This window comes from Aythya ferina, assembly GCF_964211825.1.
Source record: "Aythya ferina genome assembly, chromosome: 8".
Classification (NCBI taxonomy): Eukaryota; Metazoa; Chordata; class Aves; order Anseriformes; family Anatidae; genus Aythya; species Aythya ferina.
In genome coordinates this window covers 14,449,050-14,521,138 of record NC_140304.1, presented here as the reverse complement: position 1 = coordinate 14,521,138, position 72,089 = coordinate 14,449,050, and the positions used below count along the sequence as shown (strand labels likewise).

The 72,089-nt window shown below is 38.0% G+C and overlaps 2 long non-coding RNA genes across 2 annotated transcripts; one reads left to right on the top strand and one right to left on the bottom strand.

The window, feature by feature from the left end:
* Positions 1 to 31,782: 31,782 nt before the first annotated feature.
* On the bottom strand, positions 31,783 to 71,762 carry LOC311440611. The gene is made up of 3 exons (XR_014695485.1): positions 71,729 to 71,762; positions 43,606 to 43,663; positions 31,783 to 32,039 (listed from the first exon to the last, which is right to left on the bottom strand). It is a non-coding gene; the product is annotated as an uncharacterized lncRNA (long non-coding RNA).
* On the top strand, positions 41,808 to 44,938 carry LOC311440610. The gene is made up of 3 exons (XR_014695484.1): positions 41,808 to 41,964; positions 43,782 to 43,892; positions 44,039 to 44,938. It is a non-coding gene; the product is annotated as an uncharacterized lncRNA (long non-coding RNA).
* Positions 71,763 to 72,089: the final 327 nt, after the last annotated feature.

The following is a 72,089-nucleotide window of genomic DNA, read 5'->3' as shown; positions in this document are numbered from 1 at the left end:
TTTGTCTGAAATGATAATATCATACCTATAGTCTGCTGCAGGCTCAAAAGCAGCCTATGCCTCCTGGACTGTTTTATGCCTTTCCTTTTGTTACTACATCCTTGTAAGTCTTCAACAGGGAAATGAAATTACCCTATACAGAAGAAACACCATCCAGAAGAAACTTCAGGTGCTAGGGCCTGAATTTTCACTGAAACCAAAGGCAGGTATCTTGCTGACATGAAGAAAGGAGCTTTAATCTATCCTGGTTTGTTTACTAATGAAGAAGCGTGAAAGAGATGCATGTACTTGTCTCTGAAGACAAGGTGAAGGAACAGCTAGTGCAAGGAACACAAAATTCAGTTATGCCAAACTAACAGGTGGTTGTATCCCAGCCTGGAGACCGCAACACAGAATCACCTAGGTTGGAAGAGACCTCCAAGATCACGTAGTCCAACCTCTGATGTAACACTAACAAGTCCTCCACTAAGCCGTATCCCTAAGCTCTACACCTAAACATCTTTTAAAGACCTCCGGGGATGGTGACTTGACCACTCCACTGGGCAGCCCATTCCAGTGCCTAACAACCCTTTTGGTGAAGAAGTTCTTCCTAACACCCAACCTAAACCTCCCAGGAAATCAGTTTAGTGGTGAACTTTAGTACCAGGTTAAAAGTTGAACTAGATGATCTTAGAGGTCTTTTCCAACCTGAGTGATTCTATGATTCTAAGCATGTCTCATAGAGCATAAATCTCTTACTGAAGTTGGCAAAATTTGTGCTGTATTGCTAAAGCTAGCATAACTGTGAAAATGGAGTTGTGAAATCTCTACTACAGATGAGCATTTTGGAAAGTATACCCATAAACTGACATAATCTCCGGAGAAATTGTATTCCCAGTCTTGCTGGCATTTAGCATCTCATTTTGAGATACTATGATGGCAATATTGACACCGTTTAGAAAGAACAAATTCAATGTAAAGATCATTATCTTTAAAAGTATTTTGCAACATGCAAAGAATACAGAGATTGTCTTCTATACAGAACTGAGTACCCTCTTTGGACATTGAATTTTCAATAACAGGAGAGTACTAACTAATAGAATAGTATGTCTTTGGTATGTGTGAGGTACATAACTTTCAGACTAAAAAAATCCTTCATGCATCATACATAGACATTTGAATTTTGAAGTTGAGCACTTAGACACATTTACATAACTTTCCCTGAAACAGAAAATTCCAACAACTGTATATCAACCCTTCCAAAGAAGTTCAGAAGATTTCATCTTCATTCCAAAACTCCACACAAATTATGGTCTCAGTGCATAAATTTCACAAAGCAAAAGAGCATCATTTAAATTGTTATAGCTTTCAGTATTTATTTCTGAAATTTACACCTGTATGCAGGTGTAAAACCAAATATTTACTCTGTAATAATTCAACAGTACTTAGTGTTTTCATTTCTTAACTGCCTATTATGTTCACTGTACTACAAAATGATAACACAAATGCAACTTTCTTATTAACAATTAATCCAAGTGACACATATGGAGCCAAGAGTTTTGAGACAGCAAGGGTACAGGGCAAATCAATGAAATGTTTCTATTGGTATATATGACAAGGATTTATAAAAAATCAAAAATCTTTAGATCAAAGACCTTACTTTAAAACAGAAAACAGGAGATGAAGTAATACTATTTACTTGAATAGTCTTAACTCACAAACTTTACATACAAAATTAATGTTTATAATTCCATGTTTTGAACTTAGAATTATAGAATCACCAGGGTTGGAAAAGACCTCCAAGATCATCAGGTCCAACCATCACCCTACTACCAATGTCACCATCTAAACCATGTCCCTAAGCACCATGTTCAACCTTTCATTAAAAACCCCCAGGGATGGTGACTCTACCACTTCCCTAGGAAATCTGTTCCAATGCCTGACTACTGTTTCTGAGAAGCATCTCCTAATTTCCAACCTAAACCACCCCTGGTGCAACTTGAGGCCATTCCCTCTGGTCCTATCACTAGTTATCTGTGAGAAGAGGCTGACTCCCAGCTCCCCACACCTTCCTTTCAGGTAGCTGTAGAAAGCAATAAAATCACCCCTGAGCCTCCTCTTCTCCAGACTAAACAACCCCAGTTCCCTCAGCTGCTTTTCACTGTACTTGTGTCCCAGGCCCTTCACCAGCTTTGTAGCCCTTCTCTAGACATCCTCCAGGGCCTCAATGTCTTTCTTGTACTGTGTTCAAAGCTGAACATAGTACTCAAGGTGCAGTCTCACCAGAGCTGAGTACAGGGGGATGATCACCTCCCTGGTCCTGCTGGCTACACTATTCCTGATCCAAGTCAGGATGCTGTTGGCCTTCTTGGCCACCTGGGCACACTGCCAGCTCATGTTCATGCAAGAATCAATCAACACCCCCAGGTTCTTTTCCTCTGCACAGCTTTCAAGCCACTCTGCCCCAAGCCTGTAGTGATGCAACCTTGACTGCCACTATGATATTTACATGATTAAACTGTGACCTGTTTTCTATTCTTTTAAATATTTTAGAGGTATAGAACAGTGTATTAAAAAGAATATATAATCACATCTCTAAAGCAATATCTAGGAAGAATATTATTCCATTCATTACTTACTTTAATAAAGCAAAATTTATTAAGCCATACATTATAATTCTTTATACATTATATTATACTATAATAAATATAATTATAATAAATCATATTAAATTCTGAATTTTAAATCTCTTTTAATTAATTCAAGGTACATTCACTGTGCTTTACTAAAGCTATAGAATTAAAAAAAAAAAAAAAAAAAAAAAAAAAAAAGTTTAACTTCAACTCTAAGGGGGTACCAGAAGGTAGAAATTTTAAGGATTTTTTTCTCTCTCTTTTTTTATTGTTTTCACAGAATCACAGCATTGTAGGTATTGGGAGGGACCTCTGGAGATTGTTGAGTTCACCCCCCCGGTAAAAGCAGGTCTCCTACAGCACACTGAGCAGGAAAGTGTCCAGGCAGGTTTTGAATATCTCCAGAAAAGGAGGCTCCATAACTTCTGGATAGCCTGTTCCAGTGTTGTGTGACCCTTACTCTAAAGAAGTTCTTAAGCATGTTTGTGTAGAACTTCCTGTGTTCCAGTTTTTGGCCATTGACACTTGTTCTATAGCTGCATACTACTGAAAAGAGTCTGGCTCTGACCATTAGTTATTTACAAACATTGATCAGATCACCTCTCAGTCTTCTCTTCTCCATGCTGAACAGACCTAAGTCTCTCAGCCTTTCCTCATACAAGAGATGCCTAGAAGATCCCTATCGTTTTGGAAATGGGGAGCCCAGAACCGGACACAGTATTCCAGATGTGGCTTCACCAAGGCAGAGTAGAGGGGGAGGATCACCTCCCTCAACCTGTTGGCCACACTCTTTTAAATGCACCCTAGTATGCCATTGGTCTTCTTGCCCATAAGGCCACACTTCTGGCCAGCCTGCTGTCCACCAGGACCCCTAGGTCTTTCTCTGCAGATTTTCTCTCCAGCAGGTCAGCCCCTAACCTGTACTGATGCTTGCAGTTAATCCTTCCAGGTGCAGGACTCTATACTTGCTCTTGCTGAACCTCGTCAGATTCCTCTCTGCCCAGCTCTCCAGCCTGTCCAGGTCCTGCTGAATGGCAGCACAGCTTTATACCACCTCCCCTTCACATACAGTATACACTTAGCCATTGGGCTTAAATTCCTTACATATCCCGTTACTAACATTTTTAGTTGCTAGGGAGCACTGCAACATTAGCTGAATACAGGGTGACCCTTACATTCTTCTTAGAGCTTCTCCTCTGACATCCCAGGAATTCCCACCAAACACAGATCAAATGTGCTACTTTAACTCTTGTTAAGTATGTGGTTTCCCCATGTTATCAGAATAGCTATTAGTGCTGAAAAAAAAAAAATGTTGCAGAATGATAAAATCTGGATTTCTGGGATTAGAAAGTACCCATCTCTACTGGTTGTTCTGTGGGTTCTCTAGTTGTTAAAGGCATTCAACCACTGTTAGAAAATGAGAGAGAACATACTTTGACAACGTTTCAAATTTCACTTGGCTCTTGTATCACTGGACTAAGTCCTTGTTTTCTGAATTAAATTGGATATCTTCATTTGAATGCAAATCTCATGACTGTAGCAGCATTAGCTCGGCTAGCATGCAGGAGAAACACGTGGTGAATGTGTTCACTCCATTTTGTGAAAAAACTATTATTCTAAATAGAAGCAATAATTACATAGATGCTACATTACAGAAACTAAAAACTATATCTTCTAAATACTTAATAAAATATTACAATCCATTGATTTTGTGTTTTTATGCATAAAGTATTCTAGTATATTTTAAATTATAATGTTCTTATTCATGTAAATTAAAATGATTGCCAATAAATAGCTATTCAGCCACTTTTTTGACTGAACAAAAATTACAAAATTAGAAGTGCAATGGTCAAATGCAGATGCAACTCTGCAACTGACATTTAGCCTAGTCCTCTTTCCCGCTAGAACATTTAGAGGACACAGTGATACCACAGAACTCAAGCTAATAGTTTAATTCTTCATTTTGATTGTTATGCCTAGTCCCCCAAATCCAAAATTAAAATCTACTGAAGTTATTAACAAAAGGAGGCAATAAATGCTTCCATGGCTTCTACAGACTTTGACCAAATGTGCTCAGCATGAAAATGAATTAAAAAAAAAAAAAAAAAAAAAAAAAAAAGTCTAAAGTCTAGAATAATAGAATAATTAAATAATATAAAATAATAGAATAATATATAAAATTGCACATCATTACAAGCCTAGACAAAAGTCAGAACTCAAAAGAAGAGATCACATGGAAAACAATGCCAAAACTCAATGGAAACTAAGAACAGAGGTTGAAGAGACTATTATTTTGTTTATCCCTCTATGTTGTTGTTTTGTTCTGTTTTGTTTTTGCCAAAGGTCACTGAAAGCTGGAGAAATTTATCACAACTGTGTGAAGTCTGAGATCTGTTCCTAAGGTTCAGCTTTCTTCTCAGAGACCACACAAAATTCTAAATTTTGGGGTCTTTATTAAAGCATAATATAAAGCTTACAAAGAAATAAAGGCCAAATAGATTATTATTTCTATCAGTGGCGATTTTATTTGCTTTGTTTCTTGGTTTCTTAAATTGGCTCAATGTGAAAGTTGATACAAGCTATGCAATTTCTTCAAGTCTAGAGCCACACAGTTTGTATTGGATTTTTCCTCCTTGTCGAAATTTTGTGTGTGATTATTCTTCAATTTGCCTGGTTATTTCTACTAAGTGTAATGCGAGGCGGGGTGTTTGACTATAGAAAAAAAATATACCAAAATTACAGGTTACTCAATCTTTTATATTCTATTTTCTTCCTCAGGGCAAGCTACAAAACTGCTTTCCCTATATCTGTTAATAAAGTATGTTCACTAACTGTATGGATAGTTATTAATAGTAGTGAGAGGTACAACAGGCAGAGTATCTGTGGGAAAAGTATTTTTTTGTAGTGCTTTAGCTTTTTTTAATCTCTAGTTGTCAATTACCAATTTGAGAATATGCAGTCTGTCATGTCATCGTGATGGAGTATTTGATTTAGAAGCGACTTCAAGGATTAACAGACTGAGTACCTTAGCAATCTCTGAGTGACATAGAAATGACTTAGAAGACTTACACTTATTATTTATGCATGAAGATTTAGGTATATTTAAACTAAATATAAACTAATTTTAGGCATATTTAAACTAAATTTATGAATCACAGATTATTTGCATAAACTTAAACATCTTTGATTTCAGTAGAACCATCTCATTTTTTACTTACTGGGGTTTGATCTGTAAATTTAATGCACAGAAGTGATTAAAGATGGTTGGGTGTCATTAGGTTCAGGGGGGAAAATCAGTAAGACACTCAATTCTTTTTGCTAAATAATGACTGCTTTCAGCTTACACTGAAGGAAATATTTTTTGTTTGTAATTCTTCTCATCACACAACAGCTGTACTTTAATTTTGACAGGATGTTCACAAAAAATCAAGTAATCAGTTAAGATACGTACACATTGGAATGTAAATATTCTTCTGTTTTGTTCATCTTGTTATGTACACATTAGAGTAAATAACACTTTGACTGGCAGGTTTTGACAATGTATTACATTAATATATTCAGTGAGGCAAAAATGGTGTCCACCCACCACCCACCACTGGAGGCATTCTAGGCCAGGCTGTCTGGGGCCTTGGCCAACCTGGTCTAGTGTGTGGAGTTCCTGCCTATTGCAGGGGGTTGGACCTAGGTGATCTTTAGGTCCCTTTCAAGCCTAGCCATTCTATGACTCTACGTTACTATGATTCACCTGAAGAAATATTTTTGTGGTTTTGAGATAAGTACTGCCATCCACTTTTTTTTCAAGAAGAAATTTGTATGTTCTAAGAATCAAATTTGCATTGAAACTGACTTGGATGTATGTAGAAGAGTAGTTTTCTAAACAACAAATAAATCAAATTTCCATGGGTCCTAAAGGAACCTAATAGCTTATGAAACAACACAAGACTGGAAGCAAATCAGTACATGTTTAATAACTGTAATTTTGTTATTGTGCTGTTTTTAATAAAGCCAAAATTGTTAGTATTTTAAGCTGTATTTTGATTAATCTTTCCCCAAGTCATTATCTTTCTGTCTTAAAATTGGGATTTTATAGCAGAAAATAAATCTGCATTCTTCCTGAGATGTCTTGTCAAAGAATGTGTGATAGTGCGTTATGGAATTTATATAAATGAACAAATAATAAGTTTGTAAAAAGTAAAAACAATGTTTCATTACAATTTCTTTCCAATAGTGACTTATATTGTGTCTATATTTTTAATTACTCTGTCTTCTACCAACGTATGCACAAAGCAATTTATATGACTTCATGATTAAGATTCTTCTTCACAGTTCACAGTAATAACATTCAGTCAGATATTATGAATTCCAGCAAGTTTTATAGAGCTTTCACCAGACCAGTTTTGGAAAGAAGCACTTCACTTTGGAATTTCAGAAGCAGTTGTTCCAAATCACTGGTAAATATACCAGAACAGCACTGACAAGCTTTTGTTGTGTGGTGATGTTTGAATAATAATAAAAATGATATACAAATTCTTGGGGGGGGGGGGGGGGGGGGGAGAGAGAATACTTTGTTTTGATGAAGTTCACTGGTTTCATGTTATTATTGGCTAATATTAGCTTACCTTTGAAAATGTGGAGAGAAAAAATCACAAATGGTGTTGCCCAGAGTTTAATGTTAGGGCCAGCTTTTAAAAAGACTTTTATCAATGATCTTGATGAGGGGATCAAGTGAACCCTCAGTAAGTTTGCAGACAATACCTAGTTGGGTGGGAGTGTTCATCTGTATGTTGGTAGGAAGTCTCTGCAGAGGGATCTGGATAGGTTAGATTAATGGACCATGTCCAGTTATATGGCATTCAAAATGGCTAAATGCTGGGTGCTCCACTGGAGTCATAAAAACACCATGCAGCAGTATAGCTAGCTCAGGGAACAATGGGTGGAAAGTTGCCCAGCAGAAAAGGTAGTAGAAAAAACATGAGCCAGCAGCGTGCCCACGTGGCCAAGAAGGTGAATGGCATCCCGGTCTGCATCAGAAATGATGTGGCCAATAGGACTGGGGAAGTGATCGCCTGACTGTGCACGGCAATGTTGAGACCGTACATTGAGTACTGTGTCCGATTTTGGGTCCCACATTATAAGAAAGGTAGTGAGTTGCTGAAATGCATTCAAAATAGCATTGAAGCAGCTGAAGGGACGGGGACTAGAAAACAAGACATATGAGGAGTGGCTGAGGGAATTGGGGTTGTTTAGTCTGGAGGAAAGGAGGCCAAGGGGAGACCTGATCATTCTCTACAACTACCTGAAAGAGGTTGCAGCGAGCTGAGGTGTTAGTCTCTTTTCTCAGGTGACAAGAGGCAGGACACAAAGAAATGGTCTCAAGTACTGGGAGGTTTAGATTGTATATTAGGAAGAAATTCACCATGGAGAGAGTGGTCAAGCATTGAAAGAGGCTACCCAAGGAGTAACTGATCCCGGATATATTTAATAGACGTGTGGATGTAACATTTAGGAACGTGCTTTGGTGGTGGACTTGGTAAAGTGATGGTTGGACATGATGATCAAAGAGGTCTTTTCCGAACTAAATGATTCTATAATAACACTTTAGCTAATATCTAAGAACACCAAATAAAGTTTTATGCTCCTATGTATATCATTATCACTGTTACATAAAATTTATATAAAACATATTTCATTTTTGACCACAGAAAATGTATTTTAACTTTTTTTTTTTGAAATGTACTCTCTTTAAAGAAAAAAAAAAAAAAAAAAGAGAGCAGATAAAATACTTGAACAACTGTCTTTCCTACTATGTCTTTGAAGCCTTAATTATTTAGATATATTTTCCTCTTAAACCTGTCTTCCTCCTCTCATGGATCTAGTGAATAGAACATTAAAGAACATTTTAGCTCATCATTCCCAAGGTAGCTTACATTTGGATTCATGCATGTCTGAATGTGCAAATATTTGTATGCTATTTTATGCCAGAACTAATATAAACACAACCCTTTTTCAAAAATTAAACTTTTCTCGTCGTAGAATGATAGAATCAAAGAACTATTAAGGTTGGAAAAGACCTCCAAGATCATCAGGTCCAACCATCACCCTACTACCAATGTCACCCTCTAAACTATGTCCCTAAGCACCACGTCCAAAGTCTCCTTAAACACCCCCAGGGATGGTGACTCCGCCTTTTCACTGGGCAACCCATTCTAATGCCCGACTATGATTTCTGAGAAGAAATGTCTCCTAATTTCCAATCTGAACCTCCCCTGGCACAACTGGAGGCCAGTCCCTCTAGTCCTATCACCAGCTACCTGTGAGAAGACTCCCAGCTCCCCACACCTTCCTTTCAGGTAGTTGTAGAGAGCAATAAGGGCTCCCCTGAGCCTCCCCTTCTCCAGACTAAACAACCTCAATTCCCTCAGCTAGTTCTCACAGGGCTTGTGTTCCAGGCCCTCCACCAGCTTTGTTGCCCTTCTCTGGACATGCTCAATATCCTTCTTATACTGAGGGGCCTAAAGCTGAACACAGTACTTGAGGTGCGGCCACACCAGAGCAGAGTACAGAAGGACGATCACCTCCCTGGCCCCACTGGCTGCACTATTGCTGATACAAGCAAGGATGCCATTGGCTTTCTTGGCCACCTGTGTACACTGCCGGCTCATGTTCAGGCAAGTATCAACCAACACCCCCAGATCCTTTTCCTGTGCACAGCTTTTGAGCCACTCTGCCCCAAGCCTGTAGCACTGCATGGGATTGTTGTGACCAAAGTGCAGGACCCGGCACTTAGCCATGTTGAACCATTAACCTCTGTCCATTGACCCATCTTGTCCAGGTCCCTCTACAGGGCCTTCCTACCCTCCAGCAGATCAACACTTCCCTCAACTTGGTGTCATCTGAAAACTTATTGAAGGTGCACTCAATTCCCTCATCCAAATCATCAATAAAGATATTAAAGAAAATGGGCCCCAACACCAAGCCCTGGGGAACACCACTGGTGACAGGTCACCAGCTGGATTTTACTCCATTTACCACCGTTCTCTGGGCACGGCCATCCAAACAATTTTTAATCCAGCAGAGAACATACCTATCCAAGCCATGGGCTGTCAGTATCTAGGAGAATACTGTGGGAGACCATGTCAAAGGCCTTGCTGAAGTCTAAGTACACTGCGTCAGGGATATTTACATGTTTTGATGAGTAATAGGAAACAGTTATGAATATATTAATTATTTCTTGGGAATCTAATGAATATATATGTTTTGTTTGTCTCTAACACATGTAGTTTGAACAATTTTGCATGTATGCCCCTGTGCATCCGGCACTGCAATTAAAGAATGCCACCTTTCTAAAACTCCAAATTCAGTGTTAGAGTTTCTTTGACTGACTCTTATGGTAACAAGCTGCATGCTGGGTTTAAACCACAACAATAAGTCTAACTTCTAAACAGGTATGCTTACAAAAGTGCAAAGTTCTTTGTTCTTATTTTGAGAAAATATGAAAATACGGAGAATCTGACCTAAAGGGATGCTATAGACAGTTTTAAGAAACAGCTGTAATATATTTCTCCAAATGCCCTCAGTAAATCTTCAGTTGTGTCTCCAAATACCAACATAACTAAGTATCTTGACAGTTTTAAAAATTTTGGAGATATCTCATATTCATTACACCACATCCAAGTTTTATCACATTCTGTTACCCAAATTTCCTTTCTGTTCTGGCTTAAAACACCAGCTTAAGTAACACACATAACTTATCAAAAATTGCCTGTTGCATTGTTCACATATTATTAGTGTTCTTGTTTTATCATATGGTGTGTTGGAATTATGAAGTAATTTAGTATATACTATTGTTTCTCACTTAATTTCTGTGGTTTACACTTGTATAACTCTGATGAAAGGATTAAACTGGTCACAGTACCTTGCAGATAAACATATCACGTTATTTCTCTGATGGCAGCAAGTGATAATCAAACTCAGGATCAAGCTGGATTTCACTGTTGGCATGCCTTAACTTGCCTGTCAGAGATGTTTTCTTTCTGAAGGTTGGAAAAAAAACACATTTTGATTATACTTGTTATATATTTGTTAAGGAAATAGTTTGGTCTTTTTCTAGCTTTTAGCATCTTTCATTACAAACACAACATTCTATTCTCTTCTTCATCTTTCTTTTTTTTTTTTTTTCAAATGCTGGTGAGTTTTTATTATAGTAGAGAATGTCCACCTTTTCTGGTAAGTGAACCTTTCTGCCTTCTAGCCAAGATGTTTTTTAAAATATCTGTGAACTTCAAAATTCTGTATTGCATCAAAGAACTCAGATGAGAATAAAAGTATTTCTTACCTGAATTATTTGTTGTATTCATTTTTATTTCTTGATTTGTAATATTGGCAGATGATTCTGCAATTTATAAATATATTTGTGTGCATTTCATTCTTCACATAAATCATAAAGCACCAATCTCTATTGTTCCAATCTTCTAGTATCTCAGCTAACTACGGTTAAAGATTTAAATAAATAAATAAATAAATACAGGTTTTATTTGTTGGCTAGATTATTGAGAACTTATATGATTCAAATACATATAATATTTCCCTTTTTTTTTAATAAATTCCTATTTGATGAAATATATTTAAAAAAAAATCATAATAAAGGGTTTAAGATAATTTTTCAATGTATATATTCCTGATTTTGAGTCATTTTGAGCTTTGCTTTAATAACAGTATCAATTTCTGTTGTGATGACATAGCAGAAGTCTGAACTAAAAGTGCACTGTGCAAGATACAAGACACACTTGCATTAATCTCAGGCACTCCCAATGTGCTTCCACTAGAATAAATAACCACTGGCAGCGTATAAGCATCTTGTAACTTTATAACACTAACAGCATTTATATAGCTGTTGGTATATAGCGATCTGTACATGTTTTAGAAATAATATATTAATAGTATAGCATAGTATAGTATAGCATAGTATAGTATGTAGTAATTTTCAGTGATTTATTTTTCTTTAATTTTCAAAGTGCTTTGGGTTGAAAGTATAATTCAGTAACTTTAAATTATTCATGAGATTTATGCAAACAGAAAAGCGACATTTTTCCTCCACTAGTTACCTACTAGCATTTCAGATATAAGTAAGAGAGAAACTTAGTTGTAAAAAAAGTCATGCAGTCTCATTCTAATAAACGGCAATGTAGTGAAATCGTACTGATAAATTATATAACAAAGAGCCTATATTTCTCAATGTTTCTGACTATATTTCCAGCGAAAGACAATATGTTTGAAACTCATGTGAAATTTGTAAATGGAACAAAATGCCATGTTTGTAGAAGACCTGATTTTGCATGCAGTTTGATTTTTATTTATTTATTTATTTATTTATTTTACATTACATGAAGAAAAGAATTGAAAGAATAAGGTAAACTTGAACTCCATATTATAACAGGGAATAAAAGAACAGAATGAGCCATTCCTCCAGAGACCTGCATTTTTCTTCATTGTAATTTCCCTAGAATTCCCCTGATTAAGTTAATATGAAAAGAGACTAAAATGATATAAAACAGATGTATCTGGTTGCATCTCTTTTGATTACTGCAGCACTTTAGCAATTTGCAGTAACTGAAGGTCTTAATCTGAAACAATTTTGTTTCCTTCTGCACTTGAGAAAACAAAGTGCTAGCAAACCAAAACCAGTCAAAAACAAAACAAACAAACAAACAAACAAAAAAACTTTGTTCCAAATTCTCTGAGAGCTTCTTACAGTGCATTTGAAGGTGTAAATGGATTACAAGTAATCAAGCTATATGACTTTGAATAACTGCTTGTCAGAAGTAATTAAAATTTAAGGTGTTTACAATTATTGCCAAAAATTAAGGTGCTTTATATCAAAGTATTTTATGTTAGGGTTGTTTCCAGCTAAGTTTTCCATGGTGAACTGAGTAAACTGTCTTTCTAACATATGGTAAAGTAATTGCTTGCAATTGTCTGTCCATTCCCTGAGATACTACTTACATATTCTTGAAATTTAAATTGATCATTTATGAACAGCAAATGTGCTATGCTTCTTCTTTTGGTGGTTTTAGTATCACCCTAGGGCAAAGACTTCACATTAGAACTACAACGCCATGCATCTGTCTCTCATGCATGTATTTCAGATTTATGGGGAGAGGCAATAAAGCTGTTCCCATTCCTCCTTTGTAGAATTCTGGATGCAATCATTAATAAAGACATTGTTTGCATAAGTGTGGTGGCTCCATTAAAGAGCAAGACAAAACCTGGTTTTAAAAATTAAGAAAAGGAGAAGGTTGTATATGACAAAGAATAGCGTACAGAAAATAGAATAATAAATAATTGTGAAAGGGACAGAAGATAAGAGGGTTGTGAGTATTGCAAACTTTGACTCAATTTTTCAAACTAAATTAGAGTTTCAATGTGTATGTAAGCTACAAATATTTGGTAGAAAGGTCCATGTGTCCCCTACAAATTTCTAGGTCTGTTGGTCAAATTTTGGCACACAATCAGGGTTTTGATGGTAAGAATCACAGAATCACAGAATGGTTCAGGTTGGAAAGGGTATCTGGAGATTCCATCAGTCTGGGTCTTATCCAGCCCTCCTGCTCAAAGAGGGTCAACTAGAACATGTTGCTCAGAACCATGTCCAGACATCTGTATTAAGCTTCTTCTTGGTAGTGTGAAGGGCTGCAGGGTGAGGGGAGGTGATACAGGGTGTACTCTGGGGGAAGAGCCAGTCCCAGTCAGCTCCAAAAGAGACCCTGGCCAAAGCTGAGCCAATGAGCAATGTTGGTTGCAACTTTGTGAAAGCATATTGAGTAAAAAAAAGTGTTATTCAACAGCAGAGATAATGAACTGAAATAACTCTGTAGACACCAAGGTCAGTGAAGAAGAAGGGCAGGAGCTCCAGAGTAGAAGTTCCCCTGCAGCCCATGGAAAGGACCATGATGAAGCAGGCTCTCCCCCTGCAGCTCCATGCAGTGTACCATGGTGGAACAGATCTCCACACTACACCCTCTACAGAGGAGTCCACATTGGAATGTGTGGAACCTGAAGGAGGCTGCAGCCCATGTTGAGCTCATCTTGAGGCAGACTGCTGGAGCTGCAGCCTGTGGAGTGGAGCCCGTGCACGAGCAGGTGATCTGGGGAGAGCTGCTGCCCTTGGGGTAACCATTCCTGTCAGTTCATTCCTGAAGGCTTGCTCCCTGCTCCATACTGGAGGTTAAATCTGAAAGAAAAATTGCAGACATTAGAACTTAAGGCCCTCACACCTTAAATAATAAAATTACATAGACTTTTGCTATCTCACAAAGATATATATGTTGACACGTTATGAATAGCCTAGGAAGTGTAGATACTATCCATTAATTTCAGATGCAAAATAGGCTTCAGTTCCAAATCCCATGCTGCTTTCTCACCATTGTTATTCAAAGGCACGAGGACATCCAGGAAATTCCACTGAAAAACATATAGTAGTTCCATAGCTTTAAAGAATAAGAATGTTGTGAGAATATTTATTCATAAACAGTTATTTTATGTCAATATTTAAAGTCTTCTTAGACTTCTAAAGATGTTCTTGAAAAAAGAAGTATATATATTTTTGACTATTTCAGCACTTTTTTACTTTTAATGAACAGAAAATTTTGAAAAGATATTATTATTGTTATTTTAATTTTGAGAAGTTACTTTAATTTTAATGTTTTTAAGCATTTGCTGAAATATATTTCTTTAGATAAAGAAGATAAGAATAAGATAAAGCATTTTTTCAAAAATGCATATCTAAATTAGAAATTTCACTTTTTGAATACCACTCTGCTTTTCAGTCAAAGAGGAGAAAAAATGAGTCTTAATTAAGAGTTCAACAATTAGTCAGACTAGTGGTACTTACTTGCTAAATGATGTATTCCTGAACTACATTATGCAGTTTTCCCATTCCTTTTGTTAAGATTAGCCTTAAACTTAACTATATATTTTAATTGCATATATTTTGAAATAGCTGAATTGTTCTAGCAATTTTCCTTGTATTTCTTTCCATTTTGAGCAAATGTATTCTTCAAAAACTCATTACTATTGGTGCTGCAATTACAAGACCTGCATTTTTTTTTTTCATTAATTTTGTTTCTATTTGTAAATGGCTAAATAAAATGTTCAGTTTAAGGCTTTTTTTTTTCTTTTTTTTTTCCCCTTTTTTCTGCCTTTTTTTCTCATTTTTATTGTTATTTTATTTTTAAAATTTAATAACTGTATACCATATTCCAGAAGACCTTTCTTGCTCTATGTACTGATTCTTTTAAATAATCATTGAGCACTGCACAAACAATATAACTTATGCAAAAACTGATGATTCTGTTGAAGGTTAATGGCTAGCATTGCATGAATGCCAGTGTAAAATCTATAATTATGAGTTTCTGATGGTAGCTCACACTATAAGGTAAACAGAAAACATCTGCATTTTCACAGTAATGACAATCTCTGTCTCCCTCCATACCATTTTTTTTCTGCTTTAATAGCATGTTTATCAGTAAATCTTAGATTCTCGTTAAAGCACAAGCTATAGGGGAAAAAAAGTTTAAATTGCAGTTAAGAAAATGAAGGACATGGCTTTTCCATCTCCTTTTCACTGCCAGCTAGAATACTATAAATTCATTTTTACTCTTAACAATGTTTTGCTTTGCTGAGATGGCAAACAAAACAGACATCTGTTTTTGTTAAAGATATTTGCAAATTTCAGGATAGAAATAAGTGGAGACAAAATTCCATTATTTGGTGATTGCCTAATTTGAGATAACACATTTATGGAATAAAGACCTTTTCTCATCCTGCTCCCAGGTTATACATTTGTCCTTTTGCTTGTAAACCATATTTAGAGAAAAGAATATGAACCAGGTCTCTTTGCAAGTAGAGTCCTAATCAATGCTGAACATCAGGTATATCTTTCTCTGACTCAATGAACCTTGATTTTTCTTTTGTAAATTTCCATAGCTTTCTGGTCAAAATGAAGGATGCGTGATCCCAGATGTCACTATGGAGGGCAGGCATGTTCTTTAGAGACCCTTGGCAGAATGAGGAATGGCCACAGGGTTGTGTTTATAATTGGATATTTATTATTCAATCAGTATAGCTTATTATTTACATTTTCTAGCACTGAGCATGGATTATAGTTGTGCAGAAATTTTAGAAATCTGAGTTACTCAGACTTTACAGTCACCTCGATGGACCCTCTGCAGATCTGGTCAAACTTTGATCTATCAGTGCACAATAATCCAGACTCAGACTTTACTTAAAAGAACATAAGTAACTCACTCAATCTTTACAGGAAGAAGATGACTGTGAAGCCGTAACTTGCCACCAGGGACCACAGGTTTTGCCACCCAGCAGCAGTTCCAGTATAAATCCCTTGTGACTTGTAGCTGCTTGATTTTATAGACAGTATTGCCTGTACTGTTACACTACCCTGTGTTGTTATGCTTTCCTGTTCCAGGACTGCTGTCACCATCTTCTGGCAACCCAGCACCTGGGTATTGATAACCTTGATGGGCCTAACCACCCTACCAATTGGCGCTCCTCCTATGCTCTTGGTGAATCAGCACTCAAGTGTTGATAACACTAATGCCCTTTATCACCATGACAATAGTGGCCACACACACTGCGGCCAGAGAAGGGGCAGAAACGAGTCGTGTGTATTAACAGCCCACTTACATATTACAGATATTTTCAATACTGCCAAGAGTCAGGAGCAAAGGGTACTAGTCACAACAGAGCAGCCTTTAATCTTTTGATTATGACATCCTGAGAAAACAAGAGATATTAAAATCCTGCAAGCATTTTGAGAAAACGATATTAAAATCCTGCAAGCATTTTGAGATCAAATAACCAACAATGTAGAAAGATACTCAAGTCTTGAGTTACTGGGAACAAAACGACTTGTCTGTGGTTATATTTTTAAAGTGAGAAATAAACTTCTGTCAGGCAATAAATTAGTATATAATGTGAGAGTCAAGCTTCAAGGTAACAAGAGTTTATGAAGGTAGTTCAGTCTGTGGACTTCTGTAATTTGTGATTATTAGATTGTAACAGATTCCTTTTCATTTTATTATTTTAATCTTTGAGCTGTTCAATGTAATTCAATTCACTAACAAACTTAATTTTAATTTTCAGTCTTTCCTATTGATCTTAAATTTCATTATGTGGGCTCCTTTCTTGAATGAAGTCGATTTGACCAATTTATTCTTTTCTTGGTAACCAGACCTACTACCACATTCTCAGCATTTATCCAATGATCAAATATGATCCCCACCTTATGATTTTTGCAGAAGACATGAGTAAATTTCTAGATATCATTTTTAGGCCTTACCATTAATAATATCTTTTGAGGATTTATATTGATGTTTGTAGAGTTTTTACATTCATGTTTGTAGAGATGTCACCATTTCCGTTACATATACCTATTACTGAGGTATATAAGTCTAGTATAGAAAGAATTCTAGTATATTCAGGCTAAAATCTTCAAAAACTGGTTTGGGGACTTTTCTGATTTGTAATTTTGTGGTTGGACTTCAATCAGATATCTCTGACATCATGTAGACCTCAGTTCTTCTGAAGATCGAGATTCATAACCAACAAAAATAAAAAAAAAAATGTATTTTAGAGTTATACTTGAAAGCAAAACTTCAGGTGCTTATCGCTGAAAAATATAGTCTGGGGGCATCTATCCAATTCTATCCTCTGCGCTGTATAATGTTTATGTTCACGGGGATGTCTTATCTACAATCTACATAGGGATACCTTAATGGGAACAATTACCTCCCTTGGCCTGCTGCCCACTTCTCTTTTGATGCAGCCCAGGATGCAGCTGGCCTTCTGGGCTGCAAGTGCACACTGCCAGCTCATGTCAAGCTTTTCAACCACCAGAACCCCAAAGTCCTTTTCTGCAGGGCTGCTCTCAGTGAGTTCTTCGCCCAGTCTGTACTCATGTCTGGAATTGCCCTGGCCCAGGTGCATCACCTTGCACTTGGACTTGTTGAACCTCATTAGGTTCACATGGGCCCAATTCTCAAGCTTGTCCAGGTTCCTAGGATGGCACCCCTTGTATTGACTGTAACATTCAGCTTGGTGTCATTTGCAAACATGCTGAGGGTGCCCTTAATACTATTGTCTATGTCTTTGATAAAGATATTAAACTGTACTGGTCCCAAGACAGACCCCTGAGGGACACCACTTGTCACTGGCCTCCAGTTGGACACAGAGCCATCAACCACCACTCTCTGCTTGTGACCTTCAAGGCAATTCCTTATCCACTGAATGGTCCACCCATCAAATCTAAATCTCTCCAATTTGGAGACCAGGATGTCATATGGAACTGTGTCAAAGGCCTTGCAGATTTCCAGGTAGATGACATTGGTCGGTCTTCCCATATCAGCTGATGCAGTCACTCTATCATAGAAGGCCACCAGATTGCTCAGGCATAATTTACCCTTGGTGAAGCCATGCTGGCTGTCTCAAATCACCTCCTTGTCCTGCATGTGCCTTGACATTGCTTCCAGGAGGATCTATTCCATGTTCTTGCCAGGCACAGAGGTGTAGTTCACCAGTCTGTAGTTCCCAGGGTCCTCATTTCTACCCTTGTTAAAAATGGGAGTGATATTTCCATTTTGCCAGTCACCAGGGACTTCGCTTCACTGCCAGGACTTTTCAAATGGGATGGAGAGAGGCTTGGCAGCTACATCAGCCAATTCCTTCCAGACCCTGGAATGCATGTCATCAGGGCCCATATAAACTTGTACCTGTTCAGTTTCATTAAGTGGTCTTGAACCTGCTCTTCACTTACAGTGGGAGGGACTTTGTTTCCCCATTCCTTATCTACAGGATCAGGGAAACAAGAGACATGAGGGGCCTGACTGTCAGTGAAGAGTGAGGCAAAGAAGTTGGTGAGTACTTCAGACTTTTCCATGTCTGTCATTAACAGTTCTCTCATCTCATTTATTAGAGGGGCAACACTCTCCTTGGCCTTTCTTTTGCAGCCAATGTACCTATAGAATCCCTTCCTGTTATTTTTGGCATCCCTCAACAAGCTCAGTTCCATCTGTACCTTGGCTTTCCTAATCCAAACCCTGTACATCCAGACAGCATCCCTGTACTCTTCGCAGTCCATGTGTCCCTGTTTCCATTGCCTGTGCATTTCTTTCTTGTGCCTCAGTCTAAACAGCAGATCCTTGCACAGCCATCTTGGTTTTCTGCCCTCCCTGTTTGCTTTCTTACTCAGGTGGCTGGAGAGATATTTTGCTGTAACAAAAAATATCCATAAAGAGTTGTCAGCTCTATTCAGCTCCTTTGCCCCTTAAAGGCAATGTACCAGAGGATCTTGTCCACCAGGTCTTTAATAAATAGCTGTCATTTTATACAATGGTACAAAAGCTGTCTGCAGTTGTTATTGGATATTAATCAAACTAAATGGCATTACCGGTACAGAAACATTTATGATTACATCTCAGAAAGGATGCCAGAGAGTATATTTTACATCTTAAGTAAGAAAGAGTTAAGAACTATAAATTTATTGCACGGAAGCTGTTGCAGCTATTAAGAACACGTTTTAAAGAATAGAATGCTGAAAAGCTTTCTAAATGAAGCCAATCCCATTAAAATAGGAGCACAATGCAAATACAGCAGATAACTTAAAGATAAGGTCATCACCCTGTTGTTAATGAAAGCTACTTCTGTAAAAAACAAATTGCAGGAGTGTCATGACCTTAATGTGATGCATTCCGATTTAAGTGCATTTGTGGAAATTTATGTGAATCAAAAGACTATACATGAACAATCTATTTCAGCTTAAAAATTCTTTTGAATGACCGCACTTAGTCATGTAGAGGGATTTATAGAAAAATTGTGAGTGTATGATGGTCCCGTTGTAACTTAAAACAATGATACTTGGCAGGAAGTCTAAGATAATGTTTTTCTCTTTCTTTTTTTCCTTGTGATCCTGCTTCTGTCTCCTCTATTTCTCCCTATTCCAAGATAAAAATTAGAATTACCTTTAAGTATGGGAGGGGGAAAATCAAGAGAAAAGACAGATAAACAGCACTTCAAACAGCCAAGAGAATGAAAAAAAGTAAATAAAATTAAGCAAAACAATATCCTTTAACAAAACATCAAATATCATATTGCCATAAATTTTCTTGAAAATTTTAAAGATTACCTAAGAAGAAAAAGGATGACATTGACATCAATAAGATCCAGTCCCAGAGCTACAATATCATTTTCTCTTTTGCTTTCTTTCTCATTTTATAGTCATAAAAGAAGAAGGTAAATGTATACATTTTAGTGGTTTTAAAATTGTTGGTGGCAGCAAAAAATTTTTTTGGATGTTTTCCTTTTTGCTACTACTTCAATAACATCTGCAAATAAAAAGCATAAGTAAATAACAGTTTCAATCCAAACAGCTGGGGAAGGAGAAGCTCTTGTGATATGAACTTCCATGTTAATTCTTCATGAGAATTATTCTCCATGTTAATTCTCTGTGTTAATTTTTCTTTTACTTTCATGTTAGACTAATACAATGAGACAACAAAATGTTCTGAAGTTCAAGACGCTACCTCTGCCGAGCATTTTTGTTTCCCAGTAGGGTGTATGGGGTGCATGTTGATAACAATCTTGCACCCTAAAGCCCATCACTCAATAAATTAGAACCTCAACCATTACGTGATTCTGTGAAATTAATTCAGATATATATGTTAAAAGAAATATGTTCAGCCCCTGAGATTGAATTTGTCCACATTAGTTGTAGACTACAATCCCATGGCCAATCTGATCTGCATGCAAATACAACTTGAAGCCCAGTAGTTTTGCATTAACTCTTGTTCCTAATGTATTTGATACTTATGAAAGCGGTATTATATGATTTTGCTGAAAATGAAGACAGAGTTATTAATTAAATAAATCTTATATATTATTTTTAAATAACATATTAGACTCCAAGAAAGCAGAATCATAGAATAAAAGAATATCCTGAGTAGGAAGGGACTCACAAGGATCATTGAGTCCAACTCCTGACTCCACACAGAACTCCCTAAACATCAAAACATATGTCTGAGAGCATTGCCCAAACACTTCTTGAACTCCATCAGGATTGGTGCTATGATCACTGCCCTGGGGAGCCTGTTCCAGTGCCTGGCCACCCTCTCAGTGAAGAACCTTTTCCCCTTAGCCAACGTGAACCTCCCTTGACACAGCTTCGTGCTGTTCCCCGTGGTCCTATTGCCGATCACCAGACAGATCAGCGCCTCTCCTTCTGCTCCCCCTTGTGACTAAGCTGTAGAGTGCAACGAGGTCTTCGTTGAACAAACCAAGTGAACTCAGCCACTCCTCAAATGTCTTGCCCTCTAGACCCTTCACTATCTTCGTATGCTCTCTAATATGCTCTCTTCGTTGGATGTTCTCTAATAGTTTTATGTACTATATTGTGACACACAAAACTGCACACAGTACTTTATATTACTAGCATTATCATTAGCAAACAATAGAAAAACTCTTGTAACTATAGCTAAGTGGCATTTGTTCTGTATTTCCGATGGAAAAGAAAAAAAAATATGTTCATTATTAAATAACAATCCTGAATCCTGTTGCACGTGCAAATCCTGGTGTGAAGACAATTTCCTAATAGAACTGCACGTAGAATAGACAACCTTAAAAAAAAAAAAAAAATCCCTGTAGCAGGGAATTGTAAGAGTACAAAGAACATTTATAATGGATTTTTCCCTCCTACTTCCTGCAGAGGGAGCTTGGAACAATCACACTTCTCTGAGCTCACCACTACAGTTTTAAGCAGTGCAGAATTTCTATTCCTAGCTGCATAAATGAACCACTTGGAGAAGGACTTTAAAAACACCTAATGCCTACTGCCTTCAACAAACAGCACATTTTTAAATTCGAAAATCTGTATGAAGATGTGTATATTTCATGAAGTATATAACCATTAGTCAGTAAATATTGCTTCAGGGACTGTTCTGTATGTCTAGTTTAATTTCTGGCTAAATAAAGGAAATTGATTCTTTCCCTGCTATAATGTAAAAGTCAAACATTTTCCTTATTATTGATTTTTTTTAACTATATGTGGTGTTCACACTCAGTAAGGGGTTTGGCTCTGAAAAATAGAAGTTATCTGACACATGCTTAGAACAAGACACGTATGAACATACCGCTTTGGAACTCCCTATAAGTGTCAACACTAGATATGCAAATCTGAAAGTGAATGTCTGAATGACATAAAATGAGTAGATGTGAAAGAGAAATTGAAGATGGAATACATGTTATATTAAGACAATTTAATCAAATAAACTGTATTATTTCAGACAAATTGGCTCACTTCTAAGTATTTCATGCTTAGAGGAACAAAGTGTTTATGTTTGTTGTGAAGATAGCTGGACTGCAAAAACAACACTCAAAGGTTCAGGATGCAGAATGCTGCAGGGATAAATACATACATGCTGTAGTCATTTTATTTTTTCTTTTTGTTGCTTAAATAATATCAAAGGGGAAAAAAAGAGCAAATTGTAACATTTAGGAACTGTCAGTATCTCCTATACAATGGAGTACATAACTCTTCCGATTAAAGTCAACAGAGGACTTTTCTGCATATAGCAAAAGCAAACTGAAGCTCATTGTGGCAGAATGATAATTTTGCATTACGAAAACTTCCATTTTTGTCAATCATTTTGAGTTCTTATTGGTAATGGGATGTATATGTGAGGAGAGAAACAAGAGCTGAAATTATAAAGTAAAAATTCTGTAGGACTGCCAGTGTAAGAATATATGCAATATATTATTTTAGGGCACTTCTGGTAAAAGAAGGAAGATTATACTGAAAAATCATATATTTCACAACTTGGTCTGCAGTTAATTTGACATTCACATTCAGGCACACTATGCAGAAGACTTTGAATTTGCATCAATTTTACTAAAAGGGGGCTGATCTAAAATAAATAAATAAATAAATTACAAATAACAAATTACAGAATCATCACTGGTCTTTTTGAATACCCTCAGAAAAACAAGGCAGCACAGCAAGGTGAAAAGCAGCATAGGATTGTATCTATTCTGCCCTTGTGAGGCCCCACCTGGAGTACTGCATCCAGGTCTGGGGCACAAGAAAGATGTGGACCTGTTAGAGGGTGTCCAGAGGAGGGCTATGGGGGTGACCAGCAGGCCTATGAAGACCATCTCTCCTATGAAGAAAGGGTGAGAGAGCTGGGGATGTTCAGCCTTGAGAAGAGAAGGCTACAGGGAGACCTCGTTGTGGCCTTTCAATACTTAAGGAGGTCTTAAAAAAAGATGAGGAAAGGCTCTTTACTTGAGAAGAAAATGATAGGACAAGGGGGAATGGTCTCGAACTCAAAGAGGATAGATTTAGATTAGGCATTAGGAGGAAATTCTCCACTGCAAGGGTAGTGAGGCATTGGAACAAGTTGCCCAGAGACATTGTGGCTGCTCCATCCCTGGAGGTGTTCCAGGCCAGGCTGGATGGGGCCTTGGCCAACCTGATCTAGTGGGTGGCATCCCTGCCCATGGCATGGGGGGTTGGAGTTAGATGATCTTTAAGATCCCTTCCAACCCGAGCCATTCTATAATTCTATGATCTCCAGCTCAACTACTCTCTATTTTTAGTGAAAGTCTGAGTGAAGAAAAATACCAAAATTAGAGATGCAAGGAACATCATTTCATTCTTACTTACCTCTTCATGTTATTTCTACGATATGATATTGATAGCCAAAAGGTTCAATTGTATCCCGGAGTACATCGAGTACAGTATTGCTATATTCCTTATTAAATATGTAGTCTTTAAGGATGAAAAAATATATTTTGCATCTAACAGAAGAACTAAATTTAATAGAAAGGTGAACAGTTTTTCAAATATCTTTGTATTTTGACAGAACATAAAAGACAGCACTCCCGCATGTTTCCATTCCTAGATATGAATGGAATTACAAACAAATTAGAAGGAACGAGGATTGCACAAACTACATATGAATACCAGGAAATGGCACTCAGGCGCTGACAAGTGAGCTACAGATACAGTGAAACTGGCAATTAGACATCAATACTCACTATGAAATGATTAAATGTCAACCTTTCCTTCCTCTTCATTTGGACAGCAGTCACTGGAGGTTTTCAGCTTATTCTGTTTGCTGACATGCTCATGAGGAAGAATTCATTACTGTCTTAGAAAAAGACTGTAACTGTCCTTTTATAGAACATAAATAAAGAAATCTGAAAAAAAAAATGCATCAAGGGCTTGAAGAATTTTAAGATAAAGATAAGCTGCAGGCTAAATCTCCTGTGATCCCCACTTTTCAGAACACAATCTGGACTCTTCTTTCTTTTGATGGCAAAACACACAGAAGATCTACATTCTGGTCCTATTGATTTGTAAAATCATAAGGAAGGGCCAGATGGAAAGTGAGTCAAGTAAGGAAGATACAGGGAGATGGGCATTTCATGAGGATGTAGAAACAGCAAGTTAAAAAGTCTAAATAAATGAAAACATTTTTTGAGACTAAATATTTAATTTTCTTATGATAGCATAACCTATTTTTAAGGAGGTAACAATTATTTTACTTATCTTTGTTTTCTCTGGAGGATTTCCTAAAAACCTAGAGGTTTCTTCAAATACTGCTCTAGCACCACTCTTCATTGTCTTTTCCTTCACTGGGTTGCTTGGCTCTGTCTGTGTGTTAAGTTTACCTAAGCTACTTAATTAAATATTACCACAATTAAACATCTGCATCGATTACAACAGTCTCTTCAGAGACATTCATATCATGAAAAAGATGAGAGACGGCAAGCATCTTGGAAATAGCCTCACTGACTTGTTTTTAAAACCCAGAACACTGCATTCAATTTCTGGTTTGTAATAACTTCATTTCCAGTTTTTATGATATTTGTGATTGCTCTGGAAAAAAAAAAAAAAAGAAAGAAAAAAAATAAAAAAAAATAAAAAAGAAAAGAAAAGAAAAAAACTGTTGCAGTTAGATCTCTGGAAACAGCATAACAGTGCTTAGATAAGAATTAAAAGTACATTTAGAATGGAAAAAAAATAGAATAGGAATTGAGAACAACACAGAAAATGCTCTGTCTTTTACCTTAAATGGAGTGCTGATATTTTGAATATAAGAAATGCAGGTCAGGTCTGCCATATATAACAGCTGTGAAGGACCTTCAAATGATTCTGGAAGATGATCCTACTTGATGAAACTACCTAAGCAACTTAAACTCAAGGAGAGAATAAATGGACTAGATATTTTGTTGCTGTTCTTGTATAAAGATATGGTGAGTGTTTAGTGAATGAATTACAATAAATATCTGTAAAATCATTATTGATGTGTAGAAAACAAGTGTGAAAAAAAAAATTCTCTGTTTTTCATTATGCTGAACAAGAGGGCACTCAGTGAAATTGCCAGGTGGGACAATCTTTTATGGCAACACAAATTCAGTGCCTTCTCTGGGAGTGCTACTAGGGTCAAATAATAAATGGATTAGAAAAAAATGTAAATGGATAAGAAAATGAATTAGTAAAGTTCACTGGTAGATAGTCCAGATACAAGTTTTGACCTACATATCTTTTTAGCTCCTGACTTTCAGGAAACGTGTGAGATAAACTTAATGAAGAAGAAGTTATATGTCTATCTTACTTCTCACATAGTTAGGCATTTGCTGTTAGCTACTCTTGTAAACAAAAGACTCTTTAGATATATATTTTATATTATTCAGCATAGGTGTTTTTGTAATAACTAGAATATAGATTCTTCAATAGTTTCAATTGTCAATTGCAAGTCAGAACTTGAATTTGCCAGTGAGACAGAATAGCTTTTATAGACTTTCCTTGCCAGAGCATCTCATTTTCCAAACTGATTCTCAAAGTAATTGGATAGATATGAGTAGTGTAATAATGGTGTGAGCATATGGTGATTCCACTGTGCACTCAGAAGTGTTCACATGAGGTCCTCCATGTCATATGTACTTGTACTGTGTCTGGGAAGGATGGTCAAGATCCCACACTTAAATCTTTCACACCCCTCTAATTGGGAAATAGAGACTCTATCTTCCCCTTGTCCTTAACTATGAAACTTAGCTTGATATACTTTCAGTATTGTGTTCCTGAAGTTTTGCTCCAGTTCAACCCTGATTCGTGAGTTCAACTATTTTTAGACACTTGTATTAATTCATGAAAGGAATTATGCCAAAGTTGTACAATGTAGAAAGACTGAGGCAAAAACTCATTTTTTCAAATCATATGACTACCTCAACTGTGATGTGGTGGGTACAAAAAGGAAGGAAACACAATGAAGTCCTGCTCATACTTGCAACTGCTACTTGGGAAAAACACTTGGTATATTACATTGTACAACAGAAGTGGTTTCAAGGAGCTTTGGCAAGTGGTACCCAAATTAATTCTATAAGCACAAAAGAATCTCATCCAATTCAATTAGAATTCAAAATTCACAATTATATTCTTCGTTCTTCCAGCACCAAGGATGTCTACAGGCATGCAATTTTGTGTCTTTTGCATAACTGTGATAGGCCTATATTTAAAACCTGTTGGCTATAACATCATTTATGAAAATAGAACTGTAGATTTTCATGAAGAATAAATACTACTAAAATTTAGTGCTTCATTTATTTGGTGTCAAAAAATAAGTCAGTTATTCTTTTGATTAGTATGGAATGCATTTATTGACATTGAAAAATAAATTATAATCATTAATATTTAGATATTTGTAAAACATACCAGGAAAATATCACCAGAAATACACATCTAAGAAACAGCAAAGTTTTCCATTGCAAATTATACACTATGGTACAGCTTATAAAGTTGTGCAATGAATAAGTTAAAAACAATGACTAGGGGTCATATTATTAATAAAATGCAAAAGTGTTTTGTACAGGCAAGGGTTATGATATTCAGGAAAGAAAAGAAAAAAAGAAAAAAAAAAAAAGCATAAATATGCTTATACTTTTTCTACTTACAAATCCTGAAACATGATGGCAACTTTTTCTCTGTGGAAGTTTTGTCATTTTCAACAGCTGTTAAGCAAAGACAGAAAGCTGGTGAGTGTGGTAGAGAGAGATATTTTGGGAACTCCATACAAATAATCTGAACTAACACTGGAAACATTATGGAGATACTTGCATGAATAACAATTGTATATTTTAGTCTATCAATATCAAGTAATAAATTTGCATGCTCGAACTGCTTTTTTGAAGAACTCTTAGCCCAGATAAACACACTACCTTTCTCCTAACCATTTCTCAAACTGAAAATTATCTATCTCTCCCAATAAAAATGAAAAGAAAACTGAAAGATTGTTTTTTTCTATAGCACAAGTACAAATTAAGGTTTCATCCAGAGCACAATGTTTTTGATCTGTAGCACTTCAAAACAATCTATGGAGCCTATTCCCAATATAAAAGGGAGGAAAAAAAAAAAAAAAAAAAAAAAAAAAAAAAAAAAAAAAAGAGCTGTTGACACGTTACAGAAAGAGATTGCAGAGAAAACTTGACAAATCAGAGAGCTTGGCAAAACTGCTTGAAGTTCAAAAAGAGCAAATGCAAGATTCTGCACGTGAGATGGTTAATCCTGGGGATATGTACAGACTAGGGAACAAGAACCTAGAGAACAGCTCCATGGAAACAGATCTGGGAGTTCGGTTCAACAGCAAGTTCAGTATGAGTCAACTGTGTGTCCTGTTAACCAGAAGGGCCAGCTGTATCCTGTGGTGCATCAAGTACAGCATTGCTAGACAGTTGAGGGAAGTGATTGTTCTGCTCTAGTCTGCACTCATGAAACCTCACCTCAAGCACTGTGTGCAGTTCTAGGTGCCACAAGAGAAGAAAGAAATAAAACTATTAGAGAATGTCCAAAGAAGGGCAACAAAGATAGTGAAGGGTCTAGAGGGCAAGACATATGCAGAGTGGCTGAGTTCACTTGGTTTGTTCAACTTAGAGAACAGAAGACAGACAGAAGACCTCGTTGCACTCTACAGCTTAGTCACAAGGGGGAGCAGAAGGAGAGGCGCTGATCTCTTCTGTCTGGTGATCGGCAATAGGACCACGGGGAACAGCACGAAGCTGTGTCAAGGGAGGTTCACGTTGGCTAAGGGGAAAAGGTTCTTCACTGAGAGGGTGGCCAGGCACTGGAACAGGCTCCCCAGGGCAGTGATCCCAGCAGCAATCCTGATGGAGTTCAAAAAGCGTTTGAAAAATAAGTTTGTTTGTTTTTCTGCAGAGCAAGTAATCCATTTAATGTTTTCTTTAAAAATAAATAAATACATACATACATAGAAGAATGCTTATGTAGCATATCACCAAATTTCACAATTCTCTTTTTCTCTTTGATCATAATTATTGGATGTATAAATATGGATCTATCCTTATTTCTTGTAACTGAAACCCTCTGAATAGTGATTAAAGAAATAAAGCTATGCATTTTTAGGCTATCATTTTATAAACTTCTTTGTCAAATGTACATTTGACTATTAATCTAGAATAGATATCACTTAAACCCATAAATCATTGTCTTCGTTGTTTGTTTTGGTCACATCTGCATCCTTTTAATAACTTATAATATTCACAGTAATTTTATTTTTATACACATTATTCTGTTTTCTATTATGCAGCAATTTTGTATGCAGAACTATAAACTAATTTGCACATGTGAATAAATATGTCTGGAATTATATCTGAAAGAAAATCACATCCTTGTCTGCTTTTTCTTCTCTATTACTTGCAAACAGTTAATACAGTGGAGAAAATAGGAGTCTAGAGAATCAATGGTGTTTCCCATGAGGAAGGAGTAATCTGGGGTTTGAGTCAAGCATGTCTGTTAGTACCAGATCAAACTCTCTCCTGTGGGTCTACATTTTTTTCCCTTCTGTGGTTTAACACAGTAGGCAGGCAAGCAATGCACAGCCATTCACCCATTCACTCATTCACCCAACTTTGGAATAAAAAAAAAAAGGGGGGGGGGGGAGAACTCATGGGTTGATATATAGGCATTATAATAGGATAGAAAAAGAAGGGAAAATAATAATATTATTAGTAAAAGAATATATAAAACAAGTGATGCACAATGCAATCGCTTACCACCTGGTGACCGATGCTCAGCCACACCTCCAGCAGCAGGTACATCCCCTCCCCACGCCACCCCTTGTTTATGCCAGTTCCCCTATGTTTATTGCTCAGTATGACATCTTATGGTATGGCATATCCTCTTGGTCAGTTTGGGTCAGCTGTTCTGGGTCTGTCCCCTCCTGTTTCCTTGTGCACTCCCAGACTCCATGCTGGCACCACACCATGTATGGTATTCAATATTTGTATAATGCAAATCTGATTTCTCACAGGGCCTGTGTGACGCTATTGCAAACAGCTATCTACCATTCAAGGAGCAGTTGCTTAGCAAGACAAGAAATTGATTGACATATACACCAGTAATACAAAATACATTTTTCTCATCATTTGTTCAGATTTATAAGGTGTATTTGGTAACTTGGATCTATATGCTTTTGGAATAACCAGCTTTCATTACTTCTGTGAGTTCTATGAACCCATTAATAGCTTTTGAAAATTATTTTTAGGGATTTTTATCTTTCATTCAATGTTTATGTGTTTATTGCATATTTAATTAGTTAAGGATTGGGTTTTTTGTTTGTTTGTTTGTTTTGTTTTGTTTTTTCTTTCAAAATGAGCACACCAAAGACACATTCCATCCCAGACTATAAAGCTTTGCTTTACAAAAGCAAGAAAAATACAAAATGGGTACAAGGTACCTCTAGCAATAGAAAAAAAAAATCCTCAAAACTGTCAGTTAAAAGAGTGAAAGCAAATAGTTGGAAGTAATCTCCCATCATTCAGCCTTTCTGAGAGCTCCTTTTCTATTCTCCTTTCCACTCAGGCAACTTTCAATGGCTTCTGGGGTAAACAAATATCATAAGGATCCCTCTAGATTTACAAAAAAAGGCTTCTAAGTCTGGGTTAGTTTTGGATCTTTTCTCTACCTCAGGCAGTTCAGCCTGTACTGATGCTGTAACTTTGCCCTTTTCATTTTTAAACTCTACGTGTCAAAATATTCTCAAAACCATACTCATTTGTTCTACAGAAAGGAAGAAGGCCTTCCTCTGTTCTCATGTCCACTATCGTCAACCTGATCTCAACTGTGTTTTTAATAATATATCATTTATATACTTAATACTTTTTTAAATGTGGTATATGTTAATTAATTCCACATTACACCATTATGTGTGCAATACAAAGGTGTTCTCTTCAAAATCCTATATACATAAGGTACTTGAGCTTCAGATTTAATTTTTCGGAATAAAAAAACTCCAGCTCTGATTCTAATGTAAAAATATTGATCATTGAGACATTTTATAATGTCTTTATAAATGAGACTAAAAGACTTCAACTGAGATACAATGAACTCCTACTATAACTAATGCTTTGTCTGAGAGTAGCCATGGCAGTATCATTTAAGCCTCTCCTGCCCTCTACCATGATAAATAAAACATTGAGAATGAACTAAAGAAAACAGATTAACATAAGAATTCTGCTGTGAATGTTCACTGTGGTGCACAAGAAACATGACTTAACTCTCTTCTCAAAATCATGTAATAATTACAGCCCTTGATCCACTAATAATAATAATAATAATAATAATAACAACAACAACAACAACAACAATTTTGATTGCTTATCCATCATCACATCATGTCTGCCTTTGTGTCTATGCAGAAGCATAGGATACATGAGAAGTCACTGTTAATGCAATTTTTCTGGCAAGGAGTGGATGATGAAGGTTGCCTCATCTAGCCTCAACCAGGACCATCTCCAGATAGTTTTCTCCTTTGTAGGCTGAAGTTAGCCCTCAGACTTAAAATTTTAATTCTCCAGTAGTTTTATAATTTTTCTATATATCTCCTTTCTTCTGTGAACAGGTAAATTGCTGTCTAACCTCTACCCAAACAATGATGAACAGAACAAAATTACTCTGATACTTGTTTCATGCAAGTGATACTCATCAGCTGAGTCTTGGAACTCTCAAAATATTAGAACTGATTAATCTTTTCCTAACAGGAAAAGATTGAAGGAGTTGTAGAAGGAGTAAGTTAAATGAGTGAGGCAAAATTCATCCCAGAGTTTTACTCCACACCAGAGGATGAATATGGTTTAGCATAATTCATAGTCAATCCCTAATCTGGTAGGAGAAACATGGACTAACCAACAGTAAAAAGATAACCTGTTGCATTCAGTTCAGATACACAGCTACTGAATACGGTCTTCACCCTTTAAAAAACACTGAAACCTCATAAACATTGATGTAGAGGGAAAAGTCCAATTGAAATACAAATTACAGCAACTTTAATCTAGTATCAACCAACATTTACCTTTTGTTGTTGTTCAGAAGGATCAGCTTTTGAGGTGAATCTTGTCTTCTTTTTTCAGAAATCTTGATATTGTTAATGGGACTGCTTATATTCAATGTGTAAAAACTTCATCACAGGAAAGTTCAAATAGATTCACATTTTGTTTCTTGTAAAGTACACAAAGAGGTCTCAGAGAAAAATAGTAGATGTTTCAAGCAGAACAATCGTGCATAATGTTTCAACATGACTTGGGCTACTGTTTATGAAACCATATTCCATTACAGCTTGGCTTAAGATAGAACTTTAATATAATGCAAAAGCTTGATGTTAGATTTCCAAAAAGAGAATTTTGCTAAAGTTCAAACATGGCCTCCTAATATTTACAAAACTTCATAAACAATTTTTTTAATCTGACTTTGCAAAGTGAAAAAAAAAGACCACTGTCTACAACAGTGTACTGGGTTTATGTGGCAAGGTTTTAGTATCTTGGGGGCTGCAGGGATGGCCTCTATGAGAAAAGACCAGGAGCTTCTCCATGTCAGATCCATGTCAGTTCCAGCAAGTTCAAAAAGGGACTGTCTGCTGGCCAAAGCTGAACCAGTCAGGCTGAAAAACATTGCACAGCAGCAGCTGGGAGAGAGAAGCGAGAAAGTGTGAGAGAAACAACCCAACAGAAATCAAGTTCCGCAAAAAAAAAAAAAAAAAAAAAAAAAAAAAAAAAAAGCAGGAGGAGGTGCTACAAGCAGAAGATCCCCTGCAGCTCATACAGAGGGTCATGATAAAACAAATTGTCCCCCTGAAGACCATGGTATACCACATTGGTGCAGATCTCCACACTGCAACCCATGGCAGAGCCCACACCACAGCAGGGGGATATGGTCTGAAGGAAGCTGAATGGTCTGAATGTGGAGAGTCCCTTCAGGAACAGACTCTTCTCCGGAACTGCAGCCTGTGGAGAAGAGCCCACACAGGAGCAGGTGATCTGGTGTGGAGATTCTTCTCTGTCTCTAAGTGCCTAGCAGAATATGCAGAAAAATCACATTAAGGAATTTAAAGTTTTTCTATTCTATTTGTTCTTTTTTTTTTTTTTTTTTTTTTTTTTGGTGTCTTCTCTTCAAGGCAATAAATTACATTTTTTACTTTAGAAGGATTAAAGCCTTGTGAGATGAACTTCAACATTATCCTTCTGCAAGGAATGCATGTTAGATCTTAAAAAATGAAAAACATGTTTGTGTCTGAGCACATTTTTTCTTTTGCTCTGCACTGGAATGCATGACCCCTGTTGCCTGCTAAGTATAGGGTAAGGGTGCAAGCACTTGAAATATATGTGATTGAACTCAGCATGTAGAGCTCCAAAGTACTCATTCTCAGTAAAAATGAAACTGTTTTTTACCAGAATATATATACCACAAGAATGCCACACATAATATTCAATAGCATACTACTATAAAAAGTCTCTCTCTTGAAGTACTACTGAAATGTTAGGGGTGCTTCTGAAATACTGCCCAGTGTTGATGTAATACAATGTGCTTCCTTAGGTGACTAGGTGACTAGGTACATGGAAGTTTATGATTGGTTCTATATTGCATTTGAATGTGAGTACATCAAGGCTTATATAACCACTGACACAATGTAAGTTCTACAGTACTGAGAACCTCTGATTTAAAAGTACACAATCCACAAATTCTAAATATTTAATCATGGTATAGTTAAAATAACTCTTTTTTTTTTTCTTTCCCTTACTAATTAAAAGCAGAACGAATCAAGTTCACAGATGGATGTTTGTGAATGCCGTAGTAGACACATTTTTGTATTTTGCTGAGGTTTGCCACCTAGATTTATTCTTCAAAAATCAAAATTATTTTGGAAGTTGTACAGAATTTATTCATCATTGTTATAAGTTGCCCCCTTAATTAATTTTCAGAGAGCATTGCATTAATAATAGAAAGGAATTTATTGAGTAAGCAACAGCAAGCAAAACAGCGCTGGGCGGCCGGGGAGTCTCGGCTCCACCAACGGCGCGCACCTCACCCCCGCCAGGGTCCCTTTTTATATCTTGGTAATTCTGGGATTACGCAGCACATCCTGGTATATTCTGCGACTGCGCGCACTGTTGCTAGGGGGTCGTCTCTGTCCCTCTGGTGGTCGTGAAGATGAAGGCCGTAGTCTTCCTCCGCGTTGTGGTTCAACTTCTTTTTTTTTATTTGGTCATGTTGGCCCAGCGTGAGACAGGAATGCAGGATGTTGATACACTAGTTTAGCAACTTATCAGGAGATGGTTACATGAACTTTGCAGCAGTGTCTTTGAACAAAAGAGGCAACTGAGATGCAGAAGGAGAGAAGGGGAGGGGGTTCTCTTTTTTGTTACATTAAGCAAAAGAATTTTCATAGTGTCTAGCCAAGTATTATACATCTTACTTCAGCAGGGAGCTTTTGCAACTCCTGCTCCTCAAACGGAACTCCTTGTTTTATAATACAAAAGACAATGAACAAACATTTATTGTGTATTACAATCCCTCCTTTTTCTTTTAGTTACTCATTTTGTTCATTGAAGCTCTGCAATGCCTGGCTATTAAGAACTAATGTTTCCTCGATTCCTTCGTTGGTACTTATTGGCTCGTATTTGGCATGTATGAGCATTAGATGTGCCGCTTCTAAACATCCCTTTACAATCGCAATCAATTTATTAAAAATACATGGTCCAAAAGTTAGTGCTATTATTAATAACAACAAAGGTCCTGCTATTGTTGATAATAAAGTAGTAAGCCAAGGTGAATAATTAAACCAAGATTCGTACCAGCTCTGTTGGGCTTCATTCTCCTGTTTCCTTTTTTCCAACCCTTCCCTGGGTCTTGCCATTGTATCTCTTACCACTCCAGTGTGATCAGCATACACAGCATTCCTCTTTCAGGGCTGCAAACAGCCCATCCTGTTGAAAAATACCAAATCTAATCCCCTACGATTTTGTAACACTACCTCTGAAGTGACCTGATAGATTTTCCAGGGCCGAGATGGATTGTTCAGTTTGGGTCAGGTCCTCGTCCACAGCAACGCGTAAGGAAGTAAATTCTTGATTTTGTTTAACCAATGAGGCTACCCTAGTCCCCACTCTAGCTCCTCCCAGGATTATTAGGGTGGCCAAAGTCAGAGCCGTGAATGGTTCCCGTCTTTCCAGATGATAACTTGCCACTGTGTGCTGGGTATACATACAATCCTCAGGGTGGTATAGAATCCTTGGTATAATTATCACCTGTATACAAAAATCACGAGATGCATTAAAGAGTTTTAGTGATAGACAAAGAGTTACGCCCACTCATGAACAAACCCACCTAGCGTTGTTGGCTGGGATTAGCCACTCGGTTGATTGTTTTCCATTCTCCATGGTATTACATAGATGACACTTCCCACTAGGAACCGTGCCCACACACCTACCACCTCCAGTGACTTGTGTTAGTGTTACCCTTATGTCTTTTCCCCAACTGCAATGTAGAGGGCTGTTCTTGTTTGTGCGGGTGGGCTCCCCAGGATCCCCAATAGCATCATAATATGAAGGCCTTATACTAAAGCATAATCAACAGTGTTTTGTTACATTTGGGCTTGTTTTGTTTAATAATTGGTAGCTGGCATTCATGACCCCCCCCCATATGTTATTCTCAACTATGTTATCATTCTCAGCTTTACCTGAGCTTGTAGGGCTGCCGAGGGTTGGCACTGTAGTATTTTCCACAGGCTGGATTCCCTGGACATTTTCTGACAATACCTCATTTGTTCCTACTGCCTGGGGCCTATCAGCATCCTCCTTTTTATTAGTATGAGTCCTCCCCTATCTGTTCTGTGTTCGTAAAATCTGACATTTTCCTAGTACCCAGCTAGTATCGTCCAAGTTTGTTATATTTATATATAGAACCTTGCAAATTTCTTTATTTCCGTGGAAGGTTCCTGTATACCCTATACCATGCCCTTGCCACCTGTAACGGGGATCCACTTGTCAGTTACAACCTTGCGGCCCATATCCCACTTGTAAGAATTTATTCCGACCAGCCTCGAGTGTCCAGTCCGTAGCAATGGTTTCACACCCCCAGTATGCACAATAATATGCGTTTGGATAATTACAGTACCCCTTTCCTGGGTTAGAACTTGGGCAGAAATAAAATCCTGATAGGTTAAAGCATGGCTGCACTGACACCAGGTCACATAATGTGATGCGGAAACTGGGAGCACCCGCTGTCGTTGTTTGCTGGATGATGAATTGATCCTCCCATCTGATTAAGCTCCATTTAAAAGGCTGGTGGGGATGCGCAGACCCATAGCTGACCAAAACGATGATACTGACTCCCATGTATCGTAGGAGGTGGTCGGAGCCCATCTAAATTGTCGGCCCCTCAGTCCCCCACCGTTTTCACTTCTCTGCCTCGCTTGTCAGTTCGGTTGTAGCGAACTACAAGGTATCGGTTGGTATCGGTATTTGGTTGTGAGGCATTGGAACAGGCTGCCCAGGGAAGTGGTGGAGTCACCATCCCTGGAAGTCTTCAAAAGACGCTTAGATGTAGAGCTTAGGGATATGGTTTAGTGGAGGGCTGTTAGCGTTAGGTTGGAGGTTGGACTCGATGACCTTGAGGTCTCTTCCAACCTAGAAAAATTCTGTGATTCTGTGATTCTGTGATTCTGTGATTCTGTGATTCTGTGATTCTGTGATCGGTTCTTCTTGGCAGCAGCAGTGTTCTTCAGGGGAACCTACTAGGGAGCCTTCGAAACAGGGCCTCCTCCCCTTCCCACGATACACAGATAATACACAATACTTATCGAGTCCGTCTTAGCGTCAGCTTCAAGTCGTCAGGGCCTGGAGCTGCCTCCCATTTACGTTCCCGGATTGGTCCTTTCACTCGGCCGGCATGCGTCCATCCTTTCTCCGCAGTTCGAATAGCCGTTTCTGTGGTAAGCAAAACAACATAGGGGCCTTCCCCATCGTGGTGTTAAAGAAGTCTCTTTCCAAGTCTTAATTAGAATTGAGGGTGATCAAGTGGCAATTCCGAGTCATAGGGCATACCATATAGCATTTCAAAAGGAGAAATTCCTATACCAGTTCTGGGTTGTGTCCATATGTTTAACAGTGCAAGAGGTAAGCATTTTACCCAAGAAGCCTTAGTTTCCAGCACAAGTTTTGTTAGTTGTTTCTTAATTTCACCATTCATTTGCTCTACCTTTCCAGAAGAGGAGGGGTGCCAGGGGCTGTGAAAATCCCACTCAATCTCTAAGGCCTGCTTTAATCCTTGCAGTAAAGCTTTACACCCATTCAGTCACGTGGTCGATTAGGACAAACAAGTAACTCAGTAAAATCTACCTGTATACTTTGGAAAGGTCAAAGCCCTGGCTCCCGTCCCCCTCTAGATAGGTTACAGAAGACCTTTTTATTTACCCTTTGACATATAGTACATCCTCTGCATGTGTGCTTCCCTAAAGTATATATTCCTACACAGACATGCTTTCTTAGAACAACATCACACATTGCTTGCACCTCCCAATGATTCTTCTGATGTAAAACAGTTATTTGCCTCATTATCACTTTATTCAGCATTTCTCTCCCATCAGGGAGTATCGATTTTCCTTAAAATGATCCACATATTTATAACATTAATACCTCCTTGGGAGGTTGTAATTGCTCCAAAATCTTTTTTAGAATTTATCCAAATAGATAGGTGTCCCTGTAAACCCCTAAAGTAAAATTGTCCACCTATATTGTTGCTTCCGCCCCCATTTCAGGGTCTTTCCAGTCAGAGGTGAATATACGTTTGCTCTCAGGGCCTGAGAGCACTCCATTAATAACACTGTTATTCCAGTCTAACAATTTACTAGTTGAATGCCCAATTTAATCATCAAATCCCTTCCCAACAAGTTAGTTTCCGCCTTGGATACATACAATAATTGCCCAGTGATCATTTTATCCCCTGGTCTCAGCTTGGTATCCCCCAAAAGTGGCACTGTTATCCCAGTCCCTTCTACCCCCATCACATTTAGGGTTTCATTAGTTAATTTAATCCCTGATACTTTACAAGTCAGTAATGACTTAGCTGCTCCAGTGTATTGGGTTTGATGGCAAGGTTTGAGGGTGTGTGAGGGGTGTGGGGGTGGGAAACTGCAGTGGCAGCCCCCGTGAAAAACAAAACAAAACAAAAACAGAAACCTCCCCGTGGTAGATAAGGGACAATTTCATCTGGCCCTAAAGGGGCCCACTGCTGCCCAGAGCCAAGCCATAGCAACATAGTCCGTGCCTCTGTGAGAGCACATCCACGAAAACAAACAAACAGACAAACAAACAAACAAAAACCTGCTGCTCAACAGCAGCTGGGAGAGCGAGAAACCCCCCCGAAGACACCAAAGTCAGTGCAGAAGGAGGGGGAGGAGGCGCTCCAGGCGCTGGAGCCGAAGCCCCCCTGCGACGGCTGGAGAGGCCCCTGGTGGAGCAGGCTGTTCCCCCCTCCCTGATGCTTGGGAAACTGAACAAACACCACAGCAAATATGCAAATATACCATAACTTCTAGACTGTTACTTAGATAATACCTACATCACCTTTCCCTGCTCATTCAACTTCGAATACCTTTAACACTTTCCACAAACCTTTTAACACTTCCTTTATCTTTCTCTAGCCTTTACTTTTCTAATGCCGACATCAAAGGCTCAGTCAGGGGCCAACTTAATTCCGTACCTTTTCCCTCCAAGATGCTGAAACAACATCAATATACAACATTTCATCCTGTTTTCCTTCTTTCCACAAAAACAACATTGACTGTAATATGGTGTTATAATTAGTAGTTCCATTTAGGGGCCACTCCGCTCCATCCTCTAGTTTATAAAGTGGCCACCACTGATTACAATATTTGATAAGAGTTCTTTTACTTTCTGTACCCTCTCACCCCACTATATCCCTCCAATGCGTTAGTATACATCCTAGGAGGCTTTTCCTTGGGATTTCTTTGCTTTGAACTTTTCCTATTGTAATCTACAGTGGTTAATATTCCACCGTTTTCCTAGAAGCTCTTTACTAGTCAATCCCAATCCCTCCAAAATCCACAATATACAGATACACAAGTAAAAACAGACCACTGTAAATTAACTGCCTGTAGACAATTATACTGGGGACATTTAAACCTGATGAGCCGATAATATGCCTGGGCAAATTTTGTTCCCTTAGACATACACCTCAATGGCAGTTCTTATATTTACATATTAACATATTAACATATGTATAAAAGAACACTTTAACAAAAATGCCCGGGCTTTTATATATACAATATACAATGTACAGTTATTATTCCAGTTAGAATTATTCCTCAGCAGCTGCAAACATTATGCCAGTTGCCATTAAAGATCACTTACCCTCCTCCTGTCTCTTTCTTAAAATCTCAGACGTCCCCGGAGTTAATGGGGACTGCCACATATTCCTAGTCACTGGTCCCTGAGTGCTAGAATCAGAGTTGCTATCAGAGTCTCCCCGGGGTTGCAGATTAGGAAGCCTGGGAGTTGGAGGGGCTGCAGGTGGGGATGGTGGAATATAGGGAGGCAGTGGGGCTGGAATCTCTAATTCTCGGTTTATCTTGTGCCTCCCATCCCCTCCTTTTTCTTTTAGAGGATATAAATTGGCTCGAGTTTCCGAGCTGATCCACAAATGTGCATATTCACTTTCTTCCAAACTAAAAGGTTCTTTTGAGTTTACATAAATATTTAGGGCCTGGCAAACCCAATCTTCAAAGGACCCAAATACAGGCCAGTAAAGGTGGTCTCCTCAAATCTGTTTACCACCCCAAACTTCAACACAATAATGTATCATTTTTACTTTATTCCTTCCCTGCCTAAAAGGGGAATCCTCCCAATTTTTAATCATTAATCCCGGGGTAACCTAACATCAGACGTTACCCCGCCCATGGGACCAGAAGGCTTACTCTTCTTCTGTCCCATCTTCTGGAGCGCCTTCACACACACACACAAATCGCTTCCCCCTTTTCGTGGCCCAGTCCCTCGCGGGATGTGGGAACCGCACTACCGAGGGGTCCACACTCGCTTCGTCCGCAATTGGACGTCTCACAGCGACACGCTCCAGGATACCCAACCCCAACCGAACGGATCACCGGCCTATACTTACTCACTCCTGAGTCTTCGTTCGGTCTTCGTGCACAAAGATTACTAGGGGTTGCCGGCTTTATTTGCTTGCTGCCGAATTTAGGGTTCGTCGGTGAAGGATTTGAATGAAAGCAGTCCTAGCGAAGGCCGCTGAAATCAGCGGGGCGCCCCCTCCGAAGGTCTTTCAATCAGATTGCCTTCATCCGAGTCACGGCACCAAATTTGTTATAAGTTGCCCCCTTAATTAATTTTCAGAGAGCATTGCATTAATAATAGAAAGGAATTTATTGAGTAAGCAACAGCAAGCAAAACAGCGCTGGGCGGCCGGGGAGTCTCGGCTCCACCAACGGCGCGCACCTCACCCCCGCCAGGGTCCCTTTTTATATCTTGGTAATTCTGGGATTACGCAGCACATCCTGGTATATTCTGCGACTGCGCGCACTGTTGCTAGGGGGTCGTCTCTGTCCCTCTGGTGGTCGTGAAGATGAAGGCCGTAGTCTTCCTCCGCGTTGTGGTTCAACTTCTTTTTTTTTATTTGGTCATGTTGGCCCAGCGTGAGACAGGAATGCAGGATGTTGATACACTAGTTTAGCAACTTATCAGGAGATGGTTACATGAACTTTGCAGCAGTGTCTTTGAACAAAAGAGGCAACTGAGATGCAGAAGGAGAGAAGGGGAGGGGGTTCTCTTTTTTGTTACATTAAGCAAAAGAATTTTCATAGTGTCTAGCCAAGTATTATACATCTTACTTCAGCAGGGAGCTTTTGCAACTCCTGCTCCTCAAACGGAACTCCTTGTTTTATAATACAAAAGACAATGAACAAACATTTATTGTGTATTACAATCATGAAACCTGGGGAGCAGTTCAAAGACAAATTTCCCACCAAATGTATCAATCTATACTAATTTGAATTAGCCCCTCTGAAAACACTGTTAATTGCCTAAGGAAAAGGTCTAAGTACATGATTTGATTAGTCTAAAATTCAGTTGTTTTTGATTTATTAGCCCAGCAGTAGGAAATTAATTCTGTCCCTAGAATTCCATGACTCCCCTGCCATTCACAAAAAAAAAATCAATTTAAGGCACTATTAAAGCATACCAGCCTAGATTATAATTTCTAGGTTTATTCACAGGATGACAAAACACTAAGTAATCCCAAAATAATAGAATCATTAAGGTTGGAAAAGACCTTCAAGATCATCTGGTCCAACCATCCCCCTATTACCAATGTCACTCACTAAACCATGTCCCTAAGCGCTGTTATAAATGAAGTCTCAACTCAATCTGAATTTAGTAATATTTATAAAATGAATATTTATAAAAGGTATAGAAGGCAAGTAAACAGCGCTGGGTGTGCAGGGGGTCTACGCTCCACCAACACGCACACACAAACATCAAACATTCTAAATATACAGAACATTGCTTTTACATACTAATCCCGAGTATGCCTATACAATCAGAAAAGGTAACAAACAATCCTTTAAGTTCCATGACTTACTAAACTCGAGTATGCCTGTACATATGTACAATCAGAAAAGGTAATATTATATATGGAGTGGTAATTCGTGTAGAGAAAATGGTTGATACTAATAAAGGAGAGATTTAGGAGTGTGGCCATGGGGGTTGGAAAGCCCCGTGGTTGATGATAACATCAGACTCTTAACGATGAGGCCATCAGGAATATAAAAGAGTTTAGAGGGAACAAAGAAGGGTGATTCAGGAGACTCCATGAAGTCTCTGGTTGCTTGCTCTCCAGCCGTTAAGGCATAGAAGTTTCTGGGTGTTTGCTGTGGTTGTTATATTCAAAGTTGTTTGACCAATTAGAAGTTGTTTTGCAAAGATCTGCTGTGGAGACAAGGGTATAAGAGGGGAGCCTGCCCTCAAGGAAAAAAAAAAAAAAAAAAAAAAAGGCAATGCAATGTGATGAAGTTACGTCATCAATAAAGAAGCAGAAAGAAGGAATGAAAAGGAACAGGCTAGCAGAACGGAGAAAAGGACAGGAACAGGCACACTGATTGCTTCATGAAGATGGTTTCGACCAAACTCAGCAAACCGCTCAGAGAAGCTCGTACTGAAAGTTGCTGGAAATAGACGCACCAGAGCTGGAGAGAAGCTCAAGCTGAGAGAAGCAGACCCGCGCACACAACTGCCCCTCGCTGGTAAGCAGTTGCGCATTATGGGGAATCATACGTCCTTAGGAACAAAGACTGTCCTGGTAACCTTACAGCTTATTCTCCTTCTTAACAATCAGACAGTTTATGATCCTGAAATATGGGACCAAATTGAGGTCAAGGTGTGGGACTCCACCTCCTCCTTTAGCTCTGCCATGAGGCTGATCAGATCCTCCACCTGCTTGCAGTGCATGCAGGCAGTATCTCTGCCACCCTTCATTGGCAGCAACGGGCTCAGGCACTCCCTGCAGCCAGAGACCTAACAGCCACATCTTTGGGCAGGCACTTGGTCTGGGTTGCCACACTCTTTTTTGCAAGCTCTTTGGGGAGCACTTGCCACCTGGCAGTGACCATGGCTGGGTTTGGTGTCTGTGAGGCAGCTGGTAAGTGAGCTGGTCTCCTGAGTAGGGGGGGATCCTCTGCCCTCCTTGCTAGCCCTGCAAGCACAAACTGCTGTGCCACTGTCTTACTGACATGCCATGCCCTGATCGCCTGCCCTGTTCCCTGCTGGGGTCTGGTGGGGCCTATTGGCTCCCTCGGTTGCCTCGAGTGGCCTGGAAGCAGAAAAGCACCTGCCTGCCATGATCCCAGCTGCAGAACGTGACTGCCCAGGAACCAACATGGTAGAGATGATCAGAACCTCAAAAATATAGGTAGCGTTTTGTGGATTTCCTATGCCTTTCAGTCAGAAAATGTTGGCCACGTTTGGCAGTTAGTGCCTAGCTGACAATTTTGCCTTTAGAAGTTTCCTTTAAGAGGAACAATTTAAATGTGTCTTTCCAGTAAAAGGAACAAATACAGAAGAATTCACTCAGCTTGAAATAACTTGTTTTAGGCAAAATCTTGGTATTAGCCTGCTTGCCATTTACTGTTCAAAAAGAATGTTTTTCTACAACATGTAAGGATAATCTACCCGATTCATCTTAATAAATGTAGTCCTGAATCTGGTAAAAATCTGGATTTTCCACATTGCATTACCCCACTGATGTTATTTTGGGCTTAAGTCAATTAAAGTTAAGCTTCAGCTAGAATTTACTTTAGATCTTAAGGATATTAAAGGATATTTGTCTTTTTTAGGGAAAGCTGATCAGTTAATTGGAAGTTTTTTGAGTTCACAGTCAATTGACTGTGAGTTAAAATAAGTGCAATTTGTTATGTTCTAGCAAGAGGTAAAAATGCAGAGGTAAAGGTCAAAATTGCTTTTGAAGCTGAAGACTCAGTTTCATAATCTGCTGATGACTCAGAAAAAGAGATCAGGTTCGCATTAACTCTTCTGTTTAATTAAGTTTCATCCCCTGAATGAGGTAAATTGCTGTAAAGCTGTAAAGCGCCTTCTAATGCTGTATATATATATAATATATATATATATATTCATTCTGGAACTTAATATAACAATGATGTTTTAATGAATAGTCAAAGGAAAATAGTAGATCACTATGCAGTTCACCATAACGCTTACTGGACCATGCCTCTGATGAAATACAACAATCTCTGGCACAAGAATTCCCACTATGCAGTGGAATCATTTAGAAAAGAACTTGTCAACACTGCATGATTCAGAGAGTGATCTGCCAGGTCATTCATTAGGTATTTGCTTGAGTATTTTTGCATGCAAAACTCTTGTGGAAGACCTGAAAATGCATTATAAAGAGAAGGAAATGATGCATTCTTGCATGTTAAAAATCAGTTTCATTAATTTAAGTCTAAAAGCAATTTGAGATTACTTGATTTTTAACAGAAGCATGATCTAATCATGGAATAGGTTTGCTCTTCATTAGACTGATCACAGGCTACGATGGCTGTTCACAATTTAATGTTTGGTTGTTTTTCTTATTGGTCTTTTTTGCACAAATTGTAATACTGCTTTTAAAAATGGTTTTGTGTTTTTAATTGAAAGGTGGTTTTTTTGTTGTTTTTTTTTTTTTGGGGGGGGGGTGTTATTCAGCAGAGCAGTCATCCATAACATGGTAGACAGGGAAAATACTGTGGTTTTTAGACATCAAGCTTGAAAAGCTTGTCAGCAGAATCAAGACTTCCACTTTACAGATTGTTCCAGTTCATTGACTGAATACATGAGGAAAGAACAATTTGAGCATAGGTCAGGATCCTGCTGTCATTATTTTTACAGCATGTTTCACCATGTGCTTGCTTAATAGTGATACATTGAGAAGGGCAGAACTGGTGTGGCACAGACCTGGTGTGCATGGAAGAAATAATCTCACTAGATCAGATGTAAAGGGAAGCATTTAGATGGCAAGTAAAAAAATAAGTTTTGCGTCTTAAAGTAGACATACCTGATTTGTCACAGTAGTATCAAATTTTCTATTTGTCTGGTTGCAGTACAGTCAGATGCTGAAAGAAAAAGAGTTCATCAATTTTGCCTGTACGTGCTTTGACAGCACTATCATCTTTCATTTTCACTTTTTGCAAGTAAAGTCTTCAAAAATCTGTACATTTTTGCCTTCTGCAGATTTGACAAAATGGACATACTCAAGCAGGTCTTGCTGAAGTTAAAGAAAGCAACAGCAAATTTGTGTAACTCTTTTATTTCTTTCATTCAACTGAAGCTTAGAAGAAATGGGTGAGTGACTGTAAGCAAAAACTTTCTCTTTGTTAGTCTATGCCAGTTCTTAACTCTTGAGAGCGCTTTCAGATTTTTCTACAAGCAGCTTATATTTATCTCTTAAAATGGCAAAGTGAAATATGTCTTTTTTTTTTTTCAAACAGATTTGCCTGTCATTAAGACCAGCTGCAATGCTTGCAGAGTCAAAGACCACCAAACTGGAACTGCCAAGGCTGATAGTGCAAGGAAAGCTGGCAAAGTCATGGACAAAGGCCTGCTTGCATGTTATTCACAGGCCTACTCCAAGCTCTCTTTACTGGCAGTCTTCCTTCTGCTGTTTCTTCCATCATGCCAAATCATATCACCAGCCAGCTTTCCTCTTCTACCCCCAGTATACTTCCTATCCTATTATATAAACAGATTTTATTGTGCTTCTGTCACTTTGCAAAATGATCTGCGAGGTATAGAGAAACAGATCAGATCCAATGGGGTGGTCTCAACTTTTGGATACATACATTTTGTCTCTTCCAAAAACTTTATCTTGTTCTTTCAGGCAGTACTCATAGGAAGCTGTAGGTCACCTTTTTTGTTTGTTTGGTTGTTTTTTTTTGTTCCAAACCAGTAACTCTAGACCTTGTTTGCTGTTCAGTTTTACAGTTAAACACCTGCCTAATTACTACGCAACTTTGAATTCTGATCCAGTTCCATAGGGTGGCCCAAACAAGCAAAAAAATGATGATCTAGACACTGTCATCACCATCAAGGAAAATGACAACTGTCTGCTGATAAACCACTTATCTGCAAAAGAACAATGTTAAGAGACAATACAAATCATGGAAAATATATGTGAAAAATGTGTCTGTTTTAACCACAGCAACACTTCCAACAGTTTAATACATAATTGCTTGCATGATATATGATTAGGCGTAAGTTCACCTACTAATGATTTTAAATCTGTAAATTCAGGCTTAATTTGGAGACAGATATATGTATATGAATTAAATGGTGAATTTAAAAACTGAAAGCATAGTTTGAAATCATAAACTTTGACAAGATGAAATCCAGATGAACACTTCTACCTGTGTTGTCTTTACAGCAAATCCCATAGTAATAAAGACTAGCAGCTCCAAGTAAGGAGGCAAGGCATGCAATAAAAAGTAGAGAATTTTTATATCAGTTATAAACAAATAAATGCCTCGATTGTTGAACTGGACAGATGACTGAAATAGTTGATTGGTAGCATAGATTAAGGAAAAATAATAATCAAAAGAGAATTTTAAACTTTCTGTCAGGTTTATAGTAGTAGTATACATTTTCAAAATGTATATATATATATATATGTATCTTAAATTCAGCTTTTTTACAGTAACTGTTCACAACAAGAGGAATAAAGACCTGAAATATTGCCCGGAGAGGTTACAGAGTATCCATCCTGACAAATTTTTGAACCTTGACTGGACAAGGTCCTGAGAAATATGAGCTTTCTTAGAAGTTGGCCCTGCTTTGAACAGGGGATTGGATTAGACATCTCCAGAAATCCCCTCCAAACTAAATTATTCTACAATTATAACTGCGATTAACATGCTTCAGTGAGGTAGATGATCTCCAGCTTGAAAGAATTTATATTGACAGGTGTAAGTGTCCATATACATAGCATTTTTAACCCATATTAAATTTTAATTTCCTTATAAATTCTTGTAATTTGTAACTCAAATGAAATTAATTCAGATATCCACCATACCACTTCAGAAAGAATGTACATAATTGCAAGAATCAAAGAATCGCAGAATTGTCTAGGTTGGAAAAGACTTTCAAGATCAACTGGTCCAAACATCACCCTACTGCCTATGTCACCCAACTAACTTTGGGGATGAGGGCTTTGCCCTCACAGCAGCCCTCCAGCACAGGTCCCGCCTCCCAGCCTGCTTTAGGAGCACAGGGAAGGGAGTGAAGGGAAGTGGCAGAGAAGGGCGCAGGGAGGCTGCTACAACTGAGGGCAGGGAACAGGAAAGGAGGGAGCCACGCATCAGCACGGAGATGGCACGGCACAGCAGCCATTATGCGATGCCTTCCCCCTTGTGCAGCCACCATCACGTGACACCTCCTCCTTCATGCGGCCACCATTACATGACGTCTCTTCCCTTGCACCGCCACCATTTCGTGGCACCTGATCCCTCACGTGGCCTCCATCCCCAGACATCGCCACGCTTCCCACTCCTGGCTACCGTCTACCTGCCTCACCCTGGTGTTGTGCAGTGGTTCCTGGCAGCCGCCAGGCAGCGCCATCCCCTGGCCTCCGTTCACTTTTGTCTGGCCGGTCTGCTTGTGGCACAGGGACCCAGGCAGGGGATGAGGAGTGGGCCGGAGGCCCAGGCACAGGAGTGGAGGTGGTGGGCAGTCCCTGTGCCCAAGGGGCAGCCGTCTCTCTGGCAAGCAAAATGGCCCAGAAGAGCCATCCCCAGGAAAGGGGCCATCAGCCCCCGATACTCCTCCTCCTTCTGTATGAGGGCATCTTTCTGGCCACAGACGCCCACTCCCAGCATGGCCGTGTTGGACTATGGCCATGGCAGGGGCCATCACAAAGGCTTCCTGATGTCACGGTGTCATCTGCAGCAAATTTTGTTCAGGGCCCTATAAAACCCTCTGTGTCTGGCCCACCATTCACTGAGCTTCCAGGCCCCTGTGGTCGTGATACCCAGCGATGGTTGGAATGAAGAGGTCCTGGAGCAGTGCCTGTCACTGGGCTCTGTAGGACAGCAGAGAATTGGGTCTTGGAACCAGAGAAGTGGGGACAGAGGAGTACCACTGTAAGAGGAGCAATGCCTATCACCATGGCAGACGATGAGGAGCCTATGGAGGTGGATCAACCTCAGGAGGAGAAGGAAGAACCATTGGGGGTAGATCCACCTCCAACCCAGCTGATGTGGCATCGTGCCAGGGCTCCCATCTGTGAGACCACAACATCGTTATCGCAGGAGCGCCCGTAGAGCTCCTTGTTCACAGCACAACCTCCATCCCCACAATTCATTAAGAGAGGCCATCCATTAGCATCTCACGGGCTTGCCTGTAGGATGACTTCCTTTCCCAACCCCTATTCCCCATCCCCACCTCTCATGAAGAGGAGGCATCTTCCCTGTACAATGTCCCAAGTAGCAGGCAAGTCTGGACTTGGCTTCCTTTGGGCAACTGCACAGGACAACAGGAGGCCACCCTCAGAGGGCCACACTGGGCCTTGGGTGTCTCCTGGGAAGGAGAAGGTTGCCCAACAAGGGCTTGAAGGCAAAGTCGTGCCCTCCATGGCGTTGCACAGGGAACAGCAGCAGATCAATCAAAGCAGTGATGGAGACGAGCATTCCGCTGAAGAACCAGAAGGCTTCTGGTCTGCCAGGAAGAAGCACAGGAGTGAAGTGTTAAGTGCATTTAAGATGCTTCATTAGTGGTTCTTCCCAAGACTGGGCAACAAATTGCAATATTAATAATAATAGTAATTAACCAGCAATAAAATGACTTTCCTCTCTTACTTGGTGTCATTTTTGCTACTGCATCTGAACTGTGGCATCCCCTTCTGGACCTCGTTCTTACCAACAGGGATGGCCTTGTTAGGGATGTGAAGGTTGGGGGCAGCTTGGGATGCAGCGAACATGAGATGGTGGAGTTCCAGATGGAACTAGGCAAAGGAAGTAAGGCTAAAAGCAGGATTGCTACCCTGGACTTTTGAAGAGCCAACTTTGACCTCTTCCGGGATAGGTTGCTAGGAAGTAAGGGTGCTTGTAAGAGCTGGGCTACATTTAAGCAGCGCTTCTTCCATGCTCATGATCGGTGCATTCCGAAGAATAGGAAATCAGGGATGTGGGGCAGGAAACCCACGTGGATGAGCAAGGAGCTCATCAATAAGATCCAAAGGAAGAGGAAGGTCTATGAAATGTGGAAAAAGGGCCTGTCCTCTTGGGAGGAGTATAGATGTGTTGTCAGGGCCTGCAGGGACGTGACGAGGAAGGCTAAAACCCACCTAGAGATGAGGCTTGCAAAAGAGATAAAGGATAATAAGAAGGTTTTTTTCAAGTATGTAAACATCAAGAGGAAGACTAGGGATAATGTGGGTCCCTTGCTAAATGAGAGGGGTGTCCTGGTTATGGGAGACGCTGAGAAGGCAGAGATGCTGAATGCTTTCTTTGCTTCGGTCTTTGCTTCAAGGACATTCCCCCAGGACTCCTCACCCCTGGCAATAGGACAAAGGGACTGGGAAATGGAGGGCTCCCCCCTCATGGACATGGGAGTGGTTCAGGAGCGTCTGAGTGGGCTCAATGCACACAAACCCATGGGTCCCGATGGGATGCATCCGCATGTGCTAAGGGATCGCTGAACCGCTCTATCATCTTTGAAAGGTCCTGGAGAATGGGTGAAGTGCCTGAAGACTGGAGGAAAGCCAATGTCACTCCGATCTTCAAGAAGGGCAGGAAGGAGGATTTGGGAAACTGCAGGCCAGTCAGTGTCACCTCTGTCCCTGGAAAGGTATTGGAGCAGCTTGTTTGGGGGGACCAGGACTGGGGACCAGGACTGGTAGAACGAAATATGATCTACAAAAATCTCTATATGAGGGTGGCAACATACTATTTCTTCCAAGTATCACATGGGAACAGATTATATTGAAACTGTGGTGGTTCAGTAGCAGTCTACTGAAACTTTTTACACCAGAAGTGTATTTGCCCAGTTTGTGTTTCTCTGAAAAAAAAAAAAATAATATATATGTATATATATATATGTTAATCCAAATATTATTAAAACCTCTTTCTCAAGATGAGTCTGCTGTTGATTTCAGTACTGCAGCTGCTCAATTTATGGTACTTTTAAAAATGAAGCAAATACAAGTAAAGATTTTGATCTAGATTCCATTTACTATATAACTGCTACATTTTCATATTCTTTCCCAAACATTATGTTTTGGCCAACATGTGAGGGATTGTTCAATATGACTCATTTTGACCACTCTGAATTTCACCACAAATATTATTTCCTATGCCTTTTCAAATACTTGATTATCTGTTTATTTCCTCCTTATTTCAGGCATACGTACGTTTTTACTTGTACAGAAAATTAAATAAAGAAAAAAAATTATTAAATCATTGGAAATAGTCAAAGCCTCCTAAAGCTTATCAAAACTGGGGATTAGGAACACATCTAAAAAAGACATTTTTGCTGTATCTAGGCAACATGCCTTTTGAATTCTTGCAAGTGTTTCTGAGTTTTTCAGGCTTATTTTGTTAAGAGGTAGCAAACACTATCATTGTTTTGATGACCACTTCAAATTTCTATGAAGGTTGCTGTATCAATATCAGATTATGTGTTACTGGCTTGCTCTACTGTAAAATTAATGAGTGATATCTCTTCATCATCATATTTGAGAGGATGCTATGGTTTATTCTACTGGGTTGCTTTTGTTGGAAGTCCAGCAGATACAGAGAATTAACTCCTTGTTACTCATCAAAATGCAGCCCTAACAATACCATCTGTATGTCTGTGGGAACCAGTCTGAGTCCTGCTGATGAGAGCTGAAGTTCAGTCAATGATTAGTGTCCTCTACAGGAGTCTTTAAAAAAGGTGATTAATCAGGTGGAAGGGATAGCTGGTTAGTTTTTATCCCACAGTTTTGTTAGGTCAGAAACTTAGATAATAAGGACAGAAGACTTAGATAATAAGTGCTTTAAAAACTCATCAGAATGAAAATAGGCTTCAGGCTTTTCTATTTTACTTAATAAACAGTGCCCCTGACAATCTACTTCCTTGTTTTGCATAAACTGCAGTCCTATATAATTTCATCAATCTAAATCCACAGGCATAGGGTCATTTACAAAATCATTCAGTCCTTTGTCTCCTAGGTAACACTCATTGAGAGATGAAATATGGCCACCCACTTTCTTATCTTCTGTTACTTGTTCTCATGCTAATCTGTATAATTCATTAGTTTCTTCCTCCTCTTTCCCCCTTTACACTCAGTCACTTTGTTTAGGCAAAGGTTGAATAGAACAATTATTTAGCCCTTCATTTGTACAGAAAATGGAGAAGTATATGGATGAGAACAATAAAAACTTGACAAATCCATACACTGAAGAGTGCATGTAAAGGTCGGTCTTTTATTTTACTCTGATGGAAAAGAAACAAGTCTTTGCAAAATTTAACAGCTAAGAACATAAACTGATGTTCTCTTTTAGATTAAAGAATATTTTAGATTCTTTTAGACATAGAATTTAGAACCATATTTTTTTCTGATTCAATTTCAGTTACCATTTGCACTTTAAAATAGTAGTAAACTTAATTTGGCAAACCTTTTCTATATCAAAGTGTAAACATTTTTATTGTTTGGAAAAAATGATCCACCTTCTACATTCAGACAGGTGTATTTGACATTATATCAAAGGACTGATTATCAAATCTACTGTATTATCACAATTGATATTGCTACTTTAGAAGATTATGTTATCTGTATTTTAGATATGTCCCTAAAATTTCTCATTTGCAACTTTTTGCTCCTCACCAAGAATTAAAATTTTCATCAAAGAACTCTGATTTTGGGGCTCACTTAACAGTTTTTATTCTTACATCACAAAGTCTGTGATTACTTTTCCAGTATGTTGGCTTCAAAAGGCCATGTTAATTGCTCCATAATAAAAACTGCAAAAAAAAATTATAAAGCTGTGATAAACCTTGAATAGTGATTGTTGTGTACCTTCTCCTCAGAATATGTTGTAAGAGTTGACAGTGATCACAGAATGATCTACCTCATCAACTCAAATTAAGCTCTGTGGAATACTCAATTAGTGGTTGTTTCATACTAGTTTTATATTGGTCATGGAAAAAACAGTGCAGCTAAACCAACATAAAAGTTGTGCAGCAATGATAAGCCAGGCCTTTCGGTCTTCTTTGTTTTCTCAAACCTTTTCAACTTCATATACAATCCAGTGATTTTACGTGTACACACATTAATTGCAAGTATTAAGAGATCGAATGATGATCTCTAATTTTTTTTTTTATATATATATTTTTTTTGAGAGAATGAGTCACCCAAACTGTGTTCAGCTTTATCACATGAGAATAGAGAACAATAGCTTCTGCTGTTGGTGAATCCAACTAATTGCGTTTTTGCTATGAAGTAGCATCGAAAGCATGGAAACCCAGGAAGAAAAAAATATATATGTCTTCTGCCAAGACTTACATTTTTAATATATATATTCTTTCAGAGCAAATAAGGAAAATAATTACAAGTTTCAAAGAATACAGGACTTCTGAAGAGTTTTCAAAAAGAAAAAAGATTTGTGAAGTATCTGACTGCAAGATATCTTTTGATCTCCAACCTCATATGAAAAGAATTTGTATGTTAATACATTATATGTATATAATATTCAGCCCATGCTTTAGGACCTTAACTTATCACCTGCATTTAAGAATTGCCTTCCCTTGAAATATTCTGCAATTCTGCACAGGCCATATTCTGACTTTACATGGAGCCTTGGAAGCTTCACTAAACTGTGCTCTGCAGACTGAGGAGGGCAAAGGTGGTGCAAATGAAAAATTACTTGGCTCAGTACTCTGTTGTCAGTTTTTGGATTATTGATTTGATTAAGGATTAATTTCCTTGTAGGTACTTTCAAGGTTATTGTACTACAGTGGGCTTTGGTTTTAATTTCTGTTGCAGCTAAAGTTCAACTGAGGTCTGGGTATGGGTCCATCTTCTTGTACTTTTGTGGTTAGTACACTCCTTTTTCTGAGTGTATTAATTAAATCACAGGGTATTTTATTTCCCCTAAACTGAGAATCTTACATTCAAAACTCAGGAAACTACTGGACTTTTTTTTTTTTGTCCCCTGTAGCTTCACAATGGCATTTCATTTGTCATTCAAAGTAATTATCTCATTTCTTTACACTTGGGCTTTCCCTCTGGAAGTTCAGTATGGCATCCACATCTACATCAAGTCTTTCCTGTAATGGTAATGAATAGTGTCTCTTTTGGCTTCTTTATACAATTACCTAAGGGCACATGATTATTCTCCTGCATAAATGTGACTGATTAATGGAAACTATGGCTTTAAATATTTTTAAATCCATATCTGCACTTTCTGAAAGAAAAATGTTGAAAGAGAACCTGTAATGTGAAGGTACTTTGTATTTCTTTCTTTTAGTGAAAATATATATGTATATACCTATTAATGATTATTCTCCAGAGGAGAAGAATGAAATCAATTTATATTGAAGAATAACTCAGACCAATTTTTCTTGCGTGGGACCTCAGAAATATTACTCAGCATTAACCTGTTCTCCTTGGAAAAGATCATCTGCTACCATGTGCCATATCCCGCACATTTTCCATTCCCTTCCCTAATCAATGTGATGATTTCTTTCAATTCAACCCAAAAATACATCATGGAGAAGTATTGTGTTGAGAAAGAATTGCGGTAACTTGATGAACTTAGTGGGGCAGAATGAAATTTAGCAGTGTGATTGGCTATTTTTAAGACAGTGTTCTACTTCTATTCTGTTCCTTTCTCTCAACCATATATAACACATACAGGGGTTTGTGAAATTATTTCCACTCTACCTCTGCTATTTAAGCATCTCCTGTGTATTATAAGTTTATTTTTCTTGTTATTGAAGGTGCTGCAATTCAATATAACAGAGAAAACATATTTCAACCTTTTAGCTCCTAAGCTTAATATTTTATTATTCCAGAAATAATCTTACATAGAATACTGTTGTTAATGAACTGGTTTGGTATTCTCTTCTTGAAAGATCTCAGTAACCAGTTAAAATACATTTATTTGCCCTATCAGATCAGTTTTTAGAAGTGGATTGATTTTAGTACCTCACAATGGCTGATAATAACCACATTACTTTCTACACTACTTTCCATGAGCATACCCTGCTTCTGTGCTAGCATTCTTTCAGCATTTGCAGAACAAAGTATCCCTTCTTATACCAGTCTTTTTACTTCAGACTAGAAGGAAACTAGGCTGAGTACAAAATAACACAAACATCCCAAACATTCGTTTTTAAAACTTTTTGGTTCATTTTCTCTTTTTCTGCTTGTTTGGCTGGTTAGAGGACTTTTTCTCCTGTATCTGACTATTTTTAATTTGTTTAAAGATCCTCTTCAGTAATCGATAATTAGGTCACAAGTATTCACTGAAGCATATGTTTATAGTTGTCAGAACTTAAATTACATCTCATGATATTGTGTCTTAATTTTCTGTCCCCTGGGTTCTGGTCTTCACATGAGAGTGTCTGGCTGAAGATATGCTTACTCACATCCTTCTTTTGAAGACGTAGACAGAAAGAAATAATCTACTTGACAAATAGAAAGAAGAAGGCAGACTAGACCAAAATCTATTTTGTGCAATGTTCAAGAGTAGAAAAAAAATAAGAACAAGAGGAAGGATATAATAATTTCCTCTGATACTTTCTCAAATTCAGCAAATAGCAAAACAGAAGATTTTTATGTTTTTTGTAACTCTCAATAGATAAATCTTTCATGATTTTTTTCCGTTTTTCCATGTTCACATACTGCACTAAGATCAAACACATACTGCACTAAGAACAAGCTCCTGTTATTTTTTCCAAAATTGATAGGTTTTCTTTGAGGCTTGTAATGAAAAAGTTAACAGTTCATCAAAAAAAAAAAAAAAAAAAAAGGAAATCATGAATAGAAATGTCTGCAATTTTATGTGTCTTAATCCAGACATGGTTTAAAAGCATGTTAAAAGCAAACATTGATGATATTTGATATGGTTTTAATAGCATACAATTTAGATGATAACCAAAGCAATTACATAGACTTCAGTGGTACTGAAGGCCACCCAAATTGAATTGACTTCTGAGGAACCTGAAATAGGTATAGCCAAATTTCTGCATGATTATATTGCACAAATTCGCTGTCAGGATTCCTGATTAATGCAGTCCATCCTCTACTAATTAGTAGGCAAAAGAGAGCACCAGAAGGAGCAAATGGCGATGAGGGAGTTAGGGAATTTATACTGATTAACCAACTTACATGTAGTTTACTTTCAGGGTAGCTATAGAGCCAGTTAGCATATGCTCCTTCTCTTACTCCTCCACCCCTTGCTCCCAATAAAGCTAAGTGTTTTACAACTGACTTACTAAGCCATCAGCGATTTGGCTATTCTTGTTCAAAAGAAGTTACACATATGAAAGAAAAATAGCCCATTCAAATACTTTAGATTGAGTGAAATCCAAACATGCAATAAATATCTGCTCTCAAAAGAGGGGAGTTCTCTTTAAGATGCATTTTGTATTAGTACTTAGTACTATTTCATGCAAAGTTTGGCAACTACCAGATTGTGATGATAAAGAAAGTAAATTGGTAGTGTTCACAAAGGCTTCGCAAACAAAATACTGCAGATCCAGCACAGCTGGAAAGTATCACACAGTATTTAAGCTCATCTTTTTAGAAGTTTTATGACACCTCAGTTAAAGCATCTTTTAAAAAGTTCTATTAGGCAAGATTTACTGATAAAGATAAGTTTAAGAATGTGATGAAAGTCTAGCTTGGTTTTGTTTGTGTGTGACACAGCACAGGCAGGCACCAGGAGCAAACACAGACCCACAGCTACAAAACAAAGACTAGATTTATTTTTATTACCTCAACAAGTGGGGAATCCCTGAAGCAATACCCAGGCAGAGGCACACAAGCTGAGATACAGATGCATCTAATAATCTATAATACTTTTCAGGGTCCTCCCATAACTGCAACATTTGCTGTTGCCACACCAGTACATCTGGTAGGCACCTGCACCCTGAATGCTGTCGCCACAACACCCAATGTGTCACAGGGAGGATGACCTCCTTTATCAGAGCCAGCAGAGCAGGGTAAGTGGGGAGGCTGTACAGAAACAGGGGAGAGAGGAAGAATCCAGAGGTGATAGCAGCACAGCAGAGGTACTGTCAGCATTAGCAGCAATTGCTTGAGTTTACAATAGACAAAGGATCACGAGGCTCCCCAGAAACAGACTCTGGGCCAGAGCTGCAGCCCATGGAGAGGAGCCCACACGGGGGCTGGGAGTCTGGGAGGAGCTGCTGCCTGTGGGGGACCTGTGCTGGAGCAGTTTGTTCCTGGGAGATGGACCCTGTGGTACGGAGCCATGTGGGAGCAGTTCTTGAAATGCTGCAGCCTGTGGGCAGCCCCCACAGGATCAGCTCAGGAAGGATGGCATCCCGTGGGAGGGAGCCCACAGGGAGCAAGGGCAGAGAGTGACCAAGAAGAAGCAGTGGAGATGAAGCGCTACGGACTGACCGCAGCCCATATTTCCCATTGCCCTGTATCACTTGGGGAAGAATGAGGTAGAAGAGGGTGGATGGGAGGGGAAGGTGTTTTTAGTTTGCTTTTAGTTCTCATTGCTCTAGTCTGCTATCGGTAGGCAATAAATTATATTAATCTCCCTTATGTTGAGTCTGTTTTTCCCATGACAGTAATTGTTGTGTAATTTCACTGTCCTTATCTCAACCTATGAGCTATCTTTCTTTGTATTTTCTCCTCTTTTTGTTCTTTTGAGCAGGGGGAGTGAGAGAGAGGTTTGGTGGAGCTGAGCTACTACCAGTGTGAAACCACCACAAATAACAGGTTCTTATATTTACAAACAGAAAGCTTCAATCAGATTGCTTGTTTGTTTGTTTTTTATAAATGTAATTAACAAAAATGCCTAAGTATTTTTTATAATAATTGTAGTAACTATATTTTAATTTTCCTGAAGTGCTGTGTTTTAATCATTACCTGTTCACTCTCAGCCTCATTGTTTCACAGACTATGAATAACTGAGAGTACCATTTAACTAAAGCTTGATTCCTAATGATGTGTTAGTACCTAATACCTTACAGAATGATCAGCTAGACAATGTATCATCTTAACTATCTGAGATGTAACTTTTTTTGATAAAAAAAGTCTTGCAGACATATTTTGTTTACTTTGTTCAAGTGCATTTAAATCCTTCAAAGAGTTGCTGAAAGCTTACATACATAAAATGATTCCAAGTAAAAATATTTGAGATTTAGCAATTTCCTATTTTTGTCTGTGATTATGATTTAGTGAAGGAGGATTCTAATCTCAGTTCTAATGATACAAGGCTTATACAGTGAAGCAATATGAGAATATCTCCAGACAAGCCACTTCTGAATATAAAACCATGTTTCTGCTTTCAAGTAGCTGGGCATTGTATCTCTGACCTGCTGTCTAGTAAAAAAAAGATCATGGGCACTGCAGCTGAAATCCCTACAGTTATGATATCTGTCCTGGTTTATTAGTTTCAAGATTGAGTATTAGCCATTTATTCCAACCAGTGAGTAGCTATTAATAAAAATAATGCTGTTGAATTACTCATAAAACGATCTGTATGCCAAAGTAAGTGGCCCAGAAGTTGCTTATTACAGTGATAGGTCCTCTGACTATTTTTTTATACCCTTGTCAACTTGATTGATGCTGAATATACTAGGTAAAAGTTTGTCAAGAAAAATGGCTATAAAAACAAAATGAATTAAAAAAAAAAAAATGAATAAACCTTCACTGAAGGTCTATTTGGGGGAAAAGTCTCATTGAAATACCATTTTAAGATTTGGTTAACAATTGCCACTTGACTACATGATTCCCGGATGATTCTATCAAAAGAAAAGAAAGAGATTGAAATAAATTTGAGGAATACAGAAATCACACTGCAAAGTATATAAAAATAGAACAGAAGAGTGCAATGATTTGTTGGAAAGACTATTAAAGTATTGAGAGAGTAGGTCTTTCAGCAGTTATTCCACTAGAATTTCTGTCAATACTAGAAGTCAGTCTGAAGCTACATCAGGAAGGTCAGTTCCATTCCATAATCACAGCAATAGCAGCTGCTCACAGGTAGCAAATACCACGGCTTTTTAGTGCCATTTCACTCGCATCTTTACTCCACAGTGGTAGAAGACATTCTAAGTGTAGCAGTAAATAACAAATAATTGTTAATTGCATGTTCAGTATTTTTTATATGAAAATAAAACTGAAAAGCAGACTCAACTGTGGGAGATAAGCAAAATTTGAGAACATATCTGAAAACAAATTAAGCTCTTTCATACTTGGTAAAATGTTTTGCTTTTGAAAATGAATTTTGTTTTGATAACATTCTTGTCCAAATGATTTTACAGATGTTGTGCCCATCACTTTGTTACCTTGCTATTAACGGCAGGTTTTATTCATGACCATTTATAATTCTGTAATGCACAACAGAAATTATTTAGGTATTTTCCTATCAGTCTTCCTAAGTTTTGAGTTCACCTGCTTTATTAATTGTCAAAGTATCATTATTAGTCATACTATCATTATTAATTTTGTGACAGGTTTACGTTTGTGAATGTTCAGTATAATGTGACTTCAACAAAGGGTCACAGTTACATTAATAATGACATAAGAGTATAACTTCTTTTTTTTTTTTTTTTTTTTTAATTCTTAAATCAATGTTCACTACATTTTAATAACCTTTAATGAAAATCAAGAATTGAGCTAACATCACATACAAATAATTTTATGGATATGATATGGATCAGATTCTTATCTGATCTAGTTCTGGTTACAGTCATATAGCAATGTTTCATTTGAATTGAGAATTTGTCACAATAATTAGAAACTGCTCTGGGTTTGTGGATTTAGAAACAGAAGCAGGGCTCAATTTCTCTCAACAATTTCTGAAAAGATTCATTTTGAGTAATTTATGTTGGTGTCATGATCTTAACCATATTTTTTCTGCACTCGTACCCTATTTGAGTCTTTCTGGAAGGTTTAAAGCACTCCCGTTAATGCTAATAGGGAGAGTGAGGACAGTCTTTGAGAAAGGTTCTTTTACTATGGGTGTCCTTTCTCCAGCAAGCATCACTTAATAAATCTCGAACAGTACACTGAATAGGCCTTCTGATTCTCATGGGTTCTGTCATATTGGGTTTACATGTCCAAGTTTTGGCAGTGCAGAGGCTACATGGGTGCCCTTGTGATAGGAGAGCAGGGGTTGCCCAGTGCCAGATGCAGGGTTCCAGGCAGTTTCACAATGAACCTACAGCTGGCCAAAGTTGAGCATGACAGAAAAGCAGGTAGTACCTCTGTTAAAATATATTTAGGAAAGTGAAAAATGCTTCACAGGTACTGACGAGTGAAAAACAAAAAGGGTGAGAATCAGCCCTAAAACACCAAGATTTACAACTTCCTGCCATACAGGGCACCCTGCACCCTCTGAGACCAAAGCCATACTTATGAGGTATGGCAATTCCTGTGCATAAGCTTCCCATACTGTTTCCTTAGGTGGCAAATAAGGACAGAGCAGGCAAGGAGAACACGATTCCATTATGAGACTTAATGCAGTCAAAGCAAAGCATTGCCAATAATGTCAGTACTGAGCAGGGTATACAGAAGAGAAGGACTGGAAGTAAAGGAAAACAGTGGGGTGTGAAAGGCAAGATTTCTTTGAAAAGTTCTGAGAAATTTAAAAATCTCTCTTCTGTATGCTTTGCATTTTTTTTTCACTGATTGCAATCCTGGGAATCAGGTGATCTTCATTCTGCTCTGTATTTAGTTGGCTATGTGAACTCCCACAAGCTACATGGCCATCCTTTGGACCTGCTCTAAAAGGTGCAAGTCTTTCTTGTTCTGGGAACCTCAAACCTGGATGCAGCACATCAAGTGAAGCCTCACAAAGAAGGGGACAATCACCTCCCTCAGCCTGCTGGCCATGTCTTGATGCAGCCCAGGTATAGTTGCCCCTTGGGGCTGTAACCACGCGCTGCTGGCTCATGTTGAGCTTTTTGTCCACCAGAACCCTGCAAGTCCTTCTCCACAGTGCTGCTCTCAATGTGTTCTTCTCCTAGTTTGTACTCATTTCTGATCTTTCCCCAACCCTACTGCATATTAAAGGTGTAGACCTTTAATATGAAGGTGGTGAGGCACTGGAATAGGTTGCCCAGAAAAGTTGTGTATGCTCCATCCCTGGAGTGTTCAAGGCCAGGCTGGATGGAGTTTTGTGTGATCTCATCTAGTAGAAGGTGTCCCTGCCCATAGCAGGGAAATTGGAATGGAATGATCTTTAAGGTCCCTTCCAACTCAAACCAATCTATGATTTTATGATTCTGTGATACTATCTATTGCTATTTATTTGCTCCATACCCAGGAGGATGTGCTTAGAGACTTGGCTGAAATCTTTATTATAGCAGTAATGATATAACATGATGTTATATCATTATAATGAATGTTAATCATATAATGATTAACATTCATTACTATGAATGGCATTAACAATATCCAACCATTTCCTGACACAGCACTATATCCCCTCCCAAAGGATTTCACAAGTAATAATCTCCTATCATGCCCAGCAATTTCAGTTGCTGCAGGTTAAATCTTTCTGCTCACACAATTTGCCAACAAAGTTTTCCAAAGGTAGTTACACAAAATCTAGTCATGCAGCTTAATCTACAGATGTGTTAATTACAATTTCAATCCATGATCCATGTTAATATACTGGATAATTTAAATATGACAAATGTAATTTTAAGATGAACATTTGCAGACTATGAAATGAACTTATTAAAAAAGTTTTAGAATAATTTCTAAAATGTTGAGCAATGTACTTTATTCATAGTTTCACTTGTTATTGAAAAACAATGTCAAAATTTAGCCTGGTCATGTTAAGAAAAATACACAGAGGAGGAATGTCATCAGAGATCAAAAAAGATCAATCACTCTTGAAAGATGTAAAGGGAAAGAAATGACATGGAATCTAGGGCAAACTGTGACCTTAAAAAGGCAGAAATGGCAAATCCTTGCATCATAGCGTTCATGCCCTTATAGCTGTTTTGTGACAACTACACAGTGAAGTAGGTGAAAAGTGAGTTTCAGAAGTGGAATTCAGAGTAGCAATGAATTTGAATATGTGGATATGAAGATTTTAGCTATGATTTATTAGGATGTATTCATACTAATGATGTAAATTACTTTTTTATCACAGGATGAAAAAATTAATTAGAAGTGAACCTGTTATGAGGTGAGTTCCCGTTAGTACACCAGCTGCTTTTTTAAGCTGAAACATTTAATCTGTTCTTGCTATTTATACTATACAGCATCATCATTTATTGAATTTTCATCTTGAGTTCTGACATCTCTGAAATATTTTTTAATGGCAGCACTTAGGAAAACTTTAATTGATCATTGGAGATAATGCTTTCTTTCAAAATTAGGTTTTGCAATAGTAAAGGATGGATCATAAAGCATCTAAGAAAGCAGAACTTCCTTTGTTTATTTTCATTTTTCTGTGAATGAAGGAGAAAACTCCCCAGCAAAAAGTTGAAGTGGCTGTCAGGATATTTTTTGCTAAATACCTTAGGATTATATACTTCAACTCATTACTATCATTCCTACATAGAAAACATTCCTTGGAAAAGCCCCACAAGATATAATAGACCTTAGTCTCATGGCAGATTCTTGAGGCATGTTGTAGAGTTCAATTGAGAAGTATAACCCTCCTACGGAATAATTTGAAATTATATAGTAAATGTGTTTACTCAAGTTGATAACTCTCGGAAAGATCTCCCAGCTGCCTTATGCTCAGACACACATGCAGATGGGTATCTCCAAGTGGCTAGTCCAAACTTACAGCTTCCAGCAACCAACTCTTAGGCTGTCAAGTCTCTCCAGTATACGGCCCAGACTTATAGCCAATACGATATTTGGCTTCCAGACCCCTTAGCCTCCTCACCAGCTAGTTTGGCTCAATGTTCATTAATGATTAGTAACCAATGTAATGATTAATAACCATGCATCTGCTATGCCCTGAACCTTTTTCTTTTCACAAAGAAAATGGCTTACTAGTCAAAAGGAACAAGATATATGTTGGTAATCATATAAAGCAGAAGAAAATATTACAGTGAGTGCTGGTTGCTAGGAGATGTGATTACACAACTACCAGCTGATGATAAGTAAAAGTCTTTTGATCCAGGAATTAATTAAATCTTTTGGAAAGGACCTTAGGAAATCTTCTAATCTGTCTCTCTGCTGCCATATGAATCATCTAAACCCAAACCACTCTTCACAATTATTTTAAGAGGTTGTTTATAATAGGTTTTTAATAGAAAAAAAAAATATGGAATATGCATCATATTCTGGTATGACTGTCCCGTGTCATATCCCCTTTTTCCTCTCCCAGTTTTCCATCACAGATCAGTTCACAGGACGTTTCTGTCTCCTTATACAATATAGGTATGGGTTTCCTGACATAAACTGCAACTAGCTAGGGAGCTTCCCATACCCAAAAAGCAATAGTAGGAGCATATGAGGGCATTTGAGCTGCTTCAGAAGTTGTTGGTATAGAAGCATAACTTCTCTTGACACCACAACTACCTGTGATACTTTGGATGTTCAAAGGTAAGTGGGTAGCATTAATTTATGCAATTGGCTTGAACAGGGAAACCCAATCACCCAGGAATACTGGAAGAGATCATGGGCTGGCCAGAAGGCAGAGATTTTGGAGTATCTTCTGTGGAGGTAACTCATACCGAAGAGGCATCACCTGTCATACTGTAGAAAACTATCTTAAGTAAAAAGCTGCTGTGTGGAGTCCAACAGCTATGAGTCATGGAAGCCACGAGTCAGTTTACAGAGGTGAAAGCCATCCAATTAGCCCTAAAACATCCCAAAAGAGAAAAGTGGCCAGTACTCTACCTCTATACTGATTCACTGGTGGTGAAAAATGCCCTCTGGGTATGGCTACAGCAATGGAAGCAGAGCAACTGGCAGTGCAAAGGTAAACCCATCTGTGGCAATACATGGCTGCCCAACTGGAAAACACTAATGTAAAATGTCAATAGGATGAAGCCTGGCAAATTGATAATATTCGACCGTTCCCACAAACCTGCCAAGGCAAGTTCAACATACTCTCAATGGTAGAAGCTACTACTGAGTGGCTGGATACATGCCTAGTGAGCCACTGCCTGAAACACCATCTGGTGATGGGTGATGAGGAAGAATGGGTACGTCAGGTGTGTGCTTCAGGATTTTACCCTTGGAGAAACTAATCTGTAATATGAGCTATGTATTGTAGAACTAGCAACAGGCCAACTCCTGAAAAAGAAAGTGCAAGTGCAGCAATGACCCATGATAAAGCTCGTGTTGGCATCCAGAAATAGTGCATGCTGCTTGTCCAGTGTGACTGCCTTGGCACATGAGGCCTAAGTCATCTGTGGTTCTTGTGAACATTTTGGGAGAGACCCACTGAATAAGAAAAAAATAATATCTATATATCTGTTAAGGGACAATGAATAGTGGTGATGAGAATGTATACACCTGTTTGTGTTAGATGCAACAATAATCTGAATACACAAATATGCTAAAGTAGGTGGAACCTAAGTGTGACCCAAATGGTATGGAGTAAGGGGTGGAGGTTATACTCGGTCTGGCTGGGATGGAGTTAACTTTCCCTACAGCATCTCATATAATGCTGTGCTCTGCACTTGTAGCTAGAAGACCACTGATATTGCACCAATGTTTCCTCTGTGTTCTAGCACAGCATCCAGTCTCTCTGAACATCCCAAAGCTAGTAGGCTGGGGATGGGCAAGAAGTGGGAAGGGGGCATCACCAGGGCAGCTCACCTAAACCAACCAAAGTGATATTCCATATCATATGATGTCACACTCGGGAATAAAAGGTGGGAAAGGGGAAGGAGAAGGAGTTATGCTCAGGTTTTGTTGTGTGTTTTTTTTTTGTTTGTTTGTTTGTTTGTTTGTTTTTGCATAGAGGACATCTCTGTCACCTTTCCTTCCTTGCCTGCCTCTCCTGAATAGTACATATCTACTGATAACAGCTGGGCAGTGGCTACCATCTCCTCCTGTTTGTTACCCACACTGCGTGCATTTGTATGGAGTCACTTCATTTGAGCGTCTACACTTTTAGATATAGAGTTTTAGGACATTTAGGGTGTTCCTCACTCTTCTGATAGGTACACTCTTCCACCCTGTTGCTCGCAAGCATGTGAGCATCCTGGTTACCCAGCTCCCCTGGGTTCATTAGTTTAAAGCTCAATTCACTAAGGCAGCCAACCTGCCAGCTAAGATTCTCCCTCGTTGCTTTTCTAAATAGCAGGACACCTCTCTCCCCAGTAACCTGCATTCATTAAAGTAACTTCCATGACTATAAAAGCCAAAGCCTTGTTAACAACACCAACTACATAGAAAGACATCCCTAGTGATCAATTGCCTTAGTAATTTTTTAGAAATAGTTTGTTGGATAATTTAATATATTTCCTACCTGCTTTGTGAATAATCTACTTTTTAAATTTAGTAATTTTCCCCTTATTTAAGTTTTAAAGTAAGTTCATCAATGATAGATTTAATTCTTTTCTTCCAGTCAGCTACTCAAATATTCCAATCTAATCCTTTTTATAAACTTCTCCAGCTTGTATCTTTGTTTCTTCTTCAAAATTGCCTACATGTATTCACTTGGTACACCAGCTACCTTCCTTTTGCCAGTCAATTCTGTTTGTAACATATAGTTTCCATACAGCATTGTATTCTTTTTTAATGTACAACCATATTTCAGGTCTTTTAATCACAGACTATTTACATTGGAGATGACAAGATGTGAACCTTTTTGCTCTTCCTATTGGACTGTCTAGTAATACCTTTGTACCAACATCTCATATTTTCCTATCTGTGAACTTATATTTTTCAAGGAAGATGTGGTGTGTACTGAAATAAGATAAATGACTAGTGATTAAATCTTTTGAATATTTGGGTTTCAAACAAGGAATTCATTTTTTTGAAATATTACAGAGTGTTGTTGATAGAACCAGTAAGAAGTTTCAGACTGCCTATAAGTAGCCAGTCTCTAGATCAGTTTCCTGGCATGGTGATAAAAGGTAAAACAGTGAACAAAATTGTATTTTTTCAGAGATATATTGACTTTTAGGGTAACCTATATAATAAAATTTTCCATTTCTGCTGAATGTCATCATTAGCAATATCAGTGTGAGGTTGAGTGACTGATAAGTAGACATTAGAAAATTGTGCATAAATTCTGATGCTTCAAGACAAAAAAAAAAAAAATCTATTTCAAAATTTTCTTTAAGTTAAACCAAGTGTTTTGGTTTAACACTGGGATGGAAGAGAGTACTGAAAAAGATAAAACTGTGAGAACTCACCGCCCCCCCCCCAAAAAAAAAAAAAAAATTAAAAAAAGAGGATTTAAAATAGCAAAATAACAAGTGATGCACAACACAATTGAACCAGGTGACTGAAGACCAGCCAGTCCCTGAGCAACAGCAGACCCACTCCCCCAATTCCCTCCCCAGTTTCATTTTTCAGCATGACATTGTATGGTATAAAATATCCCCTTGGCCAGTTTGGATTGGTTGTCCTGGCTGTGTCTTCTCCCTGCTTCTTGTCTTCCCCAAACCTCCTGGCTGGCAGGGCAGTATAAGAAGCTTAGAAGTCCTTAGCTTAGTGTAAGCACTGCTCAGCAACAACTAAAACACTGGTGTGTTATCAACTTTGCTCTCATCCTAAATCCAAAACACAGCACCATATCAACTACTGTGAAAAAAAAACTATCACAACCAACACCAGGCTACCAAGAAAGTAAACAGCAAGTAAGCAGAAATAATATTAAATATAACCTAAATGATCTGTGGAAGCCATTCAAGAAAAAAATTGAGAATTTTGATATACGTTCTGACTACAAACATGGATTGATGTAAACCAGCTAGGTGGTTTCACAATGGTGGCTAGCTAAACTCCGTAACACCAGTCTGTTACTCTCATTCCTCAAAAGAACAGAGAAAGAAAATATATGAAAAAAGGCTCACAGTTTGAGGTAAGGACAGTTTAATTAAAGGAAAAGAGATAATCAAGGAAAGGCAGCATGGAAGCAAAGGGAGAAAACAATTGTTCTCTATTTCCCATATTCCCATAAATTCCCATAAGTAACAGATATTCAGCCACATCTCAGGAAGCAAAGCATCAACGTGCATCAGCTGCTCAGGAAGACAGTTATTTTCATAAAGAGAACTACACACACACACACACACACACACACACCACCCCCCTTCCTCTTTCCCAGCTTTTATTGCTGAATGTGATGTCATATGCTATGCAATATCCCTTTGGTAGGTTTAGGCCAGCTGCCCTGGTGATGCCGCATTCCCACCTCTTGCCGACACCCAGCCCAGCGTGCTGGCTTTTTTCCAGGGTGGGAGAGGTTGGAAAGAGTCTTTATGCTGTGCCAGCACTGCTTAGGAATAGACAAAACCTTGGTGTGATATCAGTGCTGCTCTAGCTACAAGAGCACAGTACGACACTATATAAGCTGCTTTGGGGAAAGTTAACTTCATCCCAGCCCAATCCAGTACAACAGCTCCTGTCTGTCCCCAGAGCTTTCAGATTTGAATGTTAAAGCCATGTTTTCAATGAAAGTGGAAATGAAGAAGCATTCAATTCTTTTGGGTTACAAATTACAATGATGTAATTTCAGGAGTAATTGAGTTTTCCATCATGCTAATTAAAACCTGAAAGATAGATTAAATGAAAGAAATCAGATTCTTTAGGGAGTGGAAAGTTTTATATGTGTAATATTTATAATCCAGTTCACATAAGTAGAGTCAATTGAAGTTTCTGAGCAATGTTTTTTTGTTTTTGTGTCCTCTCTCTTCAGGAATTTGTAACCTGGGAGAAATTGGAACTGCTTCCAACTACAATAAATTTAGTACTGGATTCTTTGCATCTTATTTGTTAATCCCACTACTTAGGGGATAATATTAATCATGCCTTTGTAAAATAAATGTAACTATATTTTAAAGCACAGTAATTCCCAAAGATGTGAAATATGAGAGGAGTTTGTAAACTGAAACCTGGTGCAGATGGGTAATTCACAGAGATTAATTTAATGATTCTTCCCATCCTAACTCTGTACAGCTAGGAAGAGGAAAATAAAGGAGGTCTTCCTAAATACAGCTTAAAAGGCTAAATTCAGCATGAATCATCTTGATGAGGTAAGCCCCTCCCTGTAGCCAACAGAAGGATCCTATAGAGCTGGGAATAACTATGCTGAAGTTTTTAGCCATTTTGAGAGCTCTTATCTCCAAAATTCATCACTTTTCCTTACCATTCTCAGCCATTTTCTTCAAAAGCGAAGAAAATTAACTCAATGACTAAGAGAATTTTTAATGTCTCATACTCCTATATCAATACATGCATTTATATATATACACACACGTGTATATATATAAAATCTGTGTGATAGTATGCTTAAAATATACTTCATACTTTTTAAGGAAAGCAATAATTGAATATGCAGTTATATGAGAATATATATAACATAACATCTGGAAAATATATCCAGCGGATATGTTTGCCTTCGTATTTATTGTTTATGATGAGCTCTTTCTCCAGAAAACCTTTAAGTCTGATTCAGGAGGGTCACTGTCAGTCAAGAACTGAATTATTAAGTATGGTAGTTAATCTAGCCACAGGTACCTATTTGTAACATTTTGAACTTGGAGATTACAAGACAGACTTGAATAAACTGTAGTTGGTTCCTACTTGGTAGTTGAAGATTAACAAAATAAATTATTGCAGTGTAATAAGATATTTAATTCAGGCCATGATAAGTAAATTGATACTTTGGTGTTTTTAGTAAATCCAATAAATATTTCTATCTTTAATTTACTAATCAAAGTAATAAGAGATGAGTGTTGGACATTCTTTTCAGACTTTACTTTTTGCAAAAAGACTCTAACAATAGATCCTGAACAGCTTTCATTACCTGAAAATGCTTGAATTAAAATTTAGTATGTGCATTTATTTGTGAGTCTACATGTGTACATATAGCTTTTCCAAAGTTACCAACTTATTTGTCTTATGAAGCACTCATAGTGTGCCAAATGCTTATTATCATTAAGTTTTGTTCTACTTTGTAATTCCCCAAATGGCTCAAAGCAAGGATTCGGTTCCCAAAATCCCATGTCATTGTCCTCCAAGTTCTATATATTCTGTAAAACTGATGCAAGTACTGAGAATTTAGATTGTTAAATTTATAGAATTAAAGACTTTTGGGTAATGTTATTAATTTAAGTGCTAGATGATGAGCATTAGGGATTTTGAAGAACACACTCAATTAGGAATTGTATAGGCCATTAATTTCCTTGGGGATGTTATGAAGATTAATTAGTTAATGCTTTGACAGTGCTTTGAAGATACAAATTTAAAAGGAATCTTAAAGATTAGTTCCAACCCTCCTGCCAAAGGCAGAGAAGAGGGGGACCCTTCTAGGTTGATATCACCCCCCTCAACCTGCCATGCCTCTGTTGGTGCAGCCAAGGATACAGTTGGCTTTCTGGGCTTCAAGTGCACACTCCCAAGTCATGTTGAGCTTTTCATCCACCAGAACACCCAGATCCTTCTTTGTGGAGCTGTTCTCAGTGAGTTCTTCACTCAGACCATCCTCTTGCACTTAGACTTGTTGAACTTCATTAGGTTAACATGAGCCCACTTTTTTAGTTTGTCCAGAGAGGCTGTGGAATATCCATCTCTGGAGATATTCAAAACCCACCTGGATGCAATCCTGTGAAATGTGCTCTTGGTGATCCTGCTTGGCAGGGGTGTTGGACTAGATGATCTTCAGAGGTCCTTTCCAACCTCAGACATTCTGTGATTCTGTGATGCTGTGTTTAATGTGAGTACTTGCAATGTCATATGTCATGGTGGTCAAGGCAGCACCTTGTCTGTGACAATCTGTGTGAATCCTTACATTTCAGAAAAATCACTTATGAAAGGAAAAGTACTTGAATACAAAAACATAGCCTCAGTTTAGAGGGAGATTTAAGCTTTTGAGCCTGGTAACATAACTCTTGAGTATCACTGAGAAAAATCTATAAATTCCAGAGACCTTCCTAGGGATCCTTAAAGATTCTGCCTCTGAAGAATGACATAATCTTGTAGGCACATGTGATGGGTCACATTACATTTTCATGGCCTCACTTCATGTTCCCTTGCACTCCAAGGTAATAAAAAGACTAAAAGTAAAAGCATCACCACTCTGTCACTGTGCAGGGAAGGAAGGTTAAAGACTCTCCCAACAATCTTGCCTTTGATAATCAGAGTGGGAGGGCTCATTCACTACAGCAGCAGCAACTGATTTAGTTCATATTGAACTTGCTCTAAATTAACTACTGAATTAACTACAGACTGAGATCAAATATCAAAGTGTGTGACTGATTCCTTTGATATCTAACATTTTGAATTTTGGTGTCATACAAAGCTGAAAGAGCTTTCTAAATTTCACACTTATCAGCAAAAGAGTTTTATCACATTTTATGTTTCCACTGGTGGTCATGCAGACTTTTGAACAGAAGGAATAAAGATTCATAGTGCCACTTTAGAGAAACTTACACAGATCTGACAAAAAAAAAAAAAAAAAAAAAAAGACTAAAAGTTCAACATACCCACCACTTTTCTTCATTGAAAATATAAGCCTAGATCAAGAATTGTGCCAATTATACTGGGAAAATTGATATAGACTTTAAGAGAGGCAGTATATTATGCCATTCATGCATGGCTAAACACTGCCTAGACAGTTCCAAAGATTTACAGTTTAAATACAATTAGTAGCAATGTAAGAGAAACAAAGATAATTAATTAGGATCTCAAAATAATTTGGAACTGAGAGGAAAACAAAAGCAAAATTCTAAACCTTCTGTTTCACTGGATAATTTAGTATGCCAAATATTCTGTGAGAATGAATATTACTTATAGTAAAAATTAGGAAAAAAAATCATCACATTAAAAATGTTTCAACAAAAAAAAAATCCCTACCATAGGATGGCTTACATTTTTGTGAGTTATTGGTTCAGGATAATAACAAAACATGTTAGTTTGCATTATCTGTGGCTTATAAAAGAGAATTTCTCTTTACTTCTACCACTTTGTTTTACATTTCTACTGTTGTATCTCTACGATAATATCATGCCACCTAATACAATTCTCTGGTACCACTAACTAATCTTGTTGAGAATTTCTGTAACTCTTAAAAATAGCTTTATTAACAATATTTAAGAGGATATAATGAATCCTGAAGAAACTCTAACCAGAAATATGGAGGTTACATGAAGTATTATGGAGGCTACTAGAAGTATTTACAAAACAACAAAAGTGTTACACAAGATCTAAAATACCACACATTCACTTCCAGAAATCCTTACTTGAAGATTCATTTTCTACATTAATATTAAAGACCTTAAGAAGTTAAATTTTTACTGTCAAAATCTGTTCACCGCACGGTAGCAGCAATAGCTTCACAGGCATCTTCCTAGATCCGACTGAGATCATCAGAATGGACACACACAGAAAGAAGAAAGGGGGACTGACAGAAAAGAAGATTCTTGACTTCGTTTCTCTGTGACAGACAGCTAACCTAAATATATTCAATATTTTTTTTCTTCACAGGCAAATTTCCTGCAGAGTTAGCATGTATTATTAAATCAATAAAATTCTCCCATGAATTTAGTATTTTGTTAGGTTTATGAATGTTATTGTAGAAATGAACAGTGATGCTTAAGATCAAGTTTTAAGATTAATTAAAAAGTCAGTAGATAGTGAGTCTCATGCAGAAGCAATCAAAGTGTTTAACCAAAGAGTAACTTGTAGCTTATAACTTACAACAGGAAACAATAAAACCAATCCACAACTTAGAAAAAGCCTTCCTAACTCAAAACTATTTCATACCTATTAGCACAAGTTATGAGAAGTACAAAGGACTGGGAAAGATTTCAGTTTTAGAAAGAAAACCAAAACTTACATATTTTGTCAATCTTTTAGTTAGCTCACAGACAAAGAGTTAAATTCTAATTCCATAGAAATCTAGCATCCATCCTCATCTTTCCAAGCTCTTTTATTAAAAACATGGTTTTGATTAAACAACAACCTCAGCCCAAGGCCTTTTCTAGACAGTAGTTTGCCAACTGAAATTAATTAACTTGGGTATGATCACAGAATATCAACTTCTGCAATCAATAATAATTATAGGGCAATGGTTGTGTGTCCCATTACTGTCTGAGTGAGTACACTAAATATGAAAATCATTGCTGTCACACCATATTTTCCCCTGACAAATAATACTGATCTACAAACCAGTAATATGCTATGGTACATCAATGCAAAGGAATTTTAAGTAATGTATGAATTCAAGGTAGAAAAGCTAGTCATTGCAACTGACAGAGAATATAATTTTACAAATATTGTAATACTATTTGCATGTTATTCTATTTGCTTAACATCTCCATCAGCTTGAGGATTAATTCAAAGAAGCTTTTAAAAGTTCAGACAACATTTTATTTTTCTACTTTTTTATTTACATTTACAAAATTGGACCCAAATACTTTAACAATCCTCCAGTTCCAAAACTACAAGGCAAAAAAGGACTAACATTCAGTAGTCTATAAATCTAAGAATTTGTTTATGAGTCTGTTTTCCTTAAAACTTTATGTTTTCCTTTCACCTATTTCCTTATCTGTTCTCTTCAATAACATTTTCCATTAACAGTAGTATTTCTGCTCACCCCTTTTTTTCATCTCCATGTATGCTCCACATCTCTTTCCCACCTCTATTTTATTTTTTGCTGTGTATGGTTTCTTATGCTTGTACCTGGAATAAAAAGTGAATGTCCTGATGTCCAAAATATCCCTTGGCTTTTTGAAAAAGCTGAATAAAAGCCATTCAGTGTTTTCTGCATTATGGAGTGGAAAACAAAAATTAAAATTTTGAAGATTTATATATTTTTTCACCTCAGTCGCAGATCTGAGGATACAATTCATCATTCTAGATGAACTCAGAGCACGGTTCAGTAAAAATATGTAGAATCACAGAAGCATAGAATCATTCAGGTTGGAAAAGACCTCTAAGATCATCTGTTGCAACCTTTAACTTAGTACTAAAGACCACCACTAAACCATGCTACTAAATTCTAAATCTACACACTTCTTGAAGACCTCCAGGGATGGTGATTCAACCAATTCCCTGGGACGCTTATTCCAAAGCCATACAAACCTTTCAGTAAAGAAATTTCTCCTATTCTCCAACTTATCCTCCTATGGCACAACTTGAGGCTGGTTCCCCTCATCTTATCATTTGGTCCTTGGGAGGAGAACCTGATCTCTACTTCACTATAGATTATTTCAGAACTATGGAAAATGAGATTCCAAATGCTTATAATCTCATGGTTGAACTGTTAGTTCAAACTGAAATTCATCCGTGGTTTGGATGAACATTTACTTTTCTGAAACAAACAAACATTTACTTTTCTGGAAAAAAAAAGAAAATGGTCCTGAAAAAATAACAAATTTGTATTGCAAGCTTCATTGCAGTCTTAGCAGAATCTTCTTTGCTTTGTAGAGATGAAGAACATATGGATAAGGGAGATGTAGTTAACCTATATTGTTTGGATTTCAGAAAGTTTGGGGAAAATTCATTATGAAAATCTTCTAGGGAAACTAAGAAGAAGCTCCATGCCTGGATAAAATAATAAAAATAATCAGTTAAAATAGTGTCGTGGTTTAACCCGGCCGGCAGCTAAACACCACGCAGCCGTTCACTCACCCTCCCCCCTCCCTCTCTGGGACGGGGGAGAGAGATTGAAAGTGAAGCCCATGAGTTGAGATAAAGACAGTTTAATAAGACAAAATAATAATAATAATAATAATAATAATAATAATAATAATAATAATAATAATAATAATACAATGATGATAATAGTACTACTACTAATAATGTGTACAAACAAGTGATGCACAATGCAATTGCTCACCACCCGCTGACCGATGCCCAGCCTAACCCCGAGCAGTCCGGCTCCCTCCCCCGGCTAGCCACCCCTATATATTGTTTAGCATGATGTCAGATGGTATGGAATACCCCTTTGGCTAGTTTGGGTCACCTGTCCTGGGTCTGTCCCCTCCCAGCTCTTACTGCACCCCCAGCCTGCCTGTTGGCAGGACAGAGCAAGAAGCTGAGATGTCCTTGGCTTGGTATAAGCACTGCTCTGCAACAATTAAAACATCGGGGTGTTATCAGCACTCTTCTCATCCTAAGCCAAAACATAGCATTCTACCAGCTACTAGGAAGAAAATTAACTCTGTTCTAACTGAAACCAGGACAAATAGAGAAAGTAG